Source organism: Eptatretus burgeri, chromosome 18, assembly GCF_056783735.1.
Source record: "Eptatretus burgeri isolate ZD-2024b chromosome 18, Ebu_testis_v1, whole genome shotgun sequence".
NCBI classification, from domain to species: domain Eukaryota; kingdom Metazoa; phylum Chordata; class Myxini; order Myxiniformes; family Myxinidae; genus Eptatretus; species Eptatretus burgeri.
In genome coordinates, this window is record NC_140978.1 from 4,301,065 (window position 1) to 4,373,153 (window position 72,089).

The following is a 72,089-nucleotide window of genomic DNA, read 5'->3' on the forward strand; positions in this document are numbered from 1 at the left end:
ATCTCATAGAAATCATCGTCATCTTTAGCTTCATCGGCATGTAACATTGGATAATTGTCAATTTGGATATTTTTGAGGACAACCTCACTTTTATGATTCTTTCCCCCCATTGGTTGCCATTCCCTCAATAACTTCTCCACTCCATTCTGAAGCAGCAATCGTATTCCTTCTCTGCATGAATATAAAATTCTCCTCATCTCCAATCTTCATCTGTTCAAAGCCATGCCATCAAATCTAACTCAGTCCAAGTATATCCAAATCGTAGTTTCTCATTTCTTTCATAGCCTGTGCGAATCTTATTGCTTCTCTCATTGTTTTTACATTCCAGGTTCCGATTTTGCCTCAATTCCTCAAACAGAGGAATGCCGCAATGCTGAAAATACCTTTCTTTCAGCATTCAGTGGTGCCGTTTATTGAGGCAGTCACCTGCGGAGACCTGCCTTCCGATGAAGTGGTGAGTTTGTCTTCAGATTTCTGTGATTGACGGAAAATGATTATTGGACCAAAGTTCAACTCTCCTCCTTTATTGTTGGGGCTTGGGGGCAGAGGTGTGTATATACATATATTTATTTATCATAATCACCATCATTAGTGGTGTGCCTTAGGACAGCTTTTTTGTTTTTGGAATGCAGAGTGGATGCTCATGGAGAAGCTATAACACAGAACTGATCAGGAGGTAACTAGATGAAAATAGCAGTGGAGAGAGAGAGAGAGAGGTCACAGCAAAGGCAGGGTTGAAGAACAAAATAGAGGGAGGCTTGGAGAAATAAGGGATGTGTGGAAGAATGAGGGCAATGGGGAGAACACGGGGTGAACAAGATTGAGACAGCCACAACTTCTCAATCACAGAAGTGGAAGGAGGAATCTGCACCTGGAAACCCAGAAAGGAGGGGCCTTGTGTTGAAGGGGGTGGTTAAAGTGGGTAGGAAAGATTATGGAAGGGGAATGACCTGAGATGGTGGTGACCGGGTGTCTTGAAGCCTTGGAAGGAAGGATGAAAATAGAGTGAAGAAGTTGGTTCCAGAAGTAGGGAAAAAAGAGGAGCGAATGAGCAGTGAATCTGAATTTTTGGAGTTTTACTAGATGGGGGTTACTGGCAGATCACGTGTGCCCTGTAGCAACCTGGGGAAGGACAGAGCATGGAAAGGGCAGATTGTACAAAACCAGAAAGGAGGTGGGAGAAGACCGAGAGATCACCAATCTGTCTGCAATATGAAAGGGATAGGCCCAGAGATTCAGCTTCATTAAAGGAGATTCGAATGATTCCAAAAAGGTAACAGTTAATTGTCCATTATAAACTTCAGAAAAACCTTCATCTTCGACATTCCAGTCTCATGACACAGTTGCCAGTATTCATACCTATGTGATGCCTTTTTCCATGTTGTTATTCGTTAATTTTCAATGACAATACATTAATCAATTTTTTTATTTTATTGATAATGGGTTTCCAATTGATTGAATAGGCAAACAGCTTGAGTATGAGAAAGGTTTCATGGCATCATAGTATAGGGTCTATGAAGGGACCTCAAAGTAACGTCAGACCTGGTCAGCCCATTCGTGAAATACTTTGGCCAGGTTTCTCCCAGCCAACCCCAAAAGAACGTGGGAAGAATTGTGGCCGTTAAAGAAGAAGGTATCAAAATACTGCGGCACTTCATTTGTGGTTTATATAATTCCATAACTGACACAGAGCCCATTTTAAAATCCAAAATTATCCACATTCTGAAATCGCAATGATGTTATGGTAGAATAGTTGAAAGTGTCCTGCTGCAGTTGAGGATAAAATAAAGTTTCAAGCTTATTTAAGAAGTGTCTTTGGGCTTACTATTCACAAGCAAAAAAATATAGATCTTCCATTTGGCAAACTCTGGCACATCGGCTTCTATCATTAGGAGATTATAAAAATACAGTAGGATCGCCTGTCCTGACGTTCACCTGGATCAGTCGCAACAGTTACTCAACCCCCCCCCCCCCCCGCAGGCCCCCTTAGACCCTGAATTTTTTAATACCATGAACAAACTTTGGTACATGATGGGTGATGAAGGTTATGGTCAAGTTTCATTAAAACCATGTGTTTGGTTGAAGCGATAATGACTGAAGTGTTTATGGACTGACTCACTCACTCACTCACCGACGTACACTGCTCGATCGCATAAACTCACCTGACCAAAGTCCAGGTGAGTTTTCAAAAGGAATCAAATGACACATCGGGTTGTGAACCCATTTTATCACAAATTGACATCATCAGCTTGCAGAGAAATTGAATGCGAGATGGTAGTTCGATCAGTGATAGCATACTCACCTCGAAGCTACCTGGTCAAGGGTTTGATAAGCCTGGTGTTGGCTTAACGATTCCAGTGGCTGCCTTAAAGGTCCATAGAATCAGAAAATCAGGTTTGGTTTAATGAATAGATATGGCTTCACTTTACACTTAATTGTTTTTCTATTCTTGAATAAATATCTTGAAAGGAAGATTCAAATATTATTTGGTTTTCTTTTACACTCGATTGGCCCTGCCCCTCCCATGATGTCATCTCGGCCTCAAGTTCATACATCTACGGTCTGACAGCACCTTCTACATAATGATTTTGACTATCGTCATAATCTGGGGATTCTTGATCAGAAAATTCTTCATCAAATTCACTTTGACGAGTCTGAAGTGAGTTGTGCAGCTATTATCCATTGCGTACTTCCAACCTTTCCTTCTATTACATCATGCCACTTAATCTGGAATTTCTCGGGGCGGTACCCAATGGGTTTGCTTTTTGAACTGTAACACCTCCAAAAAATTATTAGCATTAAAAACCACATTCAGTTCTTCGTTTATTACTGTAAAATCAACATAATCACATCAAAAATATTTTTTTTCTGATTCTGTGGACCTTTAAGATCCGAGGGTCTTGAGTTTGAGCCCCTTTCACACCGTTAAATAACACCACGTAGGTTGACTCAGCCTGTCATCCTTCCGAGGTCAGCAAAATGAGTAGCAGCTTCCTGGTAACGGGGCACTGCATCAGCGGCACAGCTACGCTCCCAACAATGATGCAACCAGCAGCCACAGTCTGCATATGAAATAATAACGGGTTTCATCTCTGACAGAATCGGCCCAGATTCAATCTGGTAAATCGTATATTTGACCCACTCTGGATAAATTAGGAACCTTCAGTTCTATAAACTGCTGCAGCAGCCTCATAAGGACCATTGGAATGATGAACTTACGACGGATCAGATCACATGACAAGTAAATTTTGTTACATTTTAAAATGAGCTTTACAGGTGAAACGTAACAGTACAAAGAAAGTGCACGTACATTATAAAATAAATAAATAAATGAAATCAAACTTTGTTCTGTAGCTCTTTAGTGGAAGTGAACCCATGTGATGAGGTGGAGGTGTCAATAGAAACCACTTAAACCACATGATGGATCTATCAATCAACAAAAGGATATTTTCTGAAAAAACAGTTGATTGTTTTTCTCATAAACTTTGTGAATGTCAACATTTTCATGGTGAGGGTGCAGAAAAGTTCTTAGAATCAAGCAAGGTATTTAGTACGTATTATGGTTGCCAATGTCTGTGGAGTATTCAAAACTTTTAAAAGCCCCCTCTCTATCTCTAGATTTTCAGGTGTGCAAATGTCCAACAAATAAATAAATAAATAAATCAGGACGCACTATTGCCATCTAACCCTCCAAGCGATGGTGCTTCTCCATTGAACTGTTGGCGAGAGAAATTGGTACAGAGTTCGCGGCATTCGTGAACTAATGAAATGACTAATGCAAAACCTTCTTGTAACCAATGGAACCACAAAATAAAACAATATCTTACAAAATCTCCATGAAACACCATCTCAGCATCACCGAAGACCCGATCATTACAATTTCCTTAGTTCAAAGAAAATGATTTTTGAGAGCTTCACAAGTACAGCCAAAGTGTACTTAAACGTTTAATTTGGCTGGAAAGATGCTGGTTCAAATCCCACAGTGATCTCCATCAAGCCGAGTTTTCCGTTGATACCCTTTTTGCCATCAACCATTTACCATTTCGTTTACCCATCTGCTCCCATCTTCCATCTAGGCAATGAATTTCTTCAAAGTACAAAATGAAATGGGGATTTAAAACGGAGCTGCCATGCAGAGGTTAACAATCATGTGAAAAGAGCTTTGCAATAAAATTGTTACCTTCACCGGATTCGGCCAGCAACAGGCAAGCACAAAGTACACGTAAGGTGTACAGTGTACACATACTGCATACGAAAAAGCAGACAAGCATGCAAACTTTCACATAACAATACAATCCAGCTGTTCCAATCCCTACCCCCTACTGCCATACTTAGGGTCCAAATATATTGAGTGGTCAGTTCCTACCTTATCATCATCACATCAATCAGATTCTATTCTAACCTTCAGGCTGAATTGTGCAGTTCCAACGTCGACTCCATCACAGAACCTTCAACATTTACATCACACTGTAAGCTAACTGCACCAACACCAAAATTACCAGGGCTAGGCCTTTACTCTCGAGCTTCTAACAGCTTGTTGCTATGGGATTCCAGCTGGCGAGCCTGGGAACCGCCTGGGATTACTCCCGTCGGGAGCTTCACTGGTTCCAGAGCCGAGGACGGGTTGGGTGAAGAAATTGAAAGGCGTGTGTCAGGCCCAGCGGGCTCAGCCATGGCCTGAGACAGTGGTTGGGTGACCTTAGTTCCATCTTCTGTCTTAGCTTTGGGAGGCTTCTGATGAGAAGGTGCATGAATCCTCTTATCCAACTGCAAGAGGCAAGGCAAACAATTGTTATTTCATTCAGGCACAGCTTCAGTCAAGGAAAAGTGATTGTGGGAAGGGTGAGGGGTGGGGGCAGGGGGAGCGGTGCTGGAAAACCCAGTGGGAGTATATGGGTTAGTGGAAAGGGAAGGGTGGGGTGTTCAATAAATTATAACACTTAATTGCCAATTTGTGAAAAATCACACTCAAAATGTCATCACATTTGCCAACCAACGAAGTTGGCGGGGGATAAAGAAATGGGTTCCGTCCGTCCGTCACATTTCGCTTCCGGAGCTTAACTACAAATCCCCTCAAAATATATTTACGAAATTTGGTACACATATCAAGCAAGTGGTGAACTGGTGCCTTTTGATATTTTCTAATTGATAGGTCACATGGTTTGGCAGCCATGTTGGATTCAAGAAAAATATTAAATAATGTTTTCTCTGGAATCACATAACCTAACGAAGCGAACATTTTCAACTATCATCTTCCATCATGTCTGCATACATGGTAAAAATTCTGACGTCATAAGTCACATGGTTTGGCGGCCATCTTGGATAGAAAAACACACCTCATCCGATTGACACGAAACTTCACACACGTATTCCACTGGAGGATTGGAGGCAGAATCTAAATTTATGATGTCATAGGTCACATGGTTCGTCAGCCATCTTGGATTGAAAATTAATAGATTTTAAAAATCTTCTTCTCCAGAACGGCTGGACAGATTGAGGAAAAATTTCACATACACTTTCTCCAAGACATCCTTTCAGAAGTTTGTTAATTTCTAATTGATAGGTCACATAGTTTGGCGGCCATATTGAATTTACCCTAAAACCCTCAATCATCTTCTTCTCCAGAACGGCTGGTCAGATCAAGGGGAAACTTCACATACATATTGCACACGCTTAGGGAATATAAGTTTGTTAATCCTCATTTACTATGGCAGGGGATATCGAAGACTTTGTCTTCAACGGTTGCTAGTTAACATAATAATGATAGCGAGATGTGCCACTTTATAACTCTCGGCAGTTAAGACTGGGTACTAAAACACCCTGCTTTGATACAACCCCTCTTTTATCAGAAACGTGACATTGGGGTTTGGAGGGGGGTTGAGAAGAAGGTTTGGTGTAGGGGGGGGGAGAGAGAGAAAGAGAAAGAGAAAGAGAAAGAGAAAGAGAAAGAGAAAGAGAAAAAGAGAAAAAGAGAAAAAGAGAAAAAGAGAAAAAGAGAGAAAGAGAGAAAGAGAGAAAGAGAGAAAGAGAGAAAGAGAGAAAGAGAGAAAGAGAGAAAGAGAGAAAGAAAGAGAAAGAGAGAGAGAGAGAGAGAGAGAGAGAGAGACAGAGACAGGCACCATATATATATATATATATATATATATATATATATATATATATATATATATATATATATATATATATATATATATATATATATATATATATATATATATATATATATATATATATACAAACATATACCAGTACTAACCTGTTTCATGGATGGGTTATGGAACTGTGAACCAGAAATAGCACAAAGTTCCTTGACTTTGCAAGAAGTCACAGACTTAGAGTGGCTGGCTCATGGTTGCAGTGCCCACAAGCTTATCGCGGGACTTGGTATTCCAATGCTGGAGGTGTAGCAAAAGAGAATGACCATGTGCTCGTTCATGGTCGCTGGAGGATGATGCAGAACTGCAGGGTCGACCGGAGTGCTCAGTTCCTCTATACTGACCACCGGCTTGTTGTAGCAATTCTTAAGTTGCATCTTAAATTCAAGAGAATGGTACCATCCCAGCCTCGGTTGGATGTTGGCAAGCTCAAGGATGAGAGGGTAGCTGAGGAGTTTTGAACAGGCTGAGTGGATATTTGGGGGTCTGGGTGCTTTGGGGGATCCTTTAGAGTTGTGCAGTGCCTTCAAGACCACCCTCCTTGATGTTGCCGGTCGAAGTCTTGGAACTCACCAGAGGGCGAAGAAGAATTTTGTCTCTCAAGGGACACTGGGTACCGTTGCCCAGAGTCGCAGGGCCAGGCTGAATGGCAGAGCTGAGTTGTTCATGGAGCTGAGGTGCAAAACTGTACGTGCACTGAGGGTGGACAAGGAGGACTATGTGCGAGGAATCTGTGAGGGGGTAGGGCATCACCTGTGCTCAAGTGATTCCTGTCTTGCTTTCAGGGGAATTCGCGCATCACGTTCTTCCAAGACCATCCCTCAGTGAACTGCAGTTAGAGCAGAGGGTGGTGGGCTCTTGACAGAGGAGTTTGAATTGAAGGCCCGCTGGGCCGGTTACTTTGAGTGCTTGTACCAAGCTGATCCACCAGCTGTCGAGTTGGACATCAGGGGTGTTACAATCCCTATTGCTGATCCTCCAATCAACTGTGGTCCAGCTTTGCTTGTGGAAATAAAGGCTGCGGTGAACCGGCTGTGATTGCCAAGACCGCAACAACGACTGAGGAGTGACGCTGCTCTCAGTGCCGGGCAAGGTCTTTGCTCGGATAATTCTCGATGGGGTTCACCACCATCTGCTTGAGCATCAGCGCCCAGAGCAGTCAGGCTTTTCACCAAAGAGGTCAACTGTTGACCGTATCCTTGCTCTTCGCGTCCTCACCGAACGCAGACGAGAGCTTCAACTGGGGCTGCTTGCATCCTCTGTTGATCTCTGTAAAGCATTTGATTCAGTGAATCAGGATGCCCTCTGGAGGATTATTGGTCTTCGTGGGGTGCCACCAAAACTGATCGATTTGATATCTGAACTATACTCTGGTACTGAGAGTGCTGTGAGGTGTGGTGGTACCATCTCTGACTTATTTCCATTTGTTACTGGAGTTTGTCAGGAGTGTGTACTGGCTCCCACACTTTTCAGCACTTGTATGAACTTTATTCTGGGGAGGATGTCTGAGCGGTCAAGCTGCGGTGCAACGTTTACGAATGTCAAGATCTCTGACCTTGATTTCACAGATTATGCAGTCATCTGTGACACTTGGGGGGTCTGGGTGCTTTGGGGGGTCCTGAAGAGTTGTGGAGCGTCTTCAAGACCACCGTCCTTGATGTTGCCGGTGGATGCATTGGAGCTCACCGCAGGGAAAAGAAGAATTTTGTCTCTCGAGGAACACTGGATACCATTGACCAGAGTCGCAGGGCCAGGCTGAATGGCAGAGCTGAGCTGTTCAGGGAGCTGAGGCGTAAAACTGTACGTGCACTGAGGGTGGACAAGGAGGCCTATGTGCGAGGAATCTGTGAGGGGGTAGAGCATCACCTGTGGACAGGTGATTCTCGTCCCGCTTACAGGGGAATTCGCGCATTATGTTCATCCAAGCCCATCCCTCGGAGCACTGCAGTTCGAGCAGAGAGTGGTAGACTCTTGACAGAGGAGTCTGAAGTGAAGGCCCGCTGGGCCGGTTACTTTGAGCGGTTGTACCAGGCTGATCCCCCAGTTGTCGAGTTGGACATCAAGGGTGTTACAATCCCTGTTGCTGACCCTCGAATCAACTGTGGTCCACCTTCGCTTGTGGAAACACGGGCTGCGGTGAACCAGTTGAAATGGGGCAAAGCTCCAGGGATCTGTGGCATCCATGCCGAACTTCTCAAGGCTGGTGGAAATGCTGCACTCGTGTCGTTGCATGCAGTTTTGTGCTCTGCCTGGAACACAGGCATCATCCCAACTGACTGGAAGAGGGGCCTTGTTGTCCCTCTCTGGAAAGGGAAGGGTGATCGCCAAGACTGCAACAACTACCGAGGGGTGACGCTGCTCTCAGTGCCGGGCAAGGTCTTTGCTCGGATAATTCTTGACAGGGTTCGCCACCATCTGCTTGAGCACCAGTGTCCAGAGCAGTCAGGCTTTACACCAAAGAGGTCAACGATTGACCGTATCCTTGCACTTCGTGTCCTCACCGAATGCAGACGAGAGTTTCGGCAGGGGCTGCTTGCAGCCTATGTTGATCTCTGTAAAGCGTTCGATTCAGTGAATCGGGATGTCCTCTGGAGGATTCTTGGTCTTCGTGGGGTGCCACCAAAACTGATCGATCTGATGTCTGAACTCTACTCTGGTACTGAGAGTGCTGTGAAGTGTGGTGGTACCATCTCTGACTTATTTCCAGTTGTTACTGGAGTTCATCAGGGATGTGTACTTGCCCCCACACTTTTCAGCACTTGTATGGACTGGATTTTAGGGAGGATGTTGGAGAGATCAAGTTGCGGTGCATCGTTTGGGAATGTCAAGATCTCGGACCTTGATTTCGCAGATGATGCAGTCATCTTTGCGGAGACTTTAGACATCCTCTTGGGGGCCCTCGAGGTGCTGAATGAGGACTCGGAGCCGTTGGGATTACGGGTTTCTTGGGTCAAAACTAAGATCCAGGCTTTCGCTGACATCTTGGATGCTGCTGTCCTGTCTGTGTCTGTTTGTGGTGAGGATGTTGAGGTCGTGGAGAGATTCACTTACCTTGGCAGTGATATTCATGTCTCTGCTGGCTGCGAGTCAGAGGTCAAGAGACGTCTGGGTCGGGCCTGGGGAGTCATGGATTCACTGGATCATGGGGTGTGGCGCTGCCGGTACCTGTGCGGGAGGACGAAAGTCCGAGTCTTCAGGTCCTTGGTACTTCCAGTTTTGCTCTATGGGTGCGAGACTTGGACTCTGACCAAGGATCTGAGACGGAGACTTAATTCCTTTCATACCAGGTCTCTTCGGAGAATCCTTGGCTATCGCTGGTCGGATTTTGTATCCAACGAGCGGTTGCTGAGAGAGACTCGGATGAGATTTGTTACCTGCATAGTCCGTGAGCGTCAGTTGCGGCTGTATGGACATGTGGCTCGTTTTCCAGACGCTGATCCTGCTCACCAGATTCTCTCAGCGAGGGAGTCTCATGAGTGGAGGAGGCCAGTGGGCCGACCACGTGCCTCATGGTTGCAGCAGGTTGACCATCATCTCAAGGAAATGGGGATGGGCCTGGCATCTGCCTGGGGGATGGCCAGAGGGAGGCCCCTGGAGTACCGGCGGAAAGTGGACGCAGCGACGTGCTGTTCTGGCACGTGCTCCCATACCTGACATGACCTGTGACAGGCTTTCAATGACATCTTGGATGCTGCTCTCCTGTCTGTACCTGTTTGTGGTGAGGATGTTGAGGTCACGGAGAGATTCACTTTCCTTGACAGTGATATTCATGTGTATGCTGGCTGTGAGCCAGAGGTCAACAGACATCTGGGTCAAGCCTGGGGAGTCATGGATTCACTGGATCATGGGGTGTGGCGCTGTCAGTACCTGTGCGGGAGGACAAAAGTCCGAGTCTTCAGGTCCTTGGTGCTTCCAGTCTTGCTCTATGGATGTGAGCCTTGGATTCTGACCAGGGATCTGAGATGGAGATGTAATTCCTTTGGTAGCAGTTCTCTTCGGAGAATCCTTGACTATTGCTGGTCAGACTTTGTGTCCAACGAGCGGTTGCTGAGAGAGACTCAAATTAAATTTGTTACCTGCATCGTCCGTGAGCGTCAGCTGCGGCTGTATGGACATGTGGCTCATTTTCCTGACACTGATCCTGCTCACCAGATTCTCTCAGCGAGAGCCTCGTGAGTGCAGGAGGCCATTGGGCCGACCACGTACCTCGTGGTTGCAGCAGGTTGATCAGCATCTCAAGGAGATGGGGATGGGCCAGGCATCTGCCTGGGGGATGGCCAGATGGAGGCCCCTGGAGTACCGGCGGAAAGTGGACGCAGTGATGCACTGCTCTGGCTCATGCTCCCATACCTGACATCGGCCAATGATGAGGAACTTTGTCAAATTTCTAAAACATCAATTTTCATCCGATTGAATAGAAATTTGAACAGGAGATTTGCACATCGGGTCACTCAATTCAACCACCAATTATTGTTGAGGTCAACATTGGCAGTTTTGAGGTTTTTGAGATTTTTTTTGAGGTTTTGAGTGAAGTATGAGGTCAACATTTCAATGTTATTGTCAGGTCAGGCCAGACCACATCTGTGACTTGCTACAGGTACCATGGTACAGGTGACATCAGTATTGTCATTAAAAAATATTCTCCATGGGGATTCCCTCCTCTGTTTAAAGTTTTGCATCAATCGATCAGAAAAGTGGTTGCACAGAAAAATAAATTAAAGCAAAAATATATAGACGTGGATACAAGTAGACAGGCATTGCAATGGTCTCACAACTCTCTCTCTCTCTCTCTCTCTCTCTCTCTCTCTCTCTCTCTCTCTCTCTCTCTCTCTCTCTCTCTCTCTCTCTCTCTCTCACTCTCTCACTCTCTCACTCTCTCACTCTCTCACTCTCTCACTCTCTCACTCTCTCACTCTCTCACTCTCTCACTCTCTCACTCTCTCACTCTCTCACTCTCTCACTCTCTCACTCTCTCACTCTCTCTCACAACTCTCTCTCTCTCACAACTCTCTCTCTCTCTCTCTCACAACTCTCTCTCTCTCTCTCTCACAACTCTCTCACTCTCTCTCACAACTCTCTCTCTCTCTCACAACTCTCTCTCTCTCTCACAACTCTCTCTCTCTCTCTCACAACTCTCTCTCTCTCTCACAACTCTCTCTCTCTCTCACAACTCTCTCTCTCTCTCTCTCTCTCACAACTCTCTCTCTCTCTCTCTCTCTCTCTCTCTCTCTCTCTCTCTCACAACTCTCTCTCTCTCTCTCTCTCTCTCTCTCTCACAACTCTCTCTCTCTCTCTCTCTCTCTCTCTCTCTCTCTCTCTCTCTCTCTCTCTCTCTCTCTCTCTCTCTCTCTCTCTCTCTCTCTCTCTCTCTCTCTCTCTCTCTCTCTCTCTCTCTCTCTCTCTCTCTCTCTCTCTCTCTCTCTCTCTCTCTCACAACTCTCTCTCTCTCTCTCTCTCTCTCTCTCTCTCTCTCTCTCTCTCTCTCTCTCTCTCTCTCTCTCTCTCTCTCTCTCTCTCTCTCTCTCTCTCTCTCTCTCTCTCTCTCTCTCTCTCTCTCTCTCTCTCTCTCTCTCTCACAACTCTCTCTCTCTCTCTCTCTCTCTCTCTCTCTCTCTCTCTCTCTCTCTCTCTCTCTCTCTCTCTCTCTCTCTCTCTCTCTCTCTCTCTCTCTCTCTCTCTCTCTCTCTCTCTCTCTCTCTCTCTCTCTCTCTCTCTCTCTCTCTCTCTCTCTCTCTCTCTCTCTCTCTCTCTCTCTCTCTCTCTCTCTCTCTCTCTCTCTCTCTCTCTCTCTCTCTCTCTCTCTCTCTCTCTCTCTCTCTCTCTCTCTCTCTCTCTCTCTCTCTCTCTCTCTCTCTCTCTCTCTCTCTCTCTCTCTCTCTCTCTCTCTCTCTCTCTCTCTCTCTCTCTCTCTCTCTCTCTCTCTCTCTCTCTCTCTCTCTCTCTCTCTCTCTCTCTCTCTCTCTCTCTCTCTCTCTCTCTCTCTCTCTCTCTCTCTCTCTCTCTCTCTCTCTCTCTCTCTCTCTCTCTCTCTCTCTCTCTCTCTCTCTCTCTCTCTCTCTCTCTCTCTCTCTCTCTCTCTCTCTCTCTCTCTCTCTCTCTCTCTCTCTCTCTCTCTCTCTCTCTCTCTCTCTCTCTCTCTCTCTCTCTCTCTCTCTCTCTCTCTCTCTCTCTCTCTCTCTCTCTCTCTCTCTCTCTCTCTCTCTCTCTCTCTCTCTCTCTCTCTCTCTCTCTCTCTCTCTCTCTCTCTCTCTCTCTCTCTCTCTCTCTCTCTCTCTCTCTCTCTCTCTCTCTCTCTCTCTCTCTCTCTCTCTCTCTCTCTCTCTCTCTCTCTCTCTCTCTCTCTCTCTCTCTCTCTCTCTCTCTCTCTCTCTCTCTCTCTCTCTCTCTCTCTCTCTCTCTCTCTCTCTCTCTCTCTCTCTCTCTCTCTCTCTCTCTCTCTCTCTCTCTCTCTCTCTCTCTCTCTCTCTCTCTCTCTCTCTCTCTCTCTCTCTCTCTCTCTCTCTCTCTCTCTCTCTCTCTCTCTCTCTCTCTCTCTCTCTCTCACAACTCTCTCTCTCTCTCTCTCTCTCTCACAACTCTCTCTCTCTCTCTCTCTCTCTCTCTCTCTCTCTCTCTCTCTCTCTCTCTCTCTCTCTCTCTCTCTCTCTCTCTCTCTCTCTCTCTCTCTCTCTCTCTCTCTCACAACTCTCTCTCTCTCTCTCTCTCTCTCACAACTTTCTCTTTTTCTTTCTCTTTTTCTCTCTCTCTCTCTCTCTCAAACCTCTCTCTCTCTCTCTCTCTCTCTCTCTCTCAAATATATCTCTCTCTCTCTCTCTCTCTCTCTCTCTCTCTCTCTCTCTCTCTCTCTCTCTCTCTCTCTCTCTCTCTCTCTCTCTCTCTCTCTCTCTCTCTCTCTCTCTCTCTCTCTCTCTCTCTCTCTCTCTCTCTCTCTCTCCACTTCCAGGGTACTCTGGATACCAGTTACGCCACAAGGTCAAACCACTTGACCACACTCGATCAATGCCTTTAATGATCAATGTCTTTCAGCAAATGCCTTTCTCACCACACTCGATGGGGCATTTCTGTGAAAGGAATTTCCTCCTCCTCATGGAAGCCAACCTATGGGAATTGTCCATGCTCTATCATTTCAAATGTTGAACGTTGAGCAAGGAAGCAGTCTGTGCCATTTTAAAAGTCTTCGGTTATGACAGCCAGAGTTTGAACCACCGACCAGACTCAGAGCAGATGCTCTAACCATTACACCACTGAGCCTGGTTAAGTTAGACACGCTTAGGCATTTGTAAGTTGCGTGTTGCTTGTTCCCACTCAGCTCATTATTGTCATTTGAAATATTTACCAGCATTTGGAAATCTTCAAATGAATTTCAAAGATGAAGATTTGGGAAAGAAAGCTTCTGTTGGAAAAAGGTTGTAGTTGTGTCTGTTTTGTTATCAGAATTGTGTTTGTTAGCATTTGGTGTCAGCTTTTATTTTCCCAACAACTTGACCTTGGACAATTCCATAAATGTAATAATTGCTGCCCAGATTCTTGACTTTTGTGGAAAACATATGCGGAGGGCCTGGCAGGGCTTATTATGATTTCATATGCTGCAGATGGCCGTGGGTAGGCTCACTTTCCAGGGGGTGCTGATACAGTGCCCTCTGTAGGTTAGGAGGATTTGTCCAGAATGCCAGCGATATCTCATCTATTATTGGGGGAGCTGGTGTATCCATTTCAATAACGGGGAAGCTACCTTGCCAGTTTTATAAAAAGGTTGGGGACTTTAACCCAGGAGGCCCAACGGTGGGTCCGTGCCAGATTTAACTGGATAATTCCAACACATTACTAATCACATATTGCAGGCGCAAAGCTTACCTTGTCAACTTCTTTCTTTCCAGGGGTTTCATTCAGTCGGCGGTTTCCAGATCCTGACCTCCTGGTTCTCCCCATCTCTTTCCTCTCGCCAACCTTTCCAGGAGCACTTCTTCGCTTCCCATCACCCACGCCAGACAGGCTGCCAGGTTCCCTGCGTCGTGCCGAGGTGCTGCGGACCCTGCGTCGTCCATTTTCTCCATTCCCCAGAGCCTTCCGGCTCACAGGCTCAACTCGAGAGGCTGACACACTGCTACGAGTGGTCGGGCGACGCGGCACCGAGGCTGTCGACTCCGTGGCTAATTTGTCAAATGAGGAGCGGAAGACAGGGTGTAGTTTGGCAGCTTTCACTGTTGTTGGTGCTTCCACTTTTTGGCAGAATTGCTCTCTGGAAAAGTATTACATTAGTTCAACAACGACCCCGTTAAATTGGCCTCAAAATGCATCGTGCGTTTCCTCAAGCATTCACACGTTGATTAAATACTCCATTGCGTTGGGCCTGAGTGGACAGGTTCGATGAGCTCAGCATTTTCTTCTGATTTAAATCCCAAAATGAATAGCTTACCGTGTCATTTTCATTTCGTAATCATAGGATTTGCACTCGATTGAAGAAGAGTCAAAATGTCAATGAAATGTGGCAATTGCTCGGAAAGTGTTCCAAGTGTTTGGAAAGTGCTCTTACCTGTACGAGGTGATCTCCAGGGACTGGTTCGTGCGTCCCGCGTCCAGCACGCTGCATCGGCTCTCAATACGTTCCCTGCCCGTGCGGGTCATAGAGTTCGGTCGTCCTGCGACCTCGCGGCGGGGCAAGGGCCAGGGCCGGTAGTCGATCATGTACTGGCTTTCAGTGGCAAAAGGTTGGTTGCTGAGCTGGAACTCACACCTTGGCTTGCAGTTTGTCTCCGGACGTTTGGCCTGCGAAAGGTACATACATTTTGGTTGACGGAAACTCATGGAACGTCATATCGTCCAGCGACATCCGTAATGGTAATGGAAGAAAGAAAATCGGAAAACGTTGTCATTTCAGGCTCGTCGGGCGAGGTTTCAATTTAGGGGTTGTGTTGTGTGTTAGCATCTAATGTGATATGGGTGAAATGGGTTCTGCCGAGTTTGATGAAACCGGAAGTGACGTCACTGCAGTGACCAATAAATCCCTTCACCTGTAAAACATTGCTTCAGTACATGTTATAGCACGGTACCAGGCTAAATGCACACTGCAAAGGTAAGGGAGCGGGACAGGTGTGATGGAAAAGATGCAATTCAACCTTCCACGGACGATAGTCTCGACGAGTCACTGACTCCGAGGATCCTTGTCCTGTGACTTCTTGCGTTTCGACCCTTTGGGACTCGTCGAACATTCCCGCGTACTTGGGCGTCACGAGTGGCACGGCGAGGTCTTCCCGCTCCACGTGTCGGGTCCAAAAGCGCGCCAAACAACAGGCGCGCGCCACGCACGGCCACGCCATGGCGGCACGCAAGCACGGATCACCTCGGAGAGGGAGTAAATTATGTGACGGAGAAGAATGAAAAAGAGGAGGAGGAGGAGGAGAAGGGGGGGGGGACAAGGAGGGGTACGGTATTAAAAGTTATCGATGAATTGTGAAGAGAAACAGGGAGAGTAAAAGGATCTCAGGAATGAAGATGTAATAATGAGGAGGCCGTGACCCGAGGATAAACCGTGACGTGCGAACGGAGCTGTCCACTTCAGCACCGTGCGCGTTCCTCGGTGGGTCAGACGTCGTGTGCGCATGCGCAGTCGTCATCCAGGGACCAACGCTCGCTGATTGGTCGAACTGTGTTGGCCGATTCCCATTCATTATGATTTATTTTATTTGGCGTTTATAGCGTTTTTTTACGTGTAATACAAAATAATATCAACGCAGTATCGCTGTACTAAGATATGCATATACCTTTGGTTGGCTCATTGTATAATAATGTAACAATCTTTTCGTGGTGGTTCTTGTCAGGTTCCCATGGAAACCCAGGTACGGTTAACAAGGATTAATGATGAGAGACGCAGAAGGAGGTCATTCGGCCCATCGTGCCTGCGCCACACCAACAACATCGTCAAAACGACTTCATATCATGGGGTGGTGGTGTTCGTGGTTGCTGATGCTGGGAATCCATGTTTGAATCACGGGTACAGTGTGGTCCCACGACGAGCAAAAGGCACATTCCCTTGTCACTTTGTTTCATAATTACATCCCTTGTCAGTTGTTACAACAATGAGGTTGGTTTACATTGTGGATAAACAAAAAACAGTACCGGTGGTATGTCACCTGTATATGTCGTGTCTGCGTAATAAATTAGCAAAGAAATAGACCTTCCTGAGGAAATTCGAATGGCCGTTAATAATACAAAGGAATACAATTGGAGCTTGGACACAGGAGGTGCAATTGAAGACCTGGGTGCAAGAAGTACTGAAGTCGCATTTTTGAAAAAAAAAAAAATGACCTGGCACCAGTACTATAATTATCTATAATGGCCGGACAAACATTTGATCCCAAAAAATTCCGAAAATAAGTCCTCAAGTCGTGTATATTGGTGTATGGTCATTGTTGAATTCACTAAACTGTAGTGCAAGAAATACCCAAGTCCATAATGTGTGAGCAAGAAGTTCCTAAGTCCATGACTGTCCAATCAAAATGCTAGTATGTGTCACGTGACAAGCTGTGAAAATGGTGACCATGAAGGCTGGACAGCATGGTGTGAATGAGGATAACCCTGATAACAGGCATGACGGGGACAGAAAACGTAAAATAAAACCCTGGAGACTGTGCGAGAAAGAGAATGAAGGATGCCAAAGCATCAGGTATGAAGTTTCTCTGCGTTATACTTTGCTGGTACTGAAAAAGGCACTACATTGGTCATCAGCTTTTGAGCCCTCATTAAACTGTGCGCATGTCACAGTGCAATGCAGTGCTGACCCAGATTCCCCATTTATTGGATGTATGTACACTATACAGCCCCATGAGACATAGTAAAAATGACTGTTTGGCAATCAAAAATGAGCAATAAAAGTAAAGGGCTTTGTGTGTTAAAAGTACCCAAGTCCAGCCATGTTGTCGCAAAAAGTACCTAAGTCCAGGTATTTAGTCACAAAAAGTACTTAAGTCCAAAACTAATTTTCTTGTTTTCTTCGTAATAAAGGATTATTTTTCCACAAAAAAAGGGATTGTCTGCTCTGTATTGCCCCTGGAACCAGCAACAGGCTCCATAGTATGCCACCTTTTAAAAAAAAGTATCTGCAGCATGTTTTGAAAACCTTGATCCTCAATATCTCAAAAGTGTTATTTTGTGATCAAAGTACTTCTTGCACTCAGTTCTTCAATTGCGCTTCATCAACACATTTTGTAATAGCGAGCAAGTTAGCAAGTTGTCCGTGCCCGCACGGAATTCTAAACAAGGTTGGGATGTAGGGTGGCAAAAATACAAATGGCATCTTCCGTCATCAAGCCGACAAGCTGGGAGCAACAATTCACATTTATTGCCATATCTGATGCAATTTAAATGCTTTCATCATAATGCTTGCTCTTTATCAAAGGCAGATTATAAAAAAAAAATTTTACTTAGTTTTTTGACTTAATTTCACTGCTGTGGAAGGAGGGAGGGTGTAAGGAGGAGAACAATGGGGCAGCTGGCACAGGGACATCACGAGGGTGTACTTTAGTGTTGGTGAAGATAGGTGGAGGGTGAGGTATGAATAAACATCGACAGCATAATCACATTTATCTCACAGACAAAACAAATGATCACCACATATTGTTATACAGATATGGCTTAGGGGTTAAAAGGGAATAAATCATAAATAGTTATTTCATCGTACAGTAATATGTTTAGCATAAGCATGCTGTACTGGGGGGGGGGGCATACTGGTGATGGGCAGTGTCCGACTTATGTACATGGTACAGGAATATGTTTAGCATAAGCATACTGTACTGGTGAGGCCATGTCAAATGCAGTGTTTGGAAAAGTTATTGTCCTCCCTTCCTTCAATGTTTATGTCTACACTCCTATTTTACCAGCTTTGTGTTTGATGTGGTTTCCCCCCAGGTAATCTGTCCTTAAGTTTGAATTTTCATTGCAGCGCCGCAAGGTTGATGTGGTCTGACTGAGAGCAGGACATGCAGGGCCACATGTGGGCACGTGGCTAGCATACGAGCAGTACACAGAGACCACAAGGCTACAAAAGGTTGGGGGGATTTTTCCTCCCACAGGATTGAGCGTATGATGGGTGTCAAAGGCACCTCCCTGGGCGAACACTATAAAAAGGTAACGCAGGCTGTGAGGGATTGGTTGGTATCTAAGGGTCCGTGTCTGATGGTTCACATCAGAGAGTTCGTGTTTCAAGGTCCATCCTCTCCTGAGCTTCATTCGCTCTCTGGTTCCCGAATCCCTTCTCAGGGTCTTATGCGTCACCGCACATGGGTGGTTCGTGCCCGGAAGGACGTGACCGCAGAACCGATCTCCTTCTCCACCTCTCTGGTAATCACTGCAGGTGAGTCGCTCCAAAGCCTGCGCTCCGGCCCTTTGGCGCCCAAACCACATGCGGACAAAGCCCGCTCGCATGCCAGGTTCTTCTGTCCCATCTTCTCTCTCTTTCTGTCTTACCAATCCCCCAAATGAGTGAGATAAACTCAAGTAATTAAGTTCGTCATTGATACCACTGTCACGAAGGTTATACTTTCTGAAAAGTAGGCTCGGAAATCCTATGGGAAGGCGAAATAATATGCAGAATAATAAAGAAAAGTAGCTTCAAGAACATTGTCGCAATAAAGCCATTCGGATGAAGTGAGACACCGGGATCCTTTAATACCTGACAGTTCAGTGAAACGAAGATAAAAGATGGCGGTACAGTTCTGGTGCACACACGAGAACTGGAAGAACTCACTCTTCTTGGAGGAAAATGGAATTATGAGGAAAAAAATCCCCAAGAATTACAAACTTTCATGATACCAACATGGGCTCCACCTCAATGGACTGCATGAAAACCATTTATAAAAATGACAGTAAAAACATTCCCACGTATAGGTATAGCAATAAAGAGAACCGGGCGTAGTGGCGTGCGCCTGTAATCCGGCTACTCGGAGGCTTGGGTTGGAGGATCGCTTGAGGACGGGGGCTCTGCACTGGGCAGGGTGTAGAGCAGCCCGGAATCATGGTGAAACCCAAATCCTGATCCCTGTGTCGTAAGAGTCGAGCAGGGTTGCGTCAGGAAGGGCATCCGGCGTAAAACCTGTGCCAAATCAGTATGCGGATTATAACGGATGATCCGCTGTGGCGACCCCTAACGGGAGCAGCCGAAAGATGAACAACAACAGGTATAGCAATAAAGACTTTCTAACAGTCACCCCCAAACTTAGGGAATAAATTTGGAGAAATGAGAGTCTTTCAGTCCATTCACCTCTCAATCATTGTCCTCGAGCTTTGTCAGCCAGACCAATTTCACGGCAGGTCGAACATATTTCTTGGCGTGAACTTGAATGCTGGCAGTTCAAGAGTGACCATCCATCCATCCATTGGGACCATCCTTTGTTCAGCGCATTAGTGCTGCTTAAGCAGTCTCCTTTGCTATTGGGTGCAATCCTGGACGGGTCGCCACTCCGATACAGGTATACCAGCATGCTGGCACTCATTTTGCCGACCTCAGGATGACAGGCAGAGTCAATCCCACCTGGTATTAATTCAACAGCTGAGGGGGATTTGAACTCAGGATCCTCAGATCACAAGCCCACCACCCTTACCATTGAGCCAGCACCAGGCATAAGAATGATAATCTGACCCTGAAAATGTCTCCATGACACTGGGTATGAGGCAGCTGGGATTCGACAATCAACACCATATAATCAGTGGTCAGCTCACTATCCTTCTGCCATTTCTGTCGAAGTTACAGATTTTGGAGGTAGTATTTAATGAAGTTGGACCAGAAATGGTCTGTGAGGACCTGCCTGTAAAGCCATTGATGGGAGCTCCTGAGCAGGATCTGAACACCACTTAGGATAGCAATACATCATGAAATCCCATAAAAAAACACGGTAGACATAACATCATCAATATCAGCAACATCTGAAGATACATAATCCAAGGGTTTGCAGTTGGGGATGCCCTCAACTTCAATGAGGACTGTTTGTAGCACAGCCTCAATCACCATACTAGTTCCAGGCTCAATCCTTCGGCTGTTCTTCACCGACCTGATCTCTCGCTTCCACGCTCCACCAAAATGTGATGCATTTGGGTGTGTTGAAGTGAAAGGTCATTCGCCAGCTGGTGAGATGCTGAATGAGAGCAGGTTGGAGGGTGGAGAAGGTTTGGCAAAGTTCAGCATCTCCTCTCGGAACTTGGTGCCTCTGTCCAATAAGATCTCATGGGGTTTCCCCCTGCGAGTGATGAAGCGACGAACCAACATGAGGAAGACATCAACATTGAGGCCCTCCAGGAGGTCCATTTATACGCTGTGGGTGGTGAGGCACTTGAAGATTAAATCCCAGCATTTCTCTGTTCTTCTGATCTTTATGGTAAAAGTATGGAAGCAATCTATACCAAAGGATAAGAAGGCAGGCTTGTATAGATGCAATTGTGCAGGTGGTATCGGCCATTCTTGGCACCTCTGGGTTGGCATGCCATTCCGACACTCATGGCATTCATGTTGATGTCAACAGATGCCCTGCTGGCCATGCAGCACCCAGTATTTATGGCGCACTTCCATGAGAATTCGCTCCGGGCCACAGTGAAGTAATTTATTAACATTCGCAAATGAGTAGTTTGGTTAATGGGTGATGAAGATCTAAAACGATGGGATGTACTGTTGCAGAAATGGGCCCTTAGTGGGTTATTAAAAAGAGGATTAGCCCAGATCCCCCCTTAAATGCATGTTCAGCCAGGTTGTTTGGTAATCGGACGTTACATGTGTGTCGGGAGATGTAGCAGGCTGTCCAGTGTTCATACAGTGGTGGTGTACCGAGAAGAACCTTCTTCTTCCCGCCCCCCTCTTAACCAGCCCCCACCTGGCGTCTTGAGAATCAGTCAGCAAGACGTGCCAGCAACCCATTGGCGGAGAGCTGCTGCAAACTCGAACAATGGACCAATCATGTGTCCCCGGTGGCGGTCCAAAAAGGCCCACCCCGAAAGGCAAGGAAGGAACTGCTTTTGCCTGTCTGGGATCTGCGTTATGAGGAGTGACTCGACGAGCTGTTCCTCCTCGGCCTTGGATCCAGCCTGCAGGTGATCCACAGGTTCATCCTGAGTCCAGCCACGGGGCCTCTGACTATCCTTACTCCCTGCGCGGCTGGACCATGTCGTCTTTCATCCTGTCGATCCGCCTGCGGAGCCCAACACCCAGATTTGGCCTGGTCTGGTGTACAGGCCAGGCCTGGATTAGCATGCTGGACCTTGTGAGAAACCAGCTGGGACACACCGGATCTTGCGCTCTTGTGCCGTCGACCTTACAGGGGCTGGACGCACCGACGCTGCGTGCATGTGCTGTGCTGATAGGAGTACGAGCGCCATCTTTCCACGCTGTGTGCTCGAGCTGGGCGCTCGAATCCACCGACATCGGCTTGTCACGAGCCGCATTCGTGCCTTCCACACCTTTTTCTCGTCCATGAGGCACCACCAAGTACTCCGTGTCTTGTATGCATGTTGTCCAGGCCTAAGGTTTATTTTGCTAAGGCTCCCTTCAAAACCCGTATCCATAGCTACCTAGATAAGAGCGGGTTATAGATTAATTATAACGTTCGTGAATGCTTTGCTTGTGTCGTGTTCCCTGATGTGTCCCCAATAAATCTGGCTGATTCATACGAGATTTGCCGCCTTGAATTTATTTGTGCCGCGCTGAGGAACAATCACTCGATTTGTATTTAAAACCAAACGGGCTACGGACGGCGGCAGACTTCGCTCGGTCTCTGATCAAACCCAGTCCATAGTCGGGGTCTATATACCCAACTGGCAAGGCCCAGGGGTACTTTGGTATTATGATCTGAGGCGCGTGACCCGAGACCTGTGCCGAACTAGCCGGCGATATAACCCCTGAGACGGCGGTGCTGTTAAGTGCCGTCGAATCGTCAGCAGTACTACATCTTGCATAAGGACATCCACCTGGCATAGTCTTCCCTCAACCCCAATGGGAACAAGAGCATGGTCATACTCAGATGAGGGAGATGCCATGCCAGTCAACCCCAAAGGGAGAAACCCTTCCATGTTGCAAGTGGCTGGACTTCATCCATTGTGAGCGCTGAAGGAACAGATTCTCTATTTCTCCATGCCGGTAACTGCTTAAAATCGGCCAGTCTCTGTCTGAGGACACCCTTTTGAGAAACCGATGTGCAGCCACATCCTTATGATCTAAAGTTGGTAACTGAGGCCATTGATCAGAAGGTTGCACCAAGAAGGTTAGACTATGTCTCCAATGGTTATCCTGGTGCAGATGATGCAGAGGTAGGCCTCAAATAATATCACACCAATTAGGTCTGTTGGTGATTGTCTGTATTTCAGCCACTCAGGTGTCCACAAACACCTTTTAGCGGCAGGAATCAGACTGGAGCCAGTTGAGAGCAGTCGTTGAATCACCTGCTGCACAGTCAGGGAGAGCTCATCAAGGAGTCGGTGAACATGCTGGGCTCTAAAGAGTGTGGCAGATAACTCCAATCGTGGAATAGATAATTGACGCTTGATGCATTCTGAGATCTTGCCATGACAACATTAATGTAGACTGCCCCATGGTCATCCTTGGTATGCAGGTAAGCAACTGAACCATAGATTAATTCAGAAGCATCAAAGAAGATGTGGAGAGTACAAGTGGAAGTAGACGGATCAGTTCTAGGTGGGCGATAGCATCTTGGGAACCTGATTTGTGGAAAATCGAGCAACTCACATCGCCATCACCAAGCAAGCCACTCATTTTTAATGTCCCCAATCTCTCAACTGAGCTCAACCGGAGTGTCACAGCTTCTCAGTCTTCCACAGGTCTCGAACCAGTACTTTAGCTTTTATCGGCAAGATAACCGATGGGATAATACTGGCTAGAAATAATCTTGTAGATGATTCTCAGTGTAAGAGGCTCATATTTGATGGGTCGGCACTTGTATGTCAACTCATCTGAGTGGAAATGCTGCTCCTACTATCCCAACAATGGATGGAGGCCCTCAATGTCAGATATGAGATCAAGGCCGTTGCTATAGACATATTTCGAGCTTTCAATAGTCTGGCATCCTGCCTTGCTCTCCAAACTCTCTGCCTGTGGCATCCAAGGCCAACTCCACACATGGCTTACTGACTTCCTCTACTCTCATAGCCAACATGTGCAGCTCAACAGAATCTTTTCATCTTCTTTCCCGGTTAAGGCTGGAGTGCCACAAGGCGGTGTTTCTCGGCTCAATCCTTTCCTAATCTTCAAAAACGATCTCGCTGACTCTGGAAAATCCTCTTTATCTATTTTCTGAGGACTCCATCCTCTGCTGTGACATCTCTCATCCTTCAGATAGGCATGCTGCAGCCTCTTCCCTCTAAAATCACAAGCTCGTCAAATGCTTCGAATATGTCTTTCAATCCTGACATCTCCACATATCTCTCTTCTCTCTTCTCTCTTCTCTCTTCTCTCTTCTCTCTTCTCTCTTCTGTATGGCAAACCCTCCCATCTACTTTCCTAACAATCCTCTTGAGGAAGTTCAATCATTCAAACTCCTGTGTTTCACTCTTAGCCACGATCTTTCTTCAAACCATATTTCAAGGTTCCCCACCCCCAAGCGCACCTCCTTCCAAATTTCCAAGTTTTCCTTCCTGAGAGTTTGCTTCTGTATCCATCTTGTCCACCCTATGCATTCTCCCCTACCACTCATTCCTCCCCCATACCCATTATTTGTCCAAATCTCCCTCTATTTTGTCCTTCAACCCTGCTGTTGGGGGTTTTCCCCTCTCTCTCTCTCTTTCTCTTTCTCTTTCTCTTTCTCTTTCTCTTTCTCTTTCTCTTTCTCTTTCTCTTTCTCTTTCTCTTTCTCTTTCTCTTTCTCTTTCTCTTTCTCTTTCTCTTTCTCTTTCTCTTTCTCTTTCTCTTTCTCTTTCTCTTTCTCTTTCTCTTTTTGTTGCATCCTGATCAATTCAGTGTTCTAGCTCTTCCACGAGCCTCAACCCTGGATACAAAAAAGTGCAGTAGGTTGATTGTTTACTCGCCTGTTTTCAATACAATCTAATGAGCAGTACTAAATATGCTCTACTGTAGTGTACGTATAAGCAAAATATTGTTGAAAAGGGCATAATGATTTTGAATACATTGAGGGTGAGAAAGCCAACACAGTGTTATCACACATCACCTCCCTTAAACCATCATGTTTACTCCACAATGCCCTTTAACCTTTCCTTCCACTATGAATATCATCTTCTCCAAAACATCTATCTTGTCTATTTCCACACTCTCCTAAGCACCCTCTTTTCTCATTATTATCATCCCTCTCGTCTCTTCCTTTTCTCAATATAGCCCATCCAATCATTGCGTATGTAAAAGTAACATGGACCATGTAGTAGTAGTTGCATAGTAGTCATAGTAGTACTTTTTGTTCATAGGTGAGTGACTGCAGGTGTCTGTGCTCAAGGCAGAATAAACCTCAGGCAGTCAGAAACTGTCTTTCGGTGTCACTCAAAAATATTTATCTACTACAAGTCCATGTAGTCAGAGCTGCAGTGGCAAAAAGTAGAGTATCTTAAGAGATAAAGCATCACCAAGATAGAAACAGATAGGTAGGGTCTTAGGGGCCTAAACGGTCTTAGGGGTCTTAAAGGATCTTAAAGTTCTTAAAGAGTCTAAATGGTCTCGACAGTCTTAGGGGTCTAAAGGGTCTTCTGGGTCTTAAAGGGTGTTAGGGTTCTGAAAGGTCTTAGGGATCTAAAGGATTTTAGGGCTCTTAAGGGTCTTAAAGGATGCTAGGGGTTTAAAGGGTCTGAGAGTTTGAAAGAGTTTTATGGAGCTTAAATGCTCTTAGAGTTATACAGGGTCTTAGGGGTCTAAAAGGTCTGAGGGCTCTAAAAGCTCTAAAGGTTTCAGGAGTTTTAAGAATTTTAGAGGTCTTAGGGTCTTCATGGTCTAATAGGTCTCAGAGTTGTAAATGTTCTTGAGGGTCTTGGGTTCTAAAGGGTCTGATGTAATTAATACACAAACACATGTTCCATGAAGACAAACAATCGGACCCAAATGCAATACTCTCTTCTCTGGTGAGGGTAATAATACATAATAGTAGTAATAGTAGTTGTTGTATTAGTAGTCATTGTGAAAAGTTATATAATTTTTAAGAGGAAAAAGCTGTAACTCGTAGTACATTCAAGATCGTTGCACAACCCATCAAGGAACTGAGTGTTGTGATGATGGAACACTTGCACCCACCAGGTTTGGATGCTTTCCTGTATAAATAAGGTAAGTATGCCAGTTACGCATGGTCTTGAACACGTCAGATATCTGTTGTTTCCATGTAGACGTAACTCTTGAGTCATTGGATTTCCATAATAATGCAATCTCTCACCTTCCCAAAAAACTCATATTGGTGGTTCACTGGGAGAGATCCCAATTGCAAAGCGGAAAGGCGAGGTTCAATTCCTGGACCCATCTAATGTATGCCACACATGCCATTTGTTCGAGTTAGAAATAGTGGAGGAGAATCTCACTAATTATCTATCAGAAATATACAGTATGTATCAGATGATAATTGTTCCTGGCTTAATACAATATGTAGGTTTACTTCTGGGTGTTTGAGATTCCCTTTCAATGCTTTTTGCAGTCACTGCGGAAAGGATGAACAGCCCAACTGCTCCTTCATTCATCCCTGACACCCCAGCAAGGGGCTCCATTTGACTGTTTTTTTTCAGAACTGGCTCCCCAGCACTACAAGGAAGTAGCCGACATACTCGATGAACTATAAAACTCAGAGAGGATAGAAAATCGCAAAGCTTTAATGGAATCCAAAAGACAACTGGACAAAAGTCGAGATGTATGATCCCTTTTCGTGTTTGTCGATGATAGGTGTAAAGATGACTTCACTATTTTGTCCTCCCCAGTATAATTAATTAAATAAACTAATGGATTGAATCAATGTGGTGTTGATAAAATGCAGGCATGATGGGCCAAATGGCTTTGCCTTGTGTCAAAGTTATTTGCTTTTCTTGTACGAATTTAGTATGTCTGTCCAACTTTTCGTTTTATCACCAATACAATTCCAAATAACCCCCCTCAGCCACACACACACACACACACACACACACACACACACACACACACACACACACACACACACACACACACACACACACACACACACACACACACACACACACACACACACACACACACACACACACACACACACACACACACACACACCTCCTGCAGCTCTCACCCTTCTTCCGTCTTACTCCCCCTTCCTCCTCACTCAGCGCTCTCACCATTTGCCCATTTTCCCACTCTCTACCCTCTTACTCCCCTTTCCCCACGACTCTTCTATTGGTGCTTTTGTGGTTGTGTCATCTTGGCTGGCAACACTTCTGCAGATGACTTCACAACATCCACTGCCTCCACAGAAGAAAGTTCACACATCAGTGGCCTTTCATTTGCCAGACCCTTCCTAATCATTGGTGGTCTGGTATTTCCACAACCAGTCTCCATGCACAACTTTCTGAGCTCTTTATACTCCATATTGGCTGTGATGAATCATGGATAGACCACGTCAGTTACTTCGGAGAGGATGGTTGTAGGGATTTTCTTAGGTGTTTTTTAAATTGTAAGCAAATATCTTTCTGTCACAGCAGTTGAAAGAATCAACATGGCCTGAGCTTCATTTCTCTGTTTATTCTGCCCACCATCTCCCTGCAAAAAAAAAAAAACACTCTGCTTGGCATAATGATACTAGGGCTTGCTGAATAGCAGTTCCATATGCCCACCGAATTGTCACCCCACACCACCCCCCCAAAAAAAAAACCCCATCATCATGACAAGGATGGTCAGCAGTCGCTGCGTGAAAGGTGGTGGGACAACTGAACAGTAAGAGTATCAGGCATTTGTGTCACTGAGTAGAACGAAGAACTAATTCTGCTGGTGAAGGCTAATCAATCAATCAATTTCAATTTATTGTCCACTTTAAAAACAAATGGAAGATTTATATGTCAAAAGAAGATAAAAGCTCCAAAGAAATTCGAAATTTAACCAAATAAAATTACACTTCAAAATAATTGAAGAACGTGTGAACATCAAAGAGACATAAAAAAGGTGCAGCACAAACGACATCTCAAGCAATAACGTATAACAACCCAAAACACCAAAACATATACAATACATAGAATACCAGTTCCAAAACTTAGATAACAAATACAACACTTTTAAATTGAAGGAAAAATTTAAAAATTGAAAATGGAAAATTAAATTAATAAGAATAAATGTCAGTCCGTCATTCAATCTGTCAGTTAGTCCGTCTCGTACATAACTCCAAAACCATGAAACCTCGTGGTCCCAAACACTGTATGCAAAGTAGTGCATGAAAGAAAATTAGGTGTTTGGGTTTATTTTAACATCCCTTTTGAAGATAATAAACAAACTTATTTAAATGTCCTTTCTCAACGCATAATACTTGGTCAGCACCTGAGTGAGCCATCTGTTTGCTTGCTGGGGTCTTAATTTACAATTTTGTTTAGCCTGCTCAACAATGTCTTGACTTGGAACAGGCCGCAACGGTTTCTGAACAATAAAGCGCTCATTTTTTTCACTTTCCTCACTCATATCATCAAATACCTCACCCTCATAACTGATTCACTGCATACATCGCAATGCTTATAAACACCTGGAGATGCCAGTGTTCATGGCTTTATTTCATTTCTGCAAATGCAATAAGCTCCATAATTTCTTAACCTGAGTCGAATTTCAAAATTTCAACTGTTCAATTGACCTTAAGCAGTTCCGATTGCTAAAAAAAGTGTTCATTTGTCCAATTCGGACATTGTTTGACATTCCGGGTGTCTCCTCGTGTTTGTGTCTTTATTTAGTTTCCACACATGTGATAACCTCAATAATCTCTTCACCTGAGCCGAATTTCAAAATTTCAACTTCTGAATTGAACTTGGCTGCAGTTACAAAAAAAAGTGTTAATTTGTCTAATTTGGACCATCTTTGACATTCCAGTCATCTCTGGGTGATTTTTGTTCTAACCCATCATGAATCGCTTTATAGAAAGATGTGTGTTTTTTTGAGGGAAATTTTTTTCTTCCTTGTTGGGCATGTTCCAGTTACACATAGCCTGGTAATGTAGAAATCCTGCTCAGGTGAAGAGATTCTCGAGCTTATCACACTTCAGCTGCAATGCTTATAAATGTCCAGATAGTTGTATTTGCACAATAATTGATACTCCAGGTGGTGGTTATGTCCAGACAGTATTTGTTTCCAGACAAATCTGAATGGTATTTGTCTCAGGACATGTCTGGATGGTGTTTGTCTCTGGACGTATCTGAGTGGTGTTGATGTCCACATGTATCCAGACGGTGTTTGTTTCTGGACATATCCGGATGGTGGTTGTCTCCAGAGGTGTCTGGGCTGTGGTCATCTTCTGACGTGCCTGGACAATGTTTGTCGCCAGACGGTGCTTGTCTCTGTACATGCCCAGGTGGTGTTTGTCTCCAGACATGTCCAGACGGTGTTTGTTTCTGGACATATCCGGATGGTGGTTGTCTCCAGAGGTGTCTGGGCTGTGGTCATCTTCTGACGTGCCTGGACAATGTTTGTCGCCAGACGGTGTTTGTCTCTGGACGTGTCCAGGTGGTGTTTGTCTCCCGACGTGTCCAGGTGGTGTTTGTTTCCAGATGGTGTTTGACTCCGGACGTGTCTGGGCTGTGTTTATCTCCAGGCGGTGTTTGTCTTCGGACATGTCTGGGTGGTGTTTGTCTCTGGACGTGTCAGGGCGATGTTTTTCTCTGGACGTGTCCAGGTGGTGTTTGTCTCTGGACGTGTCCAGGTGGTGTTTGTCTCTGGACGTGTCCAGGCAGTGTTTGTCCAGGTGGTGTTTATCTCCGGATGTGTCCGGGCGGTGTTTATCTCTGGATGGTATTTGTCTCAGGACGTGTTCTGGCGGTATTTATCTCCGGATATGTTCGGGTGGTGTTTATCTCCACATGGTGTTTGTCTCCAGATGTGTCCGGGTGGTGCTTATCTCCGGGTGTTGTTTATCTCTGGACTGTGTTTATCCCCGTGCGATGTTTTTAGTATGACCGGTAGAAAATGTATATCAGACATTATTTTGTTTCCATCTTCACTGTTATTCTATGCACAATAAGTTTGATGAGACGGTATGAATCGTAATTGATGCTCCACCGCACATCTACCTTCCCCTCCTCTCACCTCACACTTACCTCCTCCTGAACCCCATCCCCCTTCCATCCCCATAAATCTCTCTGGATGTTTATAAGCATTACAGCAGAAATGTGATAAGCTCTAAAATCTCTTAACCTGAACTGAATTAAAATATTTAATCAATGGAATTGAACTTAGCATCAATTCTGACTGCTAAAAAAAGTATTCCTTTCTCCATTTCACACATTGTTTTATATGACTGTTTAGTTTGGCCCAGCCAGCCGTTCCTTATAGGCTAGTGGCCAAATTAAAAAAGGGGCCTAAAATTGTGAGAAACCCCTACCCAGGGTAGAACAAGTCACAACCTATTTTTTTCTTGAAGAGGGATGTTTGGGGAGTTAGAAAATCATGCTTGTGAACCTGAGATCATTGCACAATATTTTGAAAATCACGTTTACATAATATGTACCACTGCAGACTGCAAAAATGGATTTAATCGCCACAGATTTTGGCTCATATTGGCTCATATATTTGTTAATACTGGTGCTACAAACACAAATTTGGTACCAAAATGTGCGGAATGATGACATATGTATATATATATATATATATATATATATATATATATATATATCTGTAAAAACCATTTGTGATGTAACAAAGGCTTTTGTGTGACCTACAGGCAAAAATAGTGGAATTTTACTCAACAAATCAGCTTCGGGTTTACCAATAAATATCAACAAAAATATTAATTACTTCAAAAATATTGGACTTGCAGTCATACTTGTTACATCAACATAATCCAAGTTTATTTACCCTTTGAAAAATATATCTAATGATATAATTGTCACTGAAATGATATAGTTATAACTGAAATCATATGTCGCCCCACTAATGCTGACCTATAGAAATCCCGAAGCAGATGTGCAACATGAAGAATTGACTTAAGATTCTGACACAATTGTGAAAGTGACTTATATAGACATCATGTTTATAAGAGTAGGGAAAGAATACTGGTTCTGGCTCACTTTTCCCCATGTAAATGAATGGGGGATTTTCAGCCATGAAATTTTTCTTTTTTTCCACTAAAAAAATAAATCCCCTTTTTAGCCCAAGGTATATTTATTTGTCTCCCCTTTTAACCTGGAGCCTGGTGTTGGCTTAGTGGTTAGGGTGGCGGCTTGGGATCCCAGGGTCCTGAGTTCAAGCCCCGTTGGCTGCTGAATTAACACCAGGGGGTTGACTCAGCCTGCCATCCTTCCGAGGTCGGCGAAATGAGTGCCAGTGTACTGGTCCCGGTGTATGCCCCGGTTTGAATAGGTGTACCATATCCCTGTGTGTCGTAAGAGGTGACCAGGGTTGGCGTCAGGAAGGGCATCCGGCCATAAAACATTGCCTCAAGAAAAAGCCAAACCCCTGCACAGCAGGGAAAAATGGCTGTAAAAACGGTCATTTTTTAATTTCCCCTTTTAACCTAGGGGCTCTCTATTCAAATAGCCCATACAACAAGATAAAGATTTGTTAAAGGTGATTCTAAAGAAATATCTGAAACGTCGAAGCCTCGGGGCACTCTCTATTCAAATAACCCATACAACAAGATAAAGATTTGTTAAAGGTGATTCTAAAGAAATATCTGAAACGTCTAAGCCCCGGGACACTCTTTATCAAATAACCCATACAACAAGATAAAGATTTGTTAAAGGTGATTCTAAAGAAATATCTGAAACGTCAAAGCCTCGGGGCACTCTTTATCAAATAACCAATGCATATTGTTTAGCTCACTCATTGAACCTATAAACATTTGTTCATTCTCAAATTCCTTCAATAGTTTAATTTTCTTTGCACAATAATCCCCATCTAAAATATTGAAAAACAAAACATTTGAATCTTTATATTTTTTAAGATACCCCTTTTGTGCCATTACGAAATGATAAACTTCTCTTAATGATCTCATCTGGCCACCGCCCGAGTTGCAAATCATTTTTGTACATAAACCACGCCAAAAAAAAGTTTTGTTTCAAATGTTTTCAGTTCATGCCGTGAAAATGAGGAAGTGTTTTTTTGACACGGTCGTGCTGTGTGAATGAGGAAGTGGTTTTGGACTGTCATGCTGTGAAAAATAGGAACTATTCTGTGAGACAAGGTCTCGTGTTTATATTTTATCTCAGAACACGAACTGAAAACTTTTTTTATGGCGTGGTTTATGTACAAAAATGATTTGCAACTCGGGCGGTGGCCAGATGAGATCATTAAGAGAAGCTTGTCATTTCCTGTGGCCACACCCAATGATTAAGCAATCTCCTCATCGTTGCTTTATAAGCGGTTCGCCAGACAAAGTTTCTGCCAGACGGGATTTTCATTTTTACAACTGAGGCATGGGCGATCTTTCTTCCGATGAAGACAACAGCCCACTACAGAGTTGGTAAGTTTGTGTATGGTTTTCTCTTTGAACGATGAAGCAAATGATTATTTTATTAATTAAATCATGATAATTCTGATATATATATTTTTTCCCTGACAGGTCATTGGGAGAAATTGAGTTTACATATCACGACGTGGTGCATGAAATTAATACTCTTATTGAAGAGATCAATGATTTTAGAAGATGATTGAAAGACATTTACAATGAGTGGCACGAAGTCTTATCACGTCCTCTCATCTCGAAGGAATTAAACCAATGGTGAGACACGTGTGTATGTGTGTCTCTCTCTCTGTCTGTCTTTCTACCTACCTCTCTCTGCTCTTATTGAAGAGGTCAATGATTTATAATGACTGGTCTCTGATCTCGAATGAATTAAACCAATGGTGAGGCACGTGTGTGTGTGTGTGTGTCTGTGTGTGTGTGTGTGTGTGTGTGTGTGTGTCTGTGTGTGTGCGTGTGTGTGTGTGTGTGTGTGTGTGTGTGTGTGTGTGTGTGTGTGTGTGTGTGTGTGTGTGTGTTGCTTTCCCTGTCTGTTTGTATCTCTCTCTGTCTGTCTCTTCATCTATACCCTTGACTTATTATTTTTTTTTTCAGCACTATCGCACAACATCAGCTGTTGAAGCAATCTTGTACAACACATGATTTTCTGGAGGTAAATATTTCTGAATTATTATTAATATCACTCTCTCTTTAGAATGTCGCCTTATGTTGGTTGCATCATTAGTTTGGACGTGGTTTTGTCAGTACACTGGAATTCATTTTATTGACCTTGAAAGGATGACAGGCTCCTGGTGTGTTAATTCAGTGGTCAACGAGGCTTACTCATATTACCATGTAATTATCTTTATAAAACCTAATTATTATCCACTTTTTGTTTCAAAACAGAATATGGTGTCTGAGTTTCGAAATCACAAGACATCTGAAGAAGATTGCTGGGAAAGATTATACATTCTCGCAAATGAATATTTAATATTTTCAATATTAATAAATTATATTTGTTTTGTTTACAATTACTTGATTCTGAATTACAAAAAAGAATCAAGACATGAACGAGAGGGAGGGGTTGGGGGGGGAGGGGGGGTAGGTGCGCTCCCCCAATGACCCATCACCCCCTCATCCCATCCCTCCCCTCCCCGTGTGTGTGTGGGGAAGGGTGGGGGTGGGATGAGGGAGGTGGTGGGTCAAAGGTGGGGGCGCACAGGGGGATGAGGGGGGTGGGGCTTGTGTGGGCGGGGCTTGTGTGGGCGGGGCTTTGGTGGGGGCTTGTGTGGGTGGGGTGTGTGTGGGAGGGGCTTGTGTGGGCAGGGTGTGTGTGGGTGGGGCTTGTGTGGGCAGGGTTTATGTGGGTGGAGCTTGTGTGGGAGGGGTTTATGTGGACAGGGTTTATGTGTGTGGAGTTTTTGTGTGGAGCTTGTGTAGGCAGGGCTTATGTGGGAGGGGTTTATGTGGGCAGGGTTTATGTGGGCAGGGGTTTATGTGGGTGGAGCTTGTGTGGGAGGGGTGAATGTGGATGAGGCTTATGTGGATGAGGTTTTTGTGGATAAATGGATGGGTGGAGAGATGGGGGGATGGGTGGATGAGTGGAGCTTGTGTGGATGGGTGGATAATTTTTTAATTAAATAAACATGTTGTGTGTGTGGGGAACTAATTAACTAATCACTAATTATGTGAATATGATGAATATGGGTGGAGCTTGTGTGGGGTTTGTGTGTGTGGAGCTTGTGTGGAGTTTTTGTGTGGAGCTTGTGTGGGGCTTGTGTGGGGTTTGTGTGGGGTTTGTGTGGGGGGGGCTTCGGTGGGAGGGGCGTGTGTGGGCGGAGTCAAAAAATTTCAATTTATTGGAGCTTGTGGGGGGGGGTGTGGTGGGGTTTGTGTGGGGTTTGTGTGGGCGGAGGCTTGTGTGGGCGGGGCTTGTGTGGGTGGAGTCAAAAAGGGGCGGAGTCAAAAAATTTCAATTTATCTTTGTCTTTTGTAATTCCTGTGAATAAAATGAACCTAAAATCTCTTCCCCTTCCAAATCATATATCTAATAAGTCCAAGGAACCGTATCTATTACATCAACAATTTTAAAAAGTTCTTTCGTCCATCGTTTAGTAAAACCCTTTTCAAAATGAGATTTCCACCTATATATTCTTACGATATCACCAACTTTGAACTTAGGTTTTCTGACATTAATCTCTTTTTCATATTTTAATTTTGTAAATGTTTCTGATGGTTTCATATTTGTTGCCGTGTGAATCGTGTCATTATACTTATCCACAATATCCTGAATAAAAGATGACCATTGTTGTGAACCGAGTTAGGGTTAGGGTATGATTAAAATGGTATGGTTTTTTTCATATCTTTTAAGGTATGATTAAAACGTTCAACAACAACTGCCTTCCCTTCATTAAAAGTACTGTATAATGTAATACTGTTATTTTTTAGAAAATTCATAAATGTCTTGTTATAAAACTCTCTACCCTCATCAGTCCACAATTTTTTAGGTTTTCTCTTACTTTTATTAAATATCTGTTGAAAAGCTAACATAAGAGTATTACCTGTTTTGTTTTTTAAAGGGACAACCCACGCATATCTACTCCTCAAATCAATAACGGTTAAAGCATACTTGTACCCCTTATCATTATTGAGTTCAATCAAATCAGCAGACCAGATATAATCTACTTCCTTGGAATAAACTTTCCTTCTCTGAAACTTTGTGAATATTGGTTTATGTAATTCATCAGCTAATTGCTCTTCAGTCTTAATGACATCATTAGAGCCTATAAGTTTTTTGAATTTCCAAGTCCAAGTTTCAATTTAGCACTGATCATCTTCTTCACAATGAACCGATCAACTTTTTCTCTCAAGGTTGGATTTTGTATCAGAGACAAATTATACAACATTTCTCTATCGGCTTCATGCTTTTCTTCCAACGTTGTGGTATTCCCATAATCAATATCGTGTCTCATGCACACTTCATCAACTCTATTGATAGGCTTACTCCAGGATTTAGGATTGTCTGCCTCATCTAATCTTTTATCCAAGTTTGTGCCTGGACCACAGAAAGAATACCCTGGAAGATGTAATTCCCCTGGTATTCCAGTAGTTGTAAATTTACTTCCTGATAAAAACTTTTGTATATCTCCTCCTAGTTTGTGTTGGGAGATAAATTGATTTTTTTTGAACCACACACCGAACATATACCTTTTTGTATAACCCTGTTATTTTTACTTTTAATATATGAAATATTTTTAGTATTAGTTTTCTTTTTACATTTGAGACAATAACTCATTTATTTATGAGAAAAATTCCTGCAGAGTGCAAAAACCTTTTAGTTTCCAACATGCACATTTGAATCTTAATTTTTAAAACATAAAGAATCCTTAGAAATGCCTTCCTCTCTCCCCCATTTATTTAAGAAAAAAAAAATGAAAAACTTGAATTAAAATACATATCTTCTCGATGTCAATAGTCTTGTCGAAAGTATTGTAAATAGACTTATCAATTCTTTGTTTTCCTCCTCGGTGGGTTGAGTTATTTTCTGTAATACCCCTATTCTTTTTTGAATCTCACTGGTTTCCATATTTTGATATTTATTCATCCACTCTCTTTCCTCCCTCTCCTCCCTCTCTCTCTTCTCTCTTTCCTCCCCCTCTCTCTCTTCTCCCTTTCATCCCTCTCTCTCTTCTCTCTTTCCTCCTTCTCTTTCTTCTCCCTCTCCTCCTTCTCTCTCTTCTCCTTTTCCTCCTCTTCCCTCTCTTCTTCAACTCCTTCCTCATCCCTTACTATCCTTGAATCGCTTACACCCCATAGAATATTATACATATATTCATCAGGATTTCTTGTTATTCCTGTATCCAAAATAATTTTTTTTACAACAGGAAACCAATAAAATTTCTTTTGAATTTCTAAAAGAGCCTTACCTTTTCTTAACTTTATAATTTTTTCATTATTTAACATTCTAATTAAATCTAAAGTTGTCGGTTTATCAACATCAGCATAATGCCAATCTTTTATTGAAAATACCTCATTCTTATGTTGTAGAACATATTTATTAAAATACCGAATACCCTTTTCTTGAAGGTATGCTTGAACACAGAAATGATAATTTTCTTGAAGCCTTCTTGCTGTCATTTATGTATTAGAAATATATGTTAGAATAATATTATGGCACGAAACACCTCCCCATCTTCCCATAGTTAAATCATTTTGTATTTCCTTACTTATTATATATAATCCTGTTTTTTTTCTGTTTTCATGAGATAAACAAGGGCAAAACCATTATTATATTTACCCTTATTAAATTGTTTTATTTGTTGTTTACTAATCGTAGCCCCACAAAACTCATTCTCGATACCAAGTGGATAATATTCTTCCTTACGAGACTGATTTAATTGTTCCAGGTCTTCGAGGTTAATTTTAAATGACCAATTATACCCTAAATCATTCATATCATACCCCCATTGTTCTATTCTCATACAAACGATACGCCCTTCTTTATAAAAATTTATTTTAATTCGAACTGTGAATTCTGTATGACCTGGAGATAATATCAACACTTCTGTATCTTTGGAATACACAGCCGTTTTATTTAAGTATATATATTGTGATAAATCACTTAATCTCACCAAGTCATTTGCTTTAGTTGGGGTTGGATATTTTTTAATTTATAAGCATTTTTCATGTTAATATTTTTGGTTATATTATATTTATGTCATTCAGCCTGTGCCTTTGTGTAATAATTTGATAAATCAATATCCAGTTCTTGAGATACACCAAAGATAGAACCATCTTTACCAACATAAGTCATTTATATTAGATTAAAAATAATATCATAAAATTTTTTATTTTTGTTGAGTTGAAATAACACATATAGGCATAATTGGCCACAACACTTGGAATTTAATTCTTGGACTTGAAATGTTTGATAAACACCATTCTGTAAGAATTTTATGACTTCAACAGGTGGCGGAAGACCAAAACTATCAAAATAATATTTGTCTTGACTATTAAAAATACAAACCCAATGAGAACCGTTCCCATTATTATCTTCTAAGTTCATAATAATATTCTTTGTATGTTTCGGCACATTTGTTAATTCATCTCTCATACAAATAACCACATTATGAATTTTTAATTTCTTACAATATTTGACAAGTTGTAAATTTGATGTTGTATTCTTTCCAAATTCTTTCAACCACTCATCAATGCTCATTTATTTATTAGAAAGATATAATCCATTACCTCTTTTCGTTAATTTTACACCTGCTTGTGCTATAGAAGAAAGCATATCTCCAACTAACAATCTCGCTTTATCAGGCAGACCTTCAAGTTTTTCAGCAAAATCTACAATTACACCACTTCCACTAATTTGTTTCTCCAACTCTTTGTTATGTCTTTCCAATTCTTTTTGAGCCTGGAGTTGAGCCTTCCTTTCGTTGGCAGTTTTCACCGCTGTTGAAATACCACCCGTCAATGCTCCAACCGCACTTAAACCAGCAAATAAAGGAATTAGAAATGGGAGAAATCCTCCACTCGTCTCTCTTATTGAATATTTTTTCAACATTGGTTTTGTCATTTTAATTTTAAGTGAGCCAGTGTCATTCAAGATTTTAACCTGTTCTCTTGTGAGAAAAACATCAATTCTTACTGCTCCTTTTCTCTGAATTGTATTAACGTTAATCGTACAAGGCTTTTGATTTTGAACACAAGATGATAGTTTATGAAGATTGATTTGATTAACATATACCCCAGTTGGTACTTTGCCACTCATTTATTTAACAAAAAATTATGTGAGACTAATCATCACACCATTATATGTATTAATCTGCAATTCTGTTTCTTCCAAAAGCAAACAATATGTATCAACTTCTTCACTCTCTCCTCTTTCAATGTATAGGGAAGTATCCACTCGATTAGACTTTATAGTTTCCTTTTGAGCGCTCAGGTCAAACGCATAGATTGTATACAAACTTTTAAATGCTGTCATATCCAAAATAGGTTCTTTATTTCCATTACTTTCACACACCTTTTGGTAAGACTTGTATGCTTCAGCAAAATCTTTTTTTTTCCCAATTAATTTCCAATCTATCTCGTGGGTAAAATGTCCCATCTCGAGAAACGCGAAGTTGTTTCACCTTAGCATTATCACTCAATGCATTATTCTTATCAGTCGCAGTATCACCATCTGGCTTTTTAAAAATGATCCACAGGTATCGTGGCTTTCCTTCCAGAACACCCAAATTCCACGTGTAAGTAGTTTGATTGAGTTTAACGTGTTGACATCTTCTTTAGAGGTATGATACACTGAGTGGTTTCTTTGAGTTAAGTCTTCGATTCAACATCTCTTCTGTTTTAAGATTAGGAGTATATTCACTGATATACCAACTCATTTCCTCAATTACAAATTTATTCTGATCACCAAAAGCACTACCAACACCAAAAAGCAATCAATTTTCATTATCATTCCTTTGTAGTTGAAATCTAATTTTAAGGCCATACAGAACTTTATCATGATCACAAAATCCAAATATACCTTTAAGAGGAACTGCCACAGTAAAACTATTTTCTGCTTTTGTATCATCATTATACATTCCTTTCCTTTGAGTATATCCAGGGTCTGTGTTTGTTCCCGTTGACATATCAGGAATAAAACCTTCGACAGACCCCTTTCCCATTCTATCACTGAATGTATAGAGTGTAAATTTCATCATTTCAGATACAGCAGAGACATAATCAACCGCTTCAACTTCTTGTGTTCCAATATACAAACGCACACTATCAAACATTTTCCAGAAGAAATCATTTACAAGTGTAGCGTTTGTGTTATTCCCAGCCTTAGTGAATTTAAATTTACACAACAAGAAACTTTTCGGAGAGATTCAAATAGGTTTGTTGATTATTTATTTCAAAACTTTTTGTACCATTAAGTATTCCAGTCTGTTCCAGTTATTGCATTTACCTTGAAGTAATCTTCTTTTTTAGTGGAGTTTGAGATAATAATAGTATCATCCAAATCATAGATACTATCAATTGCTTCCATACTTGTATTTATTTCGGAAAAAAAGATGTTAAAACTTTTGAAACCCTGATCCAAGTATTTGAATTATTTTCTGTCGTTCTTGGGGGGACAACTGAGTTTTGCCTTTCTTAATTTCTTTTATTGCTTGTAATTTATGAGATTCCTTCTGAGCATCTTTTATACTCTTTACAGCACCTGCTACATTTCCCACAGTAGAAGCAGTTGAACCAATTACATCTTTATGTTTAAGAATAGTTGAACCAATACCCATGAGAGTATCAATTATCCCATCTCCTCTAAATTGATGTCCAACACCCCTTTGTCTCTTAGGTTTATAGTATCCTCTACCAAGATACATACCTTCACCCTTGTAGTATGGGGAAAGGAACATCCCATCCCCTGTAATTATTTTATATTTTCCCAACTCGTGTTTCCTCACAATAACCATCGTATTTATTTATTGGAAAACTTCACGTAGGTGAATTCTGATGGATATAACTTCTCCATTAAAAGAAATCACATGATTATCTTGGTCGGTTATCCTAAAATTTACTCTGTGTATGGTTTTCCTGACACAGGTAGATAAACCAAATTTTTGGGTTCCATATTGAATTTATAACCAATTGGGGTTGAGTATGCGCTGAATGAAAATATTGTATTTGTTTTTTTCCCATCATTATAAGCACCATCAATCAAATCACAGTGAATTAACACCGAATTTATTCCTGAGGATATTTGAATGACATTATCACTGTAAAACGTCCCATTAGTTTCAATCTTTTTTGAGGAGAAACCCAATAACTCTCTAAATGAATTATCAATTGTGAAATCAACCTTGTAGTTATTTTTAACTTTAATCGTTGATTTTGAAGTATGTTTTTGAATGTTTATAACTTTTTTTTTTGGTTCATCACCCTGTTCTTTTATAAGACGAGCAATTTCGGAAGATATTTGAGAAATCTCATATGCTCCGGGTGAGACTGTTATCGTTTTGTATCCACTTCCCGGATTATAACTAAACTTGTCATTTTTCTCGGTTATATTAAATAAGGTATTATAAGTTTCCATGGACAATAAAGATGCCTCATATTCTTTTGTTGTGTCAAGTTGTAGTGGGTATGGGAATGAAGATGTGTGGTCGCTTGTTGTTAAATTGAAACTAAGGATTGTGCTTCTCATCTTATTTAATATGAGATAAAATGTCTTTATATTGATATTTATTAATTATTTTCATGTTCATCAACTGGTCTAAAATGGCTGATGCTTCATTAAAACAATTGTTATTTCCAGCCTTCTTACTGCCTAACAACAATAACAGTCTATTAACTAATTGCGATGGGTCATTTGGAAGAAAACTAACACCTGAACCAAGGATACTTAAAGCCTGAATAATGTGTTTCTCCTTCTCATTCTTCCTACTTTTACCAGAAAGAATAACCTTATAATTTAGAGTGTTCAGCAGATCAATATATACTCTATCATCATTATTTTCCATATCCAATGGTTTATCAATATACTTTGATTCATCCCTCACAGTTGAACCTTGTCTTCCTTCTTTTGTGAGAAGAAACATTAATCTCGGAGTTAGTTTAACAGGGGGTTGAGCAGAACCCAAGAACCTTAATTCATCATTAAATATCAATACCTTTTCTTGAACAAGATTAAATATTGCTGATTGTTCTGTTGGAATGAGTCCTGCTTTGGTTTTTGAATCCGCTGAATATTCATTGTTTTGAAGAGCATTCACAATATAATCAGGGGGTCGATTAATCTCTTCCAGTTGTTGAAATAAACCTTCATCATCATATTCTAATTCTCCTAAATGCTCTAATTCTTCCTCCGTCATTTGACTGAAATCTTTTAACATTTGAAGTTTTTTAGGAGTATATTCTACTGTGGGAACTGTGGAAACATCTTTCATTTTTCCTTGGGAAGTTTTTAAAAGTGGTTTAAAAAATTTCTCTTGTTTTCTTTCAAATGCTTCTTCGCCCGTTAGTTTCTGTCTGCGTTTCTTCTTTATGTCTTCCTGCTGTTTTACAACTTTTGAAACCAACTCTTGATGTTCCCTAAATCTTCTTGCTCTTTCTTTCGCATCCATTTATTTATTGAAAAATATCATTTAATATCTCATCTTGTTTCACAACAATATATTTATATTTTTCAGTCGTGTGTTTCATGTAATCCCCAAATTCCTTTTTACTACATAATGTAGAACAATTGTCTCTCCAAAAATTGTTTATATCTCTTGAATTTAACTTGAATAAAATAAAAGTATTAGCATTGTTTCTGATGGAACGATGAGGAAGCTGAAAGTACGATTGACTAAGATAAATACAATTACAAGAAGAATGTCTCCCTCTTGTGTCGTAGCTGTCCATTACCGTTTGGTTTCTCTCATTAACACAATCATCAAAGATAACGAGGTTCTTTTTGGATTTATCCAAATCTTGGGGAGACGGTATATCATCCGTATTATCACTCAGAATACAAGTTATCGGTTTTGATTTCTTTTTACATCTTTGTGTATCACAAAATAGTTGAATTATATCTTCAATGTTATAATCATTTCGGTTTTTTTGAAGTTTAAATAAACCGATTATATCTTCTTTTTGAAGACCAGCATCAAAACCTTGTGAGAGTAGTTGATACTCTGGTTGAAAACTCGACTTTGTGAAAATTATTAAATTATCATAATCTAAAAGTTGGGAGTGAGGAGCATCTTTAAAAGTAAGCAGGTTTTTCCACATCCACTTGAACCAACTATGAGGCATCTTAATGAATTTGGGAGATTTTTATGGTTGTCAAATTTTATCTTGTTTTCCCAAATGGGTAAAAAATCATTCATTTATATATTTGGAAAACAGGTTATTTAATTTATTATTGGCTTTTTTCGAAACTCTATATTTTATCCTAAGTTCAGGTTTAATTTCAAGATATTTTATTGATGCAATATCTTGTGTTGATATTTCCCTGAAAATCACATCCATGAATAATATATAACAACAATCCTTTGAACATTCTCTAATACGTTCAGTTTCTTCCCTTGTAAGGAAAGGTGTGTTCTCACCCTCGTACTTTACATTCATTTCTCTAATCAATCTTGTAAAGTAATTCATTTTTGGTGTAAATCTAAAAGAATTATTTTCCTTTTTATATTTTTGATTATCATTAATTAGAAGATAATCACAGAATATACATTGTTTATAGGCTTTTGACTCTGTGTTTAATCCCCGTTTTTCACACGCAGGACAATTCTCAAATTTGTCATATGGAGAATCATGGAATTCAAGAGGCTCAAAATCGAGTAAACTATTCATATTTATAAAGTAAAACTTTACTTAAACTGAAATTCATCTTCGATATCATCTTCGATACTTTCAGAATCATCTATACTTTCATAACTATCATTTGAACACAAACTCTCGGTGTCATAACTATCGTTTGAATGCAAACTCTCGGTATCATAATCACTCTCATAATCTTCAAAATCTTCAGTTGAATATTGGCTCATTTAATTAGTAGAAAAAACATTACCATCGATATCGATATACATTTTTTCATTAAGAGATTCAACTGCTACATTTTTTATATTAAAGGTAATTTTAAAATGATCCTTAACTACAATTGAACGAAATGTCATTTCACCTGATATATTAACATCCTTTATTTCATCAGGATTTATATCTTTAGGGTTGTTGAAAAAAATACAAATTTCTCCTTGCATATTACAGATGGTCTTATGTTTTCTTTCTAAAGCTTCATCCATAAGGTTTTTATTTTTTGATACCTTTTCTTGTTTCATTGCTTTTTCTAGTTTTGAATATATTGCCAGAAGGAGAGGAGAAACTTTTGTTAGAGATACCTTAATTGATGTTCTTCCAGGTATACTAAAAGCCCTTCCACTGAAGTAAATTGAAGAACTCATCATATCCACCATAATTGTTTTTATCCAATAGTTGTTATATTTATCTTTGTTCAATTTTACATCCTTGACATATTTCTCAGCATCTTTAACAAATGAAGAGATTGATTGAAACTTGTCTTTTGTGTCTTGAAACATTGTATTTATTAAGTGAAAAAGTTGGAGGATAAAATGGTTTTAAGCACAGATTCACCTGTAAAATAAACGAAATTTTCATCAAGAAAATTTTAGTTTAAGCACAGATTCACCTGTAAAATAAAACGAAATTTTCATCAAGAAAATTTTAGTTTAAGCACAGATTCACCTGTAAAATAAACGAAATTTTCACCAAGAAAATTTTAGTTTAAGCACAGATTCACCTGTAAAATAAACGAAATTTTCATCAAGAAAATTTTAGTTTAAGCAAAGTTTTATTATATAAATATGGTGAATACAACATACTGCGATGTTTGTAATCACAAATATAAACATTATAGAAAACACCTCCGAACCAACAAACACACATTTAATCTATTTCACAAAATATCCCCTCTTGAGTTGGAAAGAAAACATTGTGATACCTGCTCAAAGGATGTTTTGAAGAGTAGTTATAATAGGCATCTTCAATCACAAAAACACAAGAAAAATGAGTTTAAAGTAAAGGGAGAATATTATATTGAAAACACTGATGGGGCATTTAAAGGGCATATAAAAATAAGGATTTTTCAATTTGGAGAACCCGGTCCATCATCAATAGTTGAATCAATTGAAATAGTGAAACCTGATGTTGAAAAATTTATTAAAAAGACATTAAAAGAAATGAAAACTTTAAAGTTTTATATGGGAGTGAAAATGAAATGAAAAGACAAGATGAAGAACAAACTCCTTATATGAGGACAGATCTTCATTTTGTAACATCATTTCAAGATTTTTTGAATAGTGGGGTTTATGAAGAACTATCAAGACAAGAGGAGGATGTTGATAATACAGTGGTAGGAAGTGGATTCAATATTAAAAAAATCATCTTTTTAGATATACACATTCTAAAATCAAACCCTCTTAAAGCTTCTTCTTATATTAAATTACCAAAAGAAATAAAACGAAAGAAGGCAGTTGTTAATATTAAGAATAATGATAATAAATGTTTTCTCTGGTCTGTTCTTGCTCACTTACATCCACCAAAATGTAATTCAGAAAGAGTAAAACAATATATGAAATATGAGAATACCTTGGACATTAAAGATTTTAATTTCCCAATGCCACTAACAGATATTCCTAAATTTGAGAAAAAGAATAATCTTTCTATTAATGTATATGGATTAACGGATACAAACAAAGTTCAAATATTAAAAATTTCAAACAACTATAAAAATGAAGAAACACACATTGATCTTTTATATTTTAGTGTTGGAAAGAATTCACATTACACATACATCAATAATTTATCAAGATTAATCTCTTCTCAGGTATTCAGAACAGCAAACAAAATATATCCTTGTAAGCGATGTCTTAATTCATTTCATACAAAAGAAGGATTAGAACAACATTCAAAATATTGTAGTAATCATAAATCAGCTGTAATTACAATGCCTAAACCTGGTGAAAAGATTTCTTTTGAAGATTATAATAAATCTATCATGCACCCATTTGTGATATACGCTGATTTTGAATGTATCCTTAAAAAGATAAATACTGCTTCTCCTAATCCAAAAGAACCATATACAAATAAATATCAAAAACATATTCCTTGTGCTTTCTGTTATTATATCAAATCATCTGTTGGAGAAAAGTATAATAAACTTGAACAGTATAGTGGAAAAAATGCTTCACAAGAGTTTGTAAAACGATTAGAAAAGGATTGTATAAGACTAACTAAATTAATGAAAGAAACAAATGAACCGATGAAATTAACCATAGAAGAAAAATTAGAATTTAGAAAGAACAATATCTGTCATATTTGTGAGGAGGAAATTGAGGAGTCTAAAGTTAGGGATCATTGTCATCTTACTGGTAAATATAGAGGTCCCGCTCATTCCTGTTGTAATCTTAATTATAAATTACCTTCTTTTATTCCAGTCTTTTTTCACAACAGCGCCAACTATGATACACATCTATTTATAAATGAACTTTCAAAAACACCAGGGAATATTTCTGCCATAACAAACACAAGTCAAAAGTATATTTCATTTACAAAAATGATATTCACAAAACCTATAACTCGTATTCGGTTTCTTGATTCTTACAAGTTTATGGGAACACCACTAGCCAACCTCGCATCAAATCTAAGCTCCACGGGCTCTTTTCCAAATCTTAATTCATTATTTCCAAAAGAGGAAATTCTAACTAAAGAGGAAATTCAGATTAAAGAGAGAATTCAAAGTAAAGAGGAAATTCTAATTAATGAGGAAATGAATGAAGAAATTCTTACTGAAGATGAAATTCTAATTATACAGAAAATTCGAACAAAGAATGAAATTCTAACTAAAGAGGAAATTCTGATTAAAGAGGGAATTCTAACTAGAGAGGAAATTGAAACAAGGAATGAAATTCAAAGTAAAGAGAAAATTCTTACAAGTAAGGGAATTTATCCTTATGGTTATATGGATTCATTTATGAGATTTAAAGAAACACAACTTCCTTCAAAAGAAAGTTTCTATAATAACCTTTATGAAGAAGAGATAAGTGATAAGGAATATAAACACGCACAAGAAATTTGGAAAATATTTAAGATAAAGAACCTTGGAGAATATCATGATTTGTATCTAAGAACAGATGTTTTATTGTTAGCTGATGTGTTTGAAGCTTTTAGATCACTCTGTCATAATAAAAAATTGTTATGGATTAGATCCTGCCCACTATTTCACAGCTCCTGGTTTAGCTTGGAGTGCAATGTTGAAAATGACAAAACAAGATATAGATTTAGTCAGTGATGTAGATATGCTTTTGATGATTGAGAAGTCTAAGAGAGGTGGAATATCACAAGTATGTTCAAAAAGATATGCTAAAGCAAATAATAAATATCTTCCAAATTATGAGAGTGAAAAAGATAGTAATTATTTGATGTACTTTGATGCTAATAATTTGTATGGATGGGCAATGTCTCAATCTCTGCCTTATGGTAAATTAGAGTGGGTGGAAGAAAAGGATTATGAAAAGGCTTTGATGAATATTGTTATTTCTTCTCAAGAGAAATTGAATGACAAAGAAGAAGGTTATTATTTTGAAGTTGATTTGAAGTACCCGAGTGATCTTCATAATAAGCATAAAGACCTTCCTTTTGCATGTGAGAAAGAAACCCCAAAGAAAGAATGGTTCAGTGATTATCATAAAAGTTTTAATATTAAAGGCAAATCAACAGAAAAGTTATTAACAACATTCTATGATAAAGAGGGATATGTTTTGCATCAAAGGAACTTGAGACAATATTTATCTGCTGGGTTGAGAGTAAGCTAAAATTCATAGAGTTTTAAAATTTAAACAAAGTCCTTGGATGAAAAAGTATATTAAATTCAATACAGATATGAGAACAAATACAAAAGTAAAATTTGAAGGGGAATTCTATAAATTGATGAATAATGCTGTCTTTGGAAAGACAATGGAGAATGTTAGAAACAGGCAAAACATTAGATTTGCAACATCTTGGAAAGAAGCTTCTAGATTGATAAATAAACCAAGTTTTGAGAGAGGAGGTTTTTCAGAGAACTTTTCTGCTATTCATATGAAAAAGGAAAGTATTGTCATGGATAAACCAATTTATATTGGAACAGCAGTTCTTGATTTATCAAAGATATTGATGTATGATTATTTGTATAATGATTTAAAGAAAGAGTATGGTGAAAATGTTTCATTGTTGTATATGGACACTGATAGTTTTATTCTAGATATAAAAACTGACGATGTTTATAAAGATATGAAGAAAAACATTGGAGTATATGATACAAGTAATTTTAGTAAGAAGAATGAGTTATTTTCAAAAAAGAATGAAAAGGTTATTGGCAAGTTTAAGGATGAGTTGGGTGGAAAAGTAATGAGTGAGTTTATTGGATTGAGAGCAAAGGCATATGCTTATAAGTATGGTGATCAGATTGATAAAAGGTTAAAGGGAATAAAGAAATATGTAATAAAGAAATCAATAACTTTTAGAAATTATTATAATTGTTTGATGAATAAGAAAGAAGAATATAGGAAAATGAATACAATAAGAAGTTATAAACATAAGATATATAGTGAAGAAGTAAATAAAAAGACATTAGGAGCCTTTGATGATAAGAGATTTATTTTAGATAATGGAATAGATTGTGTTCCATATGGATATTGTATGATAGAGTGTATAAAATAGAATGTGTTCCATATGGGCACAAGTTTTAACGATGGGAAGATGGGTTATGGTTTTTAAGGGCTACCGCCGCGTTTTTCACAATATATAAATGGCCGAACCAAGTATTAGTCAAACTAAAGAGTGGAGAAAATATCAGTCTTGGTATATAAATGGAAAACATAATGAATGTGAAAAATATCAAATAAGTCTTATTGAAAAAATATCTAAAACAAAGGTAAATAAAGCAAATATGCGAATCAATTTAAAAACCAATAAGTTAGAGGATGTAAAGAAAATAATAAATATGTTTGAATGGACTGAAAAATTTGATGGTTATCAATTGAACAATGGAAAAATAATTTACTACAATATCAAAATGATATGCAACTCAGGAGGTGGTCAGATGAGATCATTAAGAGAAGCTTATCATTTCGTAATGGCACAAAAGGGGTATCTTAAAAAATATAAAGATTCAAATGTTTTGTTTTTCAATATTTTAGATGGGGATTATTGTGCAAAGAAAATTAAACTATTGAAGGAATTTGAGAATGAACAAATGTTTATAGGTTCAATGAGTGAGCTAAACAATATGCATTGGTTATTTGATAAAGAGTGCCCCGAGGCTTAGACGTTTCAGATATTTCTTTAGAATCACCTTTAACAAATCTTTATCTTGTTGTATGGGTTATTTGATAAAGAGTGTCCCGGGGCTTAGACGTTTCAGATATTTCTTTAGAATCACCTTTAACAAATCTTTATCTTGTTGTATGGGTTATTTGAATAGAGAGTGCCCCAAGGCTTCGACGTTTCAGATATTTCTTTAGAATCACCTTTAACAAATCTTTATCTTGTTGTATGGGCTATTTGAATAGAGAGCCCCTAGGTTAAAAGGGGAAATAAAAAAATGACCGTTTTTACAGCCATTTTCCCTGCTGTGCAGGGGTTTGGCTTTTTCTTGAGGTAATGTTTTATGGCCGGATGCCCTTCCTGACACCAACCCTGGTCGCCTCTTACGACACACAGGGATATGGTACACCTATTCTAACCGGGGCATACACCGGGACCAGTACACTGGCACTCATTTCGCCGACCTCGGAAGGATGGCAGGCTGAGTCAACCCCCTGGTGTTAATTCAGCAGCCAACGGGGCTTGAACTCAGGACCCTGGGATCCCAAGCCGCCACCCTAACCACTAAGCCAACACCAGGCTCCAGGTTAAAAGGGGAGACAAATAAATATACCTTGGGCTAAAAAGGGGATTTATTTTTTTAGGGGAAAAAAAGAAAAATTTCATGGCTGAAAATCCCCCATTCATTTACATGGGGAAAAGTGAGCCAGAAGCAGTATTCTTTCCCTACTTATAAGCTATTTCACATATGACGATAATGAATTCATAACATGCACTGTAACTTATGTACATCTATTACATGAAGTAATACATGTAGTACATTTAAAAGTTCAGTCATGCTCTTCATCAGTGCTGTCATCAAAGACAACAGAATCATCAACATGTGGACAATCGTCTGCACTACACGAGCAGAATTCAGTGCAGGTCAGTCCTGCAGAGATACAATGACATGTTCTGCTCTGCCTACAGTCATCGTCGGTGCAGCGTAGGTTTTGAAGAACTTTGGGGATGTAAATATCCTCCGAGGCCGTTTGATCAACAAGAGCCACAGACGTGAGGAAACGTCTCACCTCATCATAGGACACACAGTGTCCTAATTCATGAAGCATGTCAATGAGATGCTTGCTTCCCAATTCATGATGAACCTGCAAGGCTAAACCAAACGTTATTGTGGAGTACACTCGACGGCTCTGTGATATTATACTGTGACAAATGGCGATCGTCCTCAGGTTGTTCTTCATAACACCTTCATCACTACAGCTGGTTACATTCGTGTGTGATTTCTCACTGGTGCACCACTGAATAAAGTCGTAGAGTGTATTAGGAACAAATTCTGCACAGTGCTGAATATCTGTTTCCTCAACAGGTGCATACATATTTCCAGCATGCTCGATATCAGCCATGTGCTTCCTCAGGATACCAGCTGCAGCATGCAAAGTATGCATTTCACTATCTGTGGCTGATGGTACATCAGAAGGGATGTCTTCATATTCTGGTTCATCAGTCATGCTCTGCAGAATCGTGGCTTTTCTCAGGGCATCACATCAGGTCACAGAAGAAGAGCATATGATGTCAGTGTGGCCATCAAATGTTACACAGACTATTTGGTCACCATAATATTTAGTTAATTGCTCCTTCAACTTCCAAGTTTTATACTGTTCTGCATTAGTGGTACCCAGTGAAACCAAATATCCAACGTATTCATCTTTCAGATGAACGAAGGTTGTCACTGTCTTAGTTTTGGAGAACACAGTTTGTTACAGATAACATTTCAGTTCATCAAAAGCTTCATCATGTAATGTGCTCATTGTTTCCTCTCCTGATTTACGAATTGCAGCAGTGATGTTCCTTTCTGAAATATAGTGTGAATAGCATAACCTGTGGTACTTGGCATCATAGGCGAACACATCTGGAAAGGCAAGCATGCGCATGTGTATTTTATTGTCTTGTCTTTTGTCAGCTGCTGCCAGAACATTTTTCTCTGGTGGACTGTCCAGTTCCTGTAGATACCGGTGTAAGCTTGTTTCTGGAAGTGTTGGATTTTCCACAAATGAAGTAGTTAGTCCAGATGTCAAACCCAGCTGTTTCATTTCTGATGATTCTTGTGTGTTCTGTTGCCGCAGACGTGCATGGTTGCTGGTCACTATTACTGGGGTTGGATGTGGAGATATTTGACTTGCTGGTATACTTGGCCCGACACGATTTGTGGAATGATACTTTCAAATTAAGACTCAATATGTCTTGTTGCAAAGGCCAGATACTTTCGTAAACGTCTTCTTTTCTGATTTGACTTGCTTTGAAGATTGCACTCAAACCATTAAATGTTGGGTTCTTTACAACTTCTTGCTTTTTAGGGTTGAGGGATTTAAAGCAGATGATGCAGTGGTCAGTGTCAATTTTACGACGCTTCACAACAGGTGGTTCCAGATCCATAATTGCAGATCAATTGACAGCACAAGCATCTGAAATGAAATAATTAAAGATAAGTATATATCAGTAGTTTTAGAAAAAGGCAATCAAGCTCAAAATTGATTTTCCGCAACTGGATTTAAAATCATTCTTGTTTGGTTAATACATATACATGTATTATAAATTAATCAATGTCGGTTACTTTTGGGGGGGGGGTGACTTATGGTTTCGGTAATAACTCGATTAATTCAACTGATTTATCTTTATGAGTTATATTTCTAAAAAGGAGAATGATAGAGGGTTATTTTGATGTAATATGTAGTAATACAACTCAAATACTTATGAATAAATTAATTGTTTAGTTGATATTTATTGGTAAACCCGAAGCTGATTTGTTGAGTAAAATTCCACTATTTTTGCCTGTAGGTCACACAAAAGCCTTTGTTACATCACAAACGGTTTTTACAGATATATATGTCATCATTCCTCACATTTTGGTACCAAATTTGTGTTTGTAGCACCAGTATTAACAAATATATGAGCCAAAATCTGTGGCGATTAAATCCATTTTTGCAGTCTGCAGTGGTACATATGTAAACGTGATTTTCAAAATGTTGTGCAATGATCTCAGGTTCACAACTATGATTTTCTTACTCCCCAATCATCCCTCTTCAAGAAAAAATAGGTTGTGACTTGTTCTACCTTGGGTAGGGGTATGCCACCCAAAACCTCATTTGGCCACTAGCCTATTAGGCCTAAGTCACATTTGCTCTACGGAGAGGATACGGTGGCCATACGCCCTCTGAATTGACAGAAATGTGTGGTGGCCGCAGAGTTTCTGCGGTGGCCTCAGGGTGGCCCTACGCCATTAGGCTATATTTTACAGGCCGTAGGGGTCGCCGTGGAATTATAGCGCGGAGTTATAACTTTTTTCATTTCTACGTTCGCCGTAGCAATTCGACAAGCCGAAACAAAAGAACTGATTAAAAAAAAACCCACTCATTACCGTCCGTCAGGCCGCACGTTTGCCTTCGGGCGAATTCGCCTTAAACCCTGCGGTCGCCCTGCGGTCGCCTTGCGGGCACCTTGCGTCTGCCTTGAAAATTCTATGGCCGCCGCAGGAACGTCCTAAGGTCACTGTGCGACATCAAATCAAAGACCATACGGCACCCCCACGTTTTCGGTCTCCACAATTTATAAATATGCCGTGCGGCTCCCCGAAAAATAAAAACATATGTGACTGCTACATTGTGTGACCGTTGAAATACTGCGGCCGCCCTATAATTGCTAGTGGCCATAGATTTTGGAGACCCCACGGCCACCGTGGCAAATGTGACTTAGGCCTTATCGACCATTTCGTTGATGTGGTTTCTTGAGTGCTTAATAGTGGTGGGCAGAATCGATTCCAAAGTACTCAATTCCAACCATGGAATTGAAAGGCATTGAGTGGTGAACTGGAATCGATGTCGATTCCGAGTAATTCCTACTTCATAGAAAGAAACGGATTTTTGGGGGAATTTTTTTTTTACGTCAGTGTTGGTCATGTTCCAGTTACACATGGCCTGGTAACAGTATTAATTGTAAAGGAACACGCCCTGGGGCATCCCATTTGCAATATAGCAGCAAAAGCAAGTCACTTGCCAACTAAATCTGCTCCAAGGGTGTGTTCCAGTTCAATGAAGAGAAGGTGTTGGAGTTGGCCAGTAAAGTGTGCTGATTGCTTTGCTGATGGATGGGTAGGCAACACATCGACTGATAAAGTTTGGGCAACATGTCGTTCAAAAGATTCAGAAGTGCAGTTTGGAACTATTTCAGGAATGTTGAAGAAGACAGTCCAAAAGTTGCATTGCTCACTTTGTTCAATAGACATTGCTCATCACTGTAATACTTCTGATATATTAAAACATTTGAAAACCAAACACCAAAGAGAGTACCTATTAGTGATGGTTGAGAATGCAGATTCAAAGAAACCAAAGTCTGAAAAAGCAACAAGTTTGCTTTCGCAATTGACGATGGCATGCACTTTCACCCCGGTAACACCGTGGTTTGCTGTCTTCCCTTTTCCTCCCCTCGCCCTGCCTTCCCTTCCTCCACTTCTCCTTGCTTCCCCACCCCTCATCTCTCTTTCCCTCCTATCCCTCCTCACTCTCCTCTCTCTCTCTCTCTCTCTCTCTCTCTCTCTCTCTCTCCCCTCTCTCTCCCCCTCTCTCTTTTTCTCTCCGCCCCACCCCCTTTAGTATGCCCATCAGCGAAGTGATGGGAGGTACTTACTCATAATAATAATAATAAAAAGAGAGTTGGTGTCAAAGCCACCCAATGCTCGCCTGTTCATACATTTATCGTTTTTAAAAGACTAGTCTAATAATTAATATTTTATATAAAGCATTGCAGTGAAGTCTGATCCAAATAATTTTCAAGCAATATATGTATTTGTATATTGTAATCAGTAACAAGAGCGCAAGTGAGCACAATATACGCCCGAACAAGAAGGTAAATACAGAATTGTGCGAGTACATAGAAAACAGCATCCAGGTTGCCATAGCAACCACTTTAGATGACGAACGTATGTCGCGACACACCGTCTCCACAGTCTGTACCTAAGTATGAAATTTGAAACGTGAAAGTTGAAAACTTTGGGAGTTAGAGTGCGGACAGGAACGGATGGGAAACAGCATCCTGGTTGCCATGGCAACCACTTTTGATGACAAACGTATGTCGTGACACACCGTCTCCACAGTCTGTACCTATGTACCAAATATGAAACGTGAAAGTTGAAAACTTTGGGAGTTAGAGTGCGGACAGGAACGGATGGATGGATGGACAGACAGACGGACGGACGACAGGTATCACATTATACGCCCCGATATATATCGGGCGTATAAAAAATAGTGTGGTAGATAAAAACATTAGAAAGGAAAAAATAACTTGCACCAAAAACTTTAACATTTTCACGCTCATGCCGGGGGTATCGCTATAGCTCTTTGTTCTTCGAACAGGCGAGCTAATAATGGAAAATTATGCTGCAAAAAGCAGGACACCATGGACACAAAAAAATAAACACTGAATGCCTCCCTCTGGGAACCATAAAAAGTGACACTAAACGGAGTATACATAACACACTAACATTAAAAAGCACGAAAGGGAAGACCTATTAAAACCAAAACATAGAAACACAGAATCTTTGATACATAAATATTAACCAGCAGCTCCTCCCCCCCCTCCCTCCTCCAAATCATACAAAACCGTTGATTATCATGATTCATTAAAAACTCTGACAGAATGTGGGACAAAGGAATTACATAACAAGTTGTTCTACATCATAGATTTCTCACTCTTTTCCCTGACCTCATCCACTTATAGCGATTGTTCAAGGAATGGTTGTTATCCTGCATTACATGGTTAACCTTCGCGACAACACAACTGAGATATTTTTCTGTTTAATTTTTTTAATTCCCAATATTTTACCTGCTTGATTCACTATCTTTTGCAGTTTATACATGTCTTCTTTCCTGAGACTTTTAAACCACACAATGCATCCGTAGAGGATGACACCTTCAATGATTGAGATATAAAACAGCATCATAAAGGTCCGATCAACATTCAATGATCTAAGCTTCCTTAAGTACATTCATTGAATCTTTGTTCACCCTTTGGCATGAGTGCCTTACAATGATCTATACCTTTGTGAGTTTATTATCTATGACATTACCAAGATCCTTCTATGATTCAACAATGCCAATCTCACAATTAGCCATGGTCACAGGAATAAAAGGTTGTTTTGTATTCTTGATTTCAATATCAAATACAAGTTCCTTGCTTTTACTCCCATTCATTTGCAAGTAATTATCTTGACATCATGAAACAAAAGTTTGGATACTTTCTCTCTGTCGTCTGTTTCACTGTCCTTAAGATACCTAACCATCACTGTGGCATCAGCATATTTCAGTATGTGGACATTTTCCAAGGTGTTCTGCAATACAAATAATTTGTGTGTAAAACGAAAAACAAAGGGGACAATGCACAGCCTCGTGGTGTTCCAGTTTGATAATCATCAAACGTTCTCAAAGAATGTTATTTATTTGAACCTGTAAAAAAATTACCGATCCACCGAATCAGTGACGATCCAACATCTAGATTTTCCAGCTTCAGCGTTTGAATCTCATTGAACGATGAGGAAAGATCAATGAATGTTGCTCGTGTGCAGCAGCCAATCTTGTTCATATGTTGCAGAAGACCATTTACCAAAAGTCAAAGCTGCATCATGATCAGATTTGTTTTGTTGGTATTCAAACTGAAATTGATCAATGTACTTTGAGACTGAGTCGAGCAAATATTTCATAATGATTTTCTCGAAGCATTTCATGACAACTAAGGTCAGTGCAACAGGTTGGGAGTCGTTGAACTCTTTTGGTTGAGGTTTCTTCAGAACAGGAACAATAATGACTGACGTCCAGCAGGATGGAATTGTTTGCATGTCTGCAGACTTCTGGAAGTGTTACAAATGGGACTGCCAGTTGTTGTGCAAATTCTTTCAGCACATTGCCACAAATCCTGTCTGGACCTGTTGCCTTGCGTGGGTTCAGACGTACAAGTTGTTTTTCCACCTCCCTCGTGTTACTGGTGATGGGCTGATCTTGTGTATCAAACAGAACAGACAGTGGTTGGTTGATTTTATCTCTGATCATTAATATCGAAGTAACAGAAAAACTGGTTCAGATCGTCAGCAATTCTTAAATTGCTTTCTGAGCCAGCAAATGAATCTGCCTTCTTTTTACAAAAGCCTGTGATATTTTAACACAGTGCCAGGCATCTCTGGAATTTTTGGAACAGAAATATAGTTGTGCAGTTTCTCCTTGGACTCTTTCTTTGGTTTCTTGATTGCTGATGAGAGTTTAGATCTCAGTTCATTTAGCTTAATATGGTCTCCTATCCTGAATGTCTGTCGTTTCTGATTAAGTAATGATTATAATGACTGAAGGGTCTTTGGAATCTGAGGGGTCTTAAGGTTCAAAACGGTCTTAGGGTCTTAAGCAGTCTGTGGGGTGTCAAGGGGTCGAGAAGTATAGAGAGGTCTGGAACTCGCACGCACAGACGCACCTTAAGCTCCTTTTATATATCAACTAGCAAATATAACCCGTCGCTTCACCGACAGGTCAATGAAGTAGGGGGTGAGGAGGGGGAGAAAGAGAGAGGGAGAGAGAAGGTAGGTGTAGGGAGAGAGGTGGAAGGGGAGGCAGAGAGGATGAAGAAAGGGGAACTAGGGGAGAGGTGGGGAGAGTGACACCTCACCAAACGTTGCTATTCACTGTGGGAGGAAGGGGTGTGTGTGAGACAAACACACTGGCAGAGACAGTGAGAGAGGGACAGAGATGTGGGAGGAGAGTGCTGCATTTTATGAGGAGTGGGGTGGGAGGAGAGTGCTGCATTTTATGAGGAGTGAGGAGTGAGGAGGGGACAGAGTGAGAGAAAAGCGTGGGGGAGAGGAGGAAAAAAACAAAAAAAGGTGGAGGGGTGGAGGTGGGATTAGCAAAGAGAATGATATATGATGCTTAATGACGGAACACGAAAAAAGAAAAACGTGTCAGAACAGCTGTACACACAACGACACAACAGAGTTTGTAAAGTAATCCACTGGCAAAGCTACAAAAACTTTGATATTCCAGTTCCAGAAAATTTGTGGGAAAATGAACCAAAAGCAATCACTGAAAACATTGAAGTACCAATCACGTACGACCTTATGTCCCATCAGGCATGAACATCGAAAACAAAGCATTGTGACCAGGTATCATACTTAGGTACAAAAAAGAGAAGACTGCATTGATAATTAAAGTGTTAACACTGGTGATTTTGGACGAATGATGCAGAAATCAAGAAAATGACCATATGCCAAGACCTCGAGCATGAAGTGAAAAGATCCTGGAAGCCGAAGAATGCCAAAGTTGCACCAGTGATGATGAAGAACCTCATGGGAATGATGATGAAGAACCTCACAAAAATATAAAAAACCGTCCATGGGAATATTGTTGTGGTGCTGAGTTCGGGGCGAGGAACGAACACCAGATGGAGCAGTTGGGCCGTCTCCCACCGAACACCCGGAATTGAAGGTCATCACTCCGGATAACTCCGAAGTCGACGGGTCGCTTAATGGACCGTGGATGAGAATATTTCAACCGCGTAGCATAGGGTTATTCGTCTTTGGCCAAAATACCTAAGTCACTATGTGATTTAAACTACCAGGGAAGCCACACCCTCAGCCAGCTTTGTTCGAACCGAGTCGCTGTTACCGACTCGTATCCAGTGTAACCGAGCGGGAATTACCAAAGCCGTGCCGGCCCAATTAACAATTTACGGCACAATCGGCCTCACTATAACTCAAACCCGAACCATGCTCGACTAATGAGAGAAAGCACAGAAAACGAGCTGGTACATTTCATAAGAGGGTTTATTTGCAATAATCAGGGAGGGAGACATAGAGCAGGGTTAAACCAACTAAAATACAATGTACAATAAACAAGGCACTTATGCAGTTCTACTTATATGACTGGCCACAGACAGATGCACACACCCAAAAAGAAATGGTGCCAACTGGCCTTTATTCGGACCCTCCAACTGCGGAGGATAGGCAAGCTGGGAGTTAGAGTTTGGTTGGGTACCTGGCCACCTCGTGTGGTTTTACCGACCCGCACTTGTTAAGCTCGGAGTCCGTGGGAGGGAACGGGGATCCCCAGCTCGAGCGCTCCAACACAACCCACCATGGTGGGACTCGAACCCACGAACCAGAATCCAACGAGTGCAGCCAGGATCCTATGAATGACCCGGCCAGCCACGAATGAGGATCGACGACCAGGAGAGCCCAGCAGACCAGAAGCAAGGAACGACGTCCAAGGAACCAAGGACCCCCACTCGTCTTTGAGCACCTCGCGATTCTTCTTATCCCTCCCCTGTGTGGGGTGGAGGGATGCGCTCTCGGGTAACTCGCCTCCGGATTGAACGCGGGGTTTCAGGTGTTGTGGTGGCCAGCCGTGATTGGAGGAGGAGGGGCGTGTCGGCGTCTCGGTGCGCCTCCCCCAAGAGAGGCTCTTTTGCCTTCCCCAGTGTCGACAGGGGAGACATTCTTTTTTGATGGGGCGGAGTCAGAGCTCCGAGGCGAGAGGGGCTCCACCCACGTCCGTAGTCAGGAACACGTGCATTATGGCGCCGTGGTGTGAGGTGAAAGTTGGGTGGGTGAAGCGCTTGTTCGCCCGCAGAGTGGGAGGAGGAGTGAAGTGAGGGCTTTGTTGGCGGTGGTAGATTTAAAGATATAAAAAAACCTAACTATAAAAGAAACCCACAGCGCACACATGAAATTAACCCATTAGACATAGGGGAGGGATTCTAACTATCCACATATACTTAACGAGATAACTGAACTATGGGACTGCTGACTGTCTGTGTGCAAAAGGCTTCCAAATTCGTAACAATATCACAACAAACAAACCACAGTTGGAAGCTGTCCGGGACTCATAAACGATCATGAAAAGCTCAGCACAAAACTTCGAGAACAGAAAACTTCACAGCTTGGTCTGTGAATCGTGACCCCTTACCAAAATGAAGGTGGATACTTTGAGCCCACCCTTGGAGAACTCCATTCTACATTCTGAAACCCACATATGTAGATACCAATCAACAACAAACACACACACACACACACACACACACACACACACACACACACACACACACACACACACACACACACACACACACACACACACACACACGACGGATACTTCCAGACCTTGGAGGGATCCAGTGCACGTTCTGAATCCCATATATGGAGATAACCAAAACATAAGCGCACACACGCACACGCACACGGCACACACACACGATGTCTTGGTCCATGAATCGGGATTCCTTGCTGGGATGAAGATAGATTCTTCATGACCAGGGAAGGCTCTGTTGGATGGACCTCGGATAAGGTGACAAAAGGCAAATCGGAGCTGGTGGATCAGAGCTGGAGCTTGTAGATCAGAGCTGGAGCTTTCAGATTGGAGCTGGCAGATCAGAGCTTGCGGAATGGAGCACTGGGCGAGAAAGCGATCCTGGTGCCATACTGGGCACATTCATCAAGGCCCAGCCAGTACACACTAACACGTACAGATAATCTCTCACCTCACCCCAAAGTAAAGCCGTCTTCTCACATGTTCTGTCTCTTTTCCTATCGTCTGCTTTGGATGCAAAAGGAGCTTGGTCATGGCAAGATTCAGAGCGACCTCACTGACACCTCTTTCCAGTTTCCTCATTGCACCTCACCTCTACCTTACATGCACCTCATCTTCACCTCACCTGCACTCTCACTCGCACTTCCACAAATATGCACCTTAGATTTGAACCAGCATCCCTCCTCTTTCACCACTCCAATAGCAATAGGCCGCACAGGTTCATTAACCCCGCTTGGTGAGCCAAAGAGGTGGCAACCACCTCAACTTTCTCTTATCTCTGTCTCTAATCTACCCTTTCCGCTGAATGATTCTGATGGTTCCTGTTTTGTTAGAATAAGTAAGAGCGTTTAAGGTAGTATCGGGTTAGCTCTGCACCGTGTCTCTTTTGCTTTACAGTATCATTGTCTGTCCTTTGCTGCATTACACAAGCCTTGCATGTCCCTGCTGTAAGAATGTTCCTCGTAAAACAAGCAAAAAAGACCGAAAATGTCATAGCCCCCGTTGTTTTTGTAATTTTGCCGTATGGAGTTAAAGCGCTAGCCCATATTAATTAATTTACAACTAAAATAGCCATCAGTGTACCAGTCAGCCATCTGTAATTGCAAAATAAAGTGAAGTGCACATGTGTGCTATCATGTACTGTGCTTGTGCCAAGTTTGAAAAAAGTTGGACCATGCACGTCCGAGTAATTGTTCGTGACACATTTAAGTAATAAAATGGCCGCCAGTCGGCCATCTTTGATCGCATCGCGAGACAAAATGATGCGCCCACATCTAATCATGACCAAATCCATAAGCTCCAGTTTTGGACCAAGTCCAACAGGGGGCTAACAAACCCCTTCCTTGTCTTCACTGTGCCACATACCTTTTCCCCACGCTTCTTTATGGATAAATTATTTGTTATTGAAGTTCAACCAGATCGTAGCATCCTTTCCTCCATTGATCCAGCTTCTTTTTTTTGTGTGATGGAAATTAACCCCCAAACAAGGCGTAAAGCCATCCCAGGTAAGGGGTAAAGGGAAGGTGAGATGAAGTTAAGGATAAAGCGAAACAAAATGAAAGAAAGAGATAAATACCAAGAAAACATCCAGGACACAGGGAGTAGCAGAAGTCAGGTGAAATGAGATGGAACCTCAAATATGTAAGAAATAGGAATTAACATTCCTCTTCAAGTTGGGGTAGATCGTAGGATAATGGGAAGCACGTTACACGGAGTGAATTCCAAAGTGAGACAGCACGAGGGATAAAACTATCTGCACAGCCTTTCGTTCTGCACTTTGAATCAGCTACAGTGCATGGGTGTGCAGGCATTGGCAAACCGAGCATTGCGTCCGATGTAGGAGGAACCAAGTTTGAGTCCAGCAGAACATTTGCCATGAAAATTGGTTCGCGGGCGCCAGCAGTGACCACTATTTTAGTTGTATCTGTCTGTCTGTCTCTCTGTCTGTTTGTGACTCTCTCCAGAGCATAGCTCCATGACGTTTGATGCGATCTTGTTGAAACTTGGACACAAGCTAGATATCATGGTCTAGTTGTGTCTTTTTTTGGTTTGCGGGTGACAGCAGTGACCACTATTTTCGTTGTGTCTGTGTGTCTGTCTGTCTGTTTGTGACTCTCTCCAGAGCATAGCTCCATGACGTTTGATGCGATCTTGATGAAACTTGGACACAAGCTAGATATCATGGTCTAGTTGTGTCTTTTTTTGGTTCGCGGGTGACAGCAGTGACCACTATTTTCGTTGTGTCTGTGTGTCTGTCTGTCTGTTTGTGACTCTCTCCAGAGCATAGCTCCATGACGTTTGATGCGATCTTGATGAAACTTGGACACAAGCTAGATATCATGGTCTTGTTGTGTCTTTTTTTGGTTCACGGGTGCCAGCAGTGACCACTATTTTAGTTGTATCTGTCTGTGTGCCTGTCTGTCTGTTTGTGACTCTCTCCAGAGCATAGCCCCGTGACTTTTGATGCGATCTTGATGAAACTTGGACACAAGCTAGATGTCATGGTCTAGTTGTGTCTTTTTTTGGTTCGCGGGTGACAGCAGTGACCACTATTTTCGTTGTGTCTGTGTGTCTGTCTGTCTGTTTGTGACTCTCTCCAGAGCATAGCCCCGTGACTTTTGATGCGATCTTGATGAAACTTGGACACAAGCAAGATATCATGGTCTTGTTGTGTCTTTTTTTGGTTCACGTGTGCCAGCAGTGACCACTATTTTCGTTGTGTCTGTGTGTCTGTCTGTCTGTTTGTGACTCTCTCCAGAGCATAGCCCCGTAACGTTTGATACCGATCTTGATGAAGCTTGGACACAAGCCAGACATCATGGTCTTGTTGTGTCTTTTTTTGGTTCACGGGTGCCAGCAGTGACCAATATTTTCGTTGTGTCTGTGTGTCTGTCTGTTTGTGACTCTCTCTCCATAGCATAGCTCTGTGACGTTTGACGCGATCTTGATGAAACTTGGACACAAGCTAGATATCATGTTCTAGTTGTGCTTTTTTGTATGAGGGGCGTCCCATGCCCACTTGAACTTTTTTTCTCGATTTTTTTTCTCGCAATTTAATTTCCTAGAATCCGTGCGTAATGTCCATAAGTACAACATATAAAAAAATCCGATTTGATTTGGTCAATTTTGATGGAAGAGATAGGTTTTTACGGTAGGGCTTCCTCAAAAGCTTCCACTAACTCAATTGTACCTATCGTGGCATTGTTCAACAATTCCCGCGAACCATCGTCGCCTCCCGGTTCGTCTGTAGAACAAACGAAGAGAGTATTGATGGGGGGCACAAAACTTCACGAGTTTCTGTATCATATAAGTTTCCAGAAGACAAAATTTGCCCTTTCTTGGACACCTGTGAGAGTCTCATTCCGAATCCCTCATAAACTCGAGGTGCAATCCTCCATGTCGAGATCTTCATATTGTTGTTGCTCGTGGACGGTTTATGACGCAACAATCAATCCTCCCTTATCGACACGATTACCACAACAAAATACAGTGTATAAAATTCACCATTTTTTTTTAACCCTCTATGTTTAGATATGTAAACACACGAACATACAGTCCACGTGGACTTTCGCTTCGTTCGCTTTTTGTAATCGTCGCACGTGGCGGATCGCCAATGCGATGACGTCACAGACACACAATCGTTTATTAAAAAAAAAAACCCTCAATTCGGGCACAACACGTCCTCTGGCGCCTTCGATTGTAAATGGCGCATCGTCAGATTTCCGTTTTGGCGGGAACGAGGGATTTAAGTTTGGATGACTGAAGGAAATTCCCGAAAGGAAATTAAAGGGATGGCTGAGGAAGTGGTGAGTCGAGGCGGTGTATAAATACGGCCGACGTTGATTGTGACGAAGTTAACAGTGCGTTGTGCGACGTCGTTGCCGAGGAGAGGTTGACGTACATGATCACATTCGACTGCGTGGAATCGGAGGAAAACTAGGCCTGAGGGTCTGACGTGGCGAACGATCGACGGCAGCAGGTACAAATCGACCTGTTTGTGTGTCCCGTGAATGTCTGACGCGTCTCCTTGTTTTCGTGGGTTTTATCTTTTATTTATTTATTTATTTATTATTATTATTATTATTATTATTATTATTATTATTATTATTATTATTATTATTATTATTTGTTCTTTCGTCATTTCTTCTTGGTTCGTTTTACGACGTCGTTTGGCGTCTCTTTTTTTTTTTTTTTTTTTTTTCCCCTTCGTACGCAGCACGTGGCTGCTGGTTGCATCATTTGTCGGGGCCGAGCTGCGCCGCTGAAAGTAGTCCGTTTGGGTTGTGGCTCGAGGAGAGTTTTAAATCCTCGCCACCACTTGTTGATGGGTTTGTGTAGACCCACGTGATCCACGCTTGCCGCCTTTTTATATATTTTTTTTCCTACAACTGAATAATTAATTATCATGATTAGTAGAGTTAATTATCGTCCGGACCTGTTGTTTGGCAACGGGCCACCTTGACTTTTTGAGTGTCTCGGCTAAACGACCCTGGAAATGACCATCGTTAGACCACGTGACCCGTGCTTGTCCCTCTTTGTCTCGTGACCACTTTTTTTTTTTGTGTGTACTTTGTGTTCCTCCGATAAGTGAAAGTTCATAAATTGTTGTTTTGGGAAATTGAACGAGTTTCTTGCCGCTCATTCGGGACACTGACGTCGGTACTCGTTCAAAGTGCTGAGACCGAGTTACCTCGGATAATCGTCATCATTACGAGGGCTAATTACATATGAACTTACGTGGTTATTACGAGTGCTCAACGTGCTTGTGGTTACGAGGAACTCTCCAATTAGCGTCAACGGCATCAACTCACCGAATTGTCCAAATCCAACTAAATTGAAGGCTAAATGTTCTACTTTTTAAATTTTTTATTTTATTTTGAGATATCGTGGTACACAAGCCAAGTTACTGAGATGGTTACCATAGCAACGTAATTCAGCCAATCACTGCCGTGATCTAATCAGGTTTAGATAATTTCATGAGGGCAAACTTTAAAAACCACCAATAACGAGCTGGTATTCTAGGTCCCCCTCCTTTTGGGTGGTATAAGGAATAGATACCTGTAATATTATTATGGCTAAATGTTCAACTTTTTATTTACTTATTTTTGAAATATCGTGGTACACAAACCAAGTTACTGAGATGGTTACCATAGCAACGTAATTCAGCCAATCACCGCCGTGATCTAATCAGGTTGAGATAATTCCATGAGGGCAAACTTTAAAAACCACAAACAAACAAGCTGTTATTCTAGGTCCCCCTCCTTTTGGGTGGTATAAGGAATAGATACCTGTAATAATATTATGAAGGCTATATGTTCAACTTTTTATTTATTTTATTTTGAAATATCGTGGTACATAAGCCAAGTTACTGAGATGGTTTCCATATCAACGTAATTCAGCCAATCACCGCCGTGATCTAATCAGGTTTAGATAATTTCATGAGCAGAAGATGTGTGTAATATGAAAGTTAAATCTTGACCAGTTTTTGAAACGTCATGGACACAAAGTTACCGAAATTGTTGCCATGGTAACATAATTCAGCCGATCACCGCCGTGATTGAATTCAAACCCAGGCTGGCGAGTGCATACAGCTCAAGTCGATCCTGCCAGTGACTTAATGACAGCCCTCTCTAACTAGACCATCTACAAGCAGATTACTGTGTTTCCTTCCCTCTGCTGTCTCCTCTTTTCCTGTTCGTTCATTCTCTTGCTTGCTGTGTCCAACTGTTGCCTTTTTATCCTCCATCACCTCGCTCTCCCATAACCCTTGGGATTTATTTATTGATTTATTTGGTTTACAAAAACAGACAATTAAAATGGCGAACTGGGTTATGTATTGAAATATGAAAATAAAATGCACTACTGTTGAGCACAAATAGAACAAAACAGGAAAATGTATTTTCTAACAAGGCAAGGAAGTAGTTGTGCTCTCACACACCATGCAATGATTCAGTTGTCACAAATGGATATTGAAAATCGACCACAAAAATTCTCCGCAACACTTTGCATTCTTAAAAATAGAGAACAATATAAACAGTCATTACCTCCACCACCGAAGGTGGGCAGTCACTGAGGCTATCTATTCAACCGTCTGTCTATCTGTCTGTGAGCAGGATATCTCAAAAAGTTAGATGGATTTGGGCAAAATTTGGTGGCCAGGTTGGGTGTGTGACCAGGCTAAATTGATTAGATTTTTGGTGAAGATCAAATCATTATTATTATTATTCTTATTATTATGTAAAATAAGTGATTTTTCACCCTTGAGCGATGGGGCCAAAAACGATATATAGCACGATATCTCACAAAGCTCTGGGCGGATTCAGATGAAGCTATGTGGATGAGATGGTTAGGTATCGAGAACAAGCCGATTTCGATTTTGGTTCAGGTCCATATCCAGCCTATCAGTGGGATACAAAACATGAATTGTTCAGCCTGGCAGAGGTATGCACTCTACCAAGTGCCATTCTCATTTAATTTTGTGATTAGGACATGCAATCAATAACTTTTCAATCAACTTTTGTTTGACTTGAAATAAAACAAGATGTGACAATGCACTTATTCTGGTAACACCTCCACATTTCACTTGACTTAGGCGATACCAAGATGAACAAGAAAAAGAGCAATCAGAGATTGCAGACCCTCGCCAGGACTTGTTTTGTGTGGTATATTTTATGAGGTGTTTGTGTGCTGGTGTGTTACGTAATTACAGGGTTTTTCCTGGGTTTTAAAATGACTTGGTTAAAACTGCCAACATGTATAATTTTGCGGGCTGCTTCGCGGCCCGCGGTGGCCACTATTAGTAATTTTAGATGCTCGTAGGTGCATTCAGGTGTATTCTGAGCATGCAAGTAGAGACACAAATGAGTATCTTGACATCAATTTTGTAAAAACAATTCTCACTTACAACATATCTTATATTTAGCATGTATGTATCTTCACCATAAATATTTTAAATCCTTTTTTTTTAATCTTTTTTTATTTTTATTTTTTGTTTTTGAAAAAAATTTTAAAAGCAGTTGGGCGGCCAGAAATTGACTTGTGCGGCCGCCCAAGTGAGCCCTATGGATGGAAAACACTGAATTAGTAAGAGATATAATTAGAACTGCCACTTTATAACTGCTGGCAGTGATGACCGGGTACCAAGCCGTCCCGCTTTGATGCAACTCCGCTTTGATCGGACATCTGACCCTGGCCCATGATGTTTATTATTTCGCTCCCCGAAGGAGACCCAAATGTATTGCATTTGGGTCGGTTTGTTTGTTTGTCCACACAAAGCTTTTGTGTTTTTCTCCACAACCGCTTGTCGGATTGAGACAAAATTTTCACCATTGGTGCGACGACTCGTGTAGAAAATTTTAATGATAAATATGACGTCATAGGTCACGTTGTGTGAAAACCATGTTTGAAGAATGGAACAACTTTCGACCTCTGCATCTCTGAAACCGTTCCAAGGAAAAAGTAGAAATTTGGCATGTATTCCTCAGGGGGAAAGTGATTTTTTTTTTAATGATGTCATCGGTGCCTTCTTTATGACATAATTGCATATGGAGAACGCTACATCTGATCAGTATGAAATATTTTTTTAAGGGTCATCTCGGAATAAAACGGCCCACAAAGTTTTTCGTTTTTTTGATGATGTCCATGGTCACGTGATTCGGCAGCCATATTGTTGCGTCGCTGAAATAGGTGACCCTTTTTTGTCAGTAATTCTGTCTGGTTTGTTTGGATGTTTGTTCGTTTGTCATCAGCATAATTGGTAGTAAACATGGGTCGATTTTGACCAAACTCGGGTGGTAGGTACATCTTATGACCTCGTGCTTTGGAAATTGTGGTGGTTGCTCGGGACACTTTGGTTCACTAGCAACAACCGAAAAACCTTCAAAATCGGTACCGTTCACGTGAAATCAATTCCGAAAGCCATTATCCCACGTAGGGTTATGAAATTTGGCACGAATGGTGCTCTATCAAATGTATTCCGTTTTTTGTGATATATGGAATACTTTACCTGCAGCGCCCCCTACAATTAGGGTATGCGCGAAAATTGAAGGCCCCCTAGCGACCAGGTGAGTGCATCGATACGAATGAAACTTTGCAGGTTCATGGTACTCGATGAGTACTACAACTTTGCCTCAGGACATATTGACCGATTTCGCTTAGGTCAGGGGTCAAAGGTCAATTAGTGCAAAAATCGATAATATGTGAGAGCTGGAGGTGCCTTCATGCCAAATGCTACTCCTCCTAGGGTTATGGTCATGAAGATTCACGCTAATCGTCTGGAATACATTGTGCACAAACGATCGAGCCGGATTTTCGATTTAGATCTTTGTTCATCCACAGCACCCCCTCAAACTTTGGGGATTTCCGATTTCAAACCGCATTTTCGGTACTTTTCATTCAAATGGATACCGAGTAGTTATCAGTAGATGGAACTGGATGAGATTTGATATGCATAATCTTAAGGTGATATCCCTATCCGCTATATGACATCCATTTTGCGCTATATCTTATAGTTTCCATGCTCATCAACCCATCACTGCCTACCGGCTTGTTTTTTTTTTTTTAACTGACCTTCAAAAATCTTCTTTGAAATGACTGAACTGGTCATCACTGCCAGCATTTCTAAAGTGGCAGTTCTAATTACGTCTTAATTACATAAAACACCAGTACACAAATGCCACACGCAACACACAAAACAAGTCATGGTGAGGGTCTGCAATCTCTGATTGCTCTTTTTCTCGTTATTCATTTGAATTGAGAATATGATTAAAAGAAATTCAATTCAAATCAAATGCAAGACCAAATAGATACAGTCCTGCATTGGAGTCATCAGAAGGAACCCAAAAAGGAAAAGGCGAAGATGAAGTCATCGGGAGGAACCTGGATAGAATTCGGGTTTCAGCTGCTGCTACTCGAACCTCAAACCCATCCAGGTACAGCCAAGTAAGCCTTGTTTAAAAATAATAATAATAATAAATAAATAATTCTGGCTGCCAGACCATGCATCCGATCAGGTTGAAATTTAAAACGTATATTCTCTACCATTACTAGATCATAATTGTGAAGTTTCAGGTCTATTGAAGCGGTTCAAGATGAATAATTTTTTTCAAGATTTTTCACTCAATCCAATATGCCTGCCAGACCATGTGACTTATCAATTATTCTTAAACTTCCTGGTATCCACAAGGCTTGGGGTCTGTCCAGCCATTCTGGAGAAGAATATATTTCTTTTTTATACGTTTTTGGGTAAATCCAATTTGGCTGCCAAACCATGTGACATATGACATCATATGTGTGAATGTTTTGTTCCTCATGGATAGGTGGTCATACTTGTTCAGTCGTTTCATCAAAGATTCTTGAAAGTTAAAAAATATATGTATATATATATATATATATATATATATATATATATATATATATATATATATATATATATATATATATATATATATATATATATATATATATATATATATAATGGGTGCCAAACCACGTGACCGATGTGATCTCGTCAAGTTTTTATTTATTTATTTATTTATTTTTTTTTTTTTAATATATATATTTTTTCCATGGACCAATTTATCCCAAGATGACCCTCAATTTTTCATACTGGTCAGATGTAGCATTCATTCTGTGTATGCAATTATGACGTCATAACGAAGGCAACATAAAAACAAGGACAAATGTGTCCAAGAGCAGCGTCCTTAAGATTTTGTCGGCTAAAAAAATTTTTTTTTTTTAAAACAACAACAACTTCCTATATTTCGTCACATGCCTTGATTAAGCCAATAGTGAAACCCGTCATAATGTATTTACGTAATAAATAATATATTTACGAAATTACAATACGATAAATGGAATAATCTTTAAATGGTAACGTGAACTTTTCGAAACTTTAATGCAAATGTCCGAATATATTTAAAAGTTCATGATAGACGCTCTCAAAAGGCACCCTCAATGCGAGGATGTGTACAAGTGCTTAGTATTTAAGGAGATCCGGATCTTGTATATGCAAGAGCCGAGTCCAAGAGATTAAGGTTTTGTCTTCACAAGAAGAAGAAGAACAATGCCGAGCTCTCTATGAGCAGCGTTCGCTACGCGAGACGCTGCTAAAAATCACTCTTATTCCCTATGAGGAGTACTTACCATGTGCCAAGTTTCAATTTTTTCCTTGGTTTGGTTTCGGAAATACAGAAGTCCAAAGTTGTTTTTTTTCCTTTTTTTTTTTTCCAACATTGTTGCCACACCATGTGATCTATGACACCATAATTATAATTGCATCATTCTACATGAGTGGTCACTCATATGGTGAATATTTCGTCTTAATCCAACAATTGGTTGCGGAGAAAAACATTCATGTTCTGTGCAGACAAACACAAACAAACGGACCCAAATGTAATAGCCTCTCCTCTGGCAAGGGCAATAAATGTCACTTCCTGTCTCCCCTTTATCTTCATCAGACAAGTGAAAACTATCAGGGCTGCCATATTGATTGATTGAAAGTTCTTAAATTCACAGGTCAATATAGCACTTAGTAGATCAGACCATCATCTGCTTGGTGGACTTGCACGATGGCCTCGATGTCCACACATTCGCCTTTGTCGTTTATCCTGGCTTTGAATCTTGGCCCTGCAACAAAATGGCATCCGAGAGTATCGCAGGTAGGATGAGGCAAGCCTATTTCATCACATCTTTCACATCCCCTTAGCTGTGGATATTTGTACGAAGAGACCTTGGTGTGTGTGTGTGTGTGTGTGTATGTGTGCGTGTGTGTGTGTGTGTGTGTGTGTGTGTGTGTGTGTGTGTGTGTGTGTGTGTGTGTGTGTGTGTGTGTGTGTGTGTATGTGTGCGTGTGTGTGATTTGACCCAAGACATCAGACTGAAGTGTTCTTGGACCAATATGGTCGGTAGTCAGTGTGCTGATTGGTTGAAGTGGACCGATCCGAAGCTGATCATCATTTTGTGTCGCATGTGGCTGCTGGTTTCAGTTGTCGCTGGGAGTGTCCCTTTGCCACTGATGCAGTGCCCCCTGTATGTTACAGCAGGAATTTGGACAATTTCCAGGGTGCAGGTGATTTAAAAAATATTTTTATTTATTTTAACCTACTCTTTGCGCAAGACGGTTTGTATCTTAAATTTCCACCAAGTAATGCTCGCAGAAGGGACACCCAGTTTGATGTACGTAAGAACGGTGGTCACACACAATGATGCCTCGCCCTGTCTGTGAAGCATCAGAATGACAGTTTACATCTCGGCTGAGATACAAACCCAGGCATGACAACTTCAAAGTGGGCAAGTGCACATACCCCCCAAACAATATTTAATACCCTGATAATGATTTATATTTTTATATAGTGAGAGAAAAAGGTGAACAAAAACAAATAAATCTGTAAAATTGTAGTTCAGTGGTGGAATTATTTATGGAAATACTAATAAGCGAACTAGTTATAACAGCGGCCAATCCAGATTTGAAGTGAAGATTTCTTGCCTCAGCTTGTAAAGCTCGCCTTTACTTTCATTTCTGCACATGTTACCTGCCAATTACCTGTTTGCCAAGCAGGTTTTCAAGATAAACTGCTGCTCGAATGTTTCTGGTAGGACATGTTAACCGAGTTTTCTTTTTGTGTATGACTTGTCGTTTTTGTTTGCATAAGCTTGATTACTCATCTTTATCATGGAGTTTTGCAAGATGCAAATGATTTTTGAGCACTTGTTTTCTTTCTATAAGGACCTCTGTTTAATCAACCCCATCTGTTTCACATTCAAAAGTTTACCCCAAGCTTAGGCAGAGGTCGAGGCGTGTGGAAGAGTGAGACGACGGAAGGGGCAGACGATGCATGCAGACGAACAGCAAGGGCAGATAATTGAACGAGAGACGTGGGATGGAATGGAGGTGGATATGAAAGATCTTGCATTGGTATGGGAGACAACACTGTGTACTTATATTTCTCAACATTGAGAGATTGTAGTGAAATGTATGGGAAAAAAAAAATAATAGAACTTCACTCGGTGGAGCGCATACCTCTGCCAGGCTGAACAGTTTATGTTTTGAAAACCACTAAAAGGCTGATATGAATCTTCATCTGGGCCATTCGTTCTTGTCACACACCAAAATCTAACCAGCTTGTTCTTGTCACCTACCCAACTTCTTCACCAGGTTTTGTCATCTGTCCACAACTTTTTGAAATGTCATGCTTTTATAGTTTTTTTTTTTTTTTGTCCTATCGCTCAATTGTGATGAATCACTTGAAAATAAATTAAAAAAAAAAAACATATCCTGATTCGGATCTTCACCAAAATCTCATCAATTTGTCATTTTCACACACCTAACCTGTCCGCCCAGTTTTGTCAGAATCTGTCTATAACTTTTTTGAAAAAAAATTAAATTAACTAAAAAGTTGATTCTGTAAAAAGGAGAGCAAAGAAGGATGGGGTGGGAGGTGAACTGTAAAATTGGGCCTCTGGAAGTTATCTACGAATTGGTTTCCGGTTGAATGCACGCAGTCTGTGAGGGTTGGAAGGGTCAGCTGATGCAAATGGTTTAAGGAACAACACTCGAGGGGGTGAAATAAACCACAAAGCTGTCGCCTTGCTTGTAGTGAAGTGAGAACCTTAATTTTGCTAATACGAGTAACAGGTGTCAACAACCATCCTTGACCATGTTGTGGAATGTCAGCCGAGGTCCTCACTTTTTCACCTTTATTTGATTTTAAATTAGTTTTCTCCACAACCGCTTGAGCAAGTGACATAAAACTTTCAACATTGGAGCACCAACCCATGGATACAATATATATATATATATATATATATATATATATATATATATATATATATATATATATATATATATATATATATATATATATATATATATATATAATATGAAAGTTACATGATGATGAGATGGAAAATGTGGCTGGCGTTCCAAAAGGTCTGTTTTCTTTAGGCATGGGTTGCAGGGTGTTTCACATATCAGGAATAAACGGCGTCGACATCGCTTCGCTTGGTATCAGCCAAATTATACCCAAACCAGGTTAGTGCGGTACTGTTGAAGGGTTTGGTTTGATTTGATATACTGTACCCTTTACAGAGTATTGGTGCTGCCGAAGCAGTTTCTTGGAAAGAGTTGTGATGTGTGGTTTCCCACTGCCTTCCCAGTATTGTTTCTCTGTGCTCTATTGTTCTTTGAAAGCTAAGCTAGTAATAGGTATCTACAACTATCCCTGACCAAAGCAAGGAAGCAGCACGTACCAGTTTTGATCACTTTGGTTTGATTCAGCTTGGGGTTGAGCAACCGATCTCCCGGACTCAGAGCGGATGCTCGAACCATTACACCACCAAGTCTGGTTGTAAGCTTATAAATGTTAATTTTGGGGGGGAAGAGGGAGCAGGGGAACAAAACTGGAAGCTTTTTAAAAACAAAGGATTTTTTTTTTTTAAGGCTTCCAGTTTTGTTGGTAAGTTGTGTGGTTGCAATACATCTGAAATGGGTAATTCTTCCCAAAATGTAGAATCTTTCATTTTTGTGTATTTCAATTTGAGGATAACTCTCGGTACGAGTTACCCTCGCCGAAGGAGAGGGCATTTCATTTGGGCTTGTTTGTTTGTCCGCACAGAACTTGTGTTTATCTCCGCAACTACTTGTCGGATTGAGCCAAAATTTTGAACATGGGAGCGAAGACTTATGTAGAATGTTGTAATAATAATTATGACGTCATACATCACGTGGTGTGGCAGCCATGCTGGAAAAACCGAAGAACTTTAAACCTCTGCATCTCTGAAACCACACCAAGGAAAAAATTGAAACTTGGAACATAGCAAGTACTTCTCATGGGAAATAAGTATTTTTTTTTTTTTTAAATGACGTCATAGGTGACTTTGTTATGACATCATAATTGCATATGTAGAACACTACATCTGATCAGTATGAAAAATGTTGAGGGTCATCAAAGGATAAAATGGTCCACAAAAAAAGACTATGTCATCAGTCACGTGATTCGGCAGTCATATTGTTTTTTGTTTTTGTTTTTGTTTTTTATAAACCTTCAAAAATCTTCTCTAAAATGACTGAACAGATCAAGGCAACTTTACACGTATGACCACCTATCCATGAGGAACAAAAGGTTCACACATAGACGTCGTAGGTCACATGGTTTGGCAGCCATATTGGATTAAATAAAAATATTAAATGTTTTCTCTGGAACCGCTTAATCTATTGACATGAAACTTCAAAATTATGATCTCGTCCTGATGGGGAATAACAGTTTTTAAATTAAACTTGATTGGACTCGTGGTATGGCAGCCAGAATTATTTAATTTTTTGATCTGGGTTCTTTTTGATTTTTTTGATTAAGGCTCTCTTGGCTGTGCCTGGATGGGTTTGAGGGTAGAGGAGT

At 40.9% G+C, this 72,089-nt stretch overlaps 2 protein-coding genes, 1 long non-coding RNA gene and 1 pseudogene across 9 annotated transcripts in view; 2 read left to right on the forward strand and 2 right to left on the reverse strand.

The window, feature by feature from the left end:
- Nucleotides 1-3,246: 3,246 nt before the first annotated feature.
- On the reverse strand, nt 3,247-15,757 carry LOC147008498 (uncharacterized). Its single transcript, XM_085863663.1, has 4 exons — nt 15,272-15,757; nt 14,689-14,921; nt 14,010-14,394; nt 3,247-4,767 (listed from the first exon to the last, which is right to left on the reverse strand). Exons 1-4 carry the CDS (start codon nt 15,470-15,472, stop codon nt 4,513-4,515), a joined length of 1,074 nt encoding a protein of 357 aa, XP_085719789.1. The 5' UTR covers nt 15,473-15,757; the 3' UTR covers nt 3,247-4,512.
- Nucleotides 15,758-17,957: 2,200 nt separating this feature from the next.
- On the forward strand, nt 17,958-26,035 carry LOC147008499 (uncharacterized). 2 transcript variants are annotated; one of them, XR_015053285.1, is made up of 3 exons: nt 17,958-18,278; nt 18,411-18,504; nt 25,766-26,035. It is a non-coding gene; the product is annotated as an uncharacterized LOC147008499 (long non-coding RNA). The 2 variants fall into 2 exon arrangements; XR_015053284.1 differs by lacking the exon at nt 25,766-26,035 and adding an exon at nt 21,004-21,802.
- Nucleotides 26,036-48,337: 22,302 nt separating this feature from the next.
- On the reverse strand, nt 48,338-49,334 carry LOC147008500 (uncharacterized; annotated as a pseudogene).
- Nucleotides 49,335-61,388: 12,054 nt separating this feature from the next.
- Nucleotides 61,389-72,089, forward strand: part of LOC147008501 (long-chain-fatty-acid--CoA ligase 4-like) — a 70,159-nt gene continuing 59,458 nt past the window's right edge. For 2 of the 6 annotated variants that reach the window (XM_085864259.1, XM_085864260.1), the window contains exons 1-2: nt 61,509-61,675; nt 69,463-69,610. In XM_085864259.1, coding sequence (XP_085720385.1) covers nt 69,527-69,610 — 84 coding nt within the window. In that variant the 5' untranslated portion in view covers nt 61,509-61,675; nt 69,463-69,526. Of the gene's footprint in view, nt 61,676-69,462; nt 69,611-70,672; nt 70,727-72,089 lie in introns of those variants that run through there. The other 4 variants (XM_085864261.1, XM_085864262.1, XM_085864263.1 and 1 more) reach the window with 4 other exon arrangements.

Excerpts from the sequence above, each read along its gene's own strand:
- LOC147008498 (XM_085863663.1), bottom strand. The coding sequence starts at position 15,472 with ATGGCGTGGCCGTGCGTGGCGCGCGCCTGTTGTTTGGCGCGCTTTTGG. Across the intron at positions 14,922-15,271 it reads GAGACTATCGTCCGTGGAAG|GCCAAACGTCCGGAGACAAA; the intron begins GTTGAATTGCAT and ends TACCTTTCGCAG. Across the intron at positions 14,395-14,688 it reads CTGGAGATCACCTCGTACAG|AGAGCAATTCTGCCAAAAAG; the intron begins GTAAGAGCACTT and ends ATACTTTTCCAG.